We start from the raw sequence: 60,956 nt of genomic DNA, 5'->3' as shown, positions 1-60,956 counted from the left end.
CTGGATTCTGTGCTCTTGTGTTCATGTCACTTATAAAAGCATCTTCAGAGAAGTTTGTTGATTTATTTACGTTATATTCCTAAAGTTGTGTGATGACCGTGAGCCGGAAGGGTTTTGAACACTTCATATATGAGGCGTGTGTTTCAGCAGACAAAGCAAACGTTAATTGATCCTCTTTTCTCAACAAAATCAACATCTAGAACCTGTTCTGTATTAAATCAGATTAAATTTTCAATCCTGAATACTGAAAAGCTCAATTCAGCACAAATAAAAAAGACTTATGACTGAAACATCCGATAAAGGAATTAAAAAGCACATGAAACACGTTTACAATGATGATAATCGAACAAAACTGCAGATATTTTGTGTTTCATCACTGAGCTTTCATTCTGACATTTGAAGTCAATACAGAAAAGGAGCCGAAGCTGACAGGTGATGTTTGAAGAATGCTGCTGGTGTTTCTGACTCAATGTCCTGGTATGTACCTCACATGACTTTACACCTGTGGAGAAATAACGCCTCATATACAAGAACAGTGTGTTATCATGGTGTCTGACACTCATCTCCAGTATCGGCTTTAATGGATTAACACATCCAATTATTGTAATTAAATTATTGTTTTCTGAAACTGAAGCATGACTCTGTAGTCATTAACAGTAACTTATGATGCACAACATTATCTACTGTACAGTGAAAAGGCTTTCACCAATTCCGTGAAGAAAATGTAGTCAATTTTACTGTACAATGATGATATTTACTATGTTGTGTGAAACAACAGGTGATGACAGTAGAGACAGAGTTCTGGAAATGAGAATGACCGGATACACACGCCACCTAACACCCTTCTCGCTCTCTATCTCTCTCTCTCTCTTTTTCTCTCTCTCACTCACTCACTTCCTTACACTCTGTCTCTTCTCTTAATTTCATTGTAAGTATGCTTTAGTGGCATGGCAAATATAGCATGTTTGTAATTGTCAACATTTCCATCTGTACACATAATACAAATGTGCATACAAAAAAAAGATGCCCGTCTCTCTCTCTCGGTCTCTTTGTTTATTTTAGACAGTTTGTGTTTAACAGGTTTATCTGCTTTTGTGTCAGTTTATGTAAGATTGCAGAGGGCTTCATGGAGTTATTTTTGTGTGGAGATTGTTTTTGTGAGTCTGTTGATATTAATAAGTGTGTTTGTTCTGTATTTATTTGAATACAGTTCTAATGAGGTTTTATGGATGCTCTCTGCTGATGTTGACTTGAATGTCTTGTCTTGTCGTGTCAGTTGGTGAATGTTTCTGCTTTTGTTTGTCTGTCTGAACAGTTCATTTCTTTGATTGAGCAGTTTGATTAAAATCTCTTGTGATTCTACATTCATCATCATTTCTCTTTCTTTCATCACATCCAGTCCAGTATCAGGTGCGTCGTGATGAGACTCTGGTTCAATGTGTCACGTCTCGTGTGGAGGTGGAGCGATCCTCAGGTAAATAAACCTGCTGTCACAAACTCCTTCTCACTGACCCACACACAACTTCACCGACATCACACTTCTTTCTTCACGGCCGACAAACCAAAGAAGTCAACAACCCTGAAACATCATAGACACAGGTAACAATTTATTTCAGATTTTTCAAAAAAACTTTTAATTGCTAGAAGTTTCATGGAGTCTTGCAAAGATTGTACATAATAACAGCAGCATTTAATGAATATGAATTTCAAATCATTTCTGTTTTGGTGTGTTGTACATTATAGGAAGTATGTCAGTAAATAATTAATTGTAATATTATTTTATTATTTTTTAAAAGTTATTAAGTTCAAACCCAATGTTAAAAATGATATAAGGAGTTTTGTTCCAAAATTAGATAAAACATTTAAAAAATCATGTTTATTATTATGTTATCATGTTTTGCTTTTGTTAGTTACTATTGCGTGAATTAAAACAAACCAACTGCCGTTTGATTGATATTTAATTCACAATAAATAAAATGTTTTTTTTAAATCCTTTCTTATCTTGAATATATGTGTATGATTTGTTGTCTTGATTTACGTGTTGTGGTTTTGGCTAAGCTGTAATTGGTGACTTGAATTATATAATGACATTTAACTGGCGAGAGATGCACCTGCCCCGCAGGCCATCATTAATGCGTGAATAATGACTGAACATTATGTGTGGGAGATTATCAAGAAATTCTTGCTTATGATTGGATCTACTTCAGATGCTTAGACATTTACATCATGACACATTAGAAGACAAATGTAAACTGACAGTCAAATATTTAGACACAAATACATACATACTACTATTATTAATCTTTTGAATACCAAAACAAAAGTCCAAATGTTTGACTGATGGTGTGCATGTGTAGACACCGTTTACTCAAGAATATTTCTCAGGGTTGACTGATAATATCAGAGATCCGTACAGTATGTACACATTATATGGGGCACGTTGTCCTGATTAAACCAGCCTTTAAAATGCATATTAAAAGCTTTTCATCAAAATGTAATTAGTTAAAACATTTATGAAACAAAATTGCACTTTTGAGTCAAAATCCACGTGATGTTGGACAGGACACACAGTTCACATCATTTAGTATTTATCTGCTTGTTTTCCATGTGATTCAGAGATGTCAAACTCTTCTAGAGGTCCAGCGGTCCGAGCGTCTGCGTCTCGAGCAGTCGGCTCATCAGCAGGTTCTTCAGACACACTCTCTGGATCTCCAGGTGAGGAAGATGAGGATGGGTGTGGTCTGTTGATGATGATGTCATCAGAGCAGGGATTTCAGGAAAGCCGTGAGTGGGCAGATGAGTTTTGAGGGTTTAAGACTGGGTCTGTTCTCATCTGTCCAGGTGTGTTCATGTTCAAATCCAAAAAAGAAAAAAACTACAAAAAGAAAAATTATTTTTGAATGTACGTGGAATAATTGTAAAGATAAATATATTCTGTTCTGAGCACAAAGAGCGTGTTGGCCAGTGGTGTTCATCATCATCATAAATTTACATTTCTGTTTCGATTTTAATCAAATGAACCCAATGAACCAGTACGACTTGATTTTTTCGGTCAAACAGAACAGGAGATGTTAGAAACGGACAGCCTGTGGCTTCTGAAGATTTCTTTATAAATCGTCAAGCTTAATTCAGATTATCTCAAAACTGCCTGACAAATAACTGACATCCTATTGCCCGAAGACAAAAACAACAAGACTTTAATAAAGCTTCGCTGAAGGTTTCAACAGAAACTCTTTTGAGTTTGTTTTCTTGTGTAAATTCTCTAAACAGGTTGTGTTTTTTTTTGGGTCAGACTCTCTCTTGACGGTCCGTTCCATCGATCTTCTGAAGTCCAGAGATGGGCTGAACCGCAGAGAGCATCGCACGGACGCTTTCATTCATGACAAACTGATCGTCCGCAGAGGTCAAACCTTTCAGATGTTGATCGACCTCTCGCGACCATTTAACCCTAAAACTGACCGTCTTCACCTGGAGCTCAGGTTAGGTCAGTGAGAAAAACATTCCCTATGTTCCAGGTTAGTGTGCTGGTATTTTGATTTGCATATGAATGAAAAAGCACAGATGAGATCTCTTTAATGATTCAAAAAATGGTTTGAGAAGAGATGTCAACCATGTCTCAAACTCAGTGTTGTGTGTAACTAGTTACTAAGTAATGGGGATTAAAGTAAGGGAATACTCATATGTTTTCTGTAATTTAATTACAGATATTTTTGATGTAATTAAACTAAATACTTTGTTAAATATATGCGTGTGTAATAGCGTAATTGACATCAAAATTCAAAGTCTTACTTTAAAATCTGTGCTTTCATGTATAATTCTCACATTTGTAATACTTTGGTCAGTTAATAATATTATTTGAAAGAATTCAATGAGCCGTTTCATGTATATTCTTGAATCACTTAACTAATCAAGGTTGATATAAGATATAAAAAAGTAATTAGTAATGAGTAACTAGATACTTTTTGGACAGAGTAATTTGGAAAGTAATCTAATTACACTATTGAATATGTAATGAGTAACTAGTAATTAATTACTTTTTCAGAGTAATTTACCCAACACTGGTCAAACTGAGCTCAGATTTGTCAAGTCTGCAATCAAAAGTCAAGACATCTGAGATTAGATTGATACCTGAATGAAACACAACTGATAACCTTCTCCTCTGGGAGTTATATAGAATAATGTTGAGTTTCTGTGCAGAAGTGTTGTTGAATCGTTTTTCTGTATAGACCTGTCATCTATAACACGTTGACAAAGCAAGTGCTGGGAAATGAGAGTATTGTGATGTTTTTGTTGTATGTTTTGTGAAGTCACTTGTTTGAATGGTAAATCCGTTTTATGACAAAGAGAGAGAGGAAATGAAAAAAAAAGGAAGATTCATAAAAAATTTCGAACATTTCAACCACTAAATCCATTATCAGTGAAACTGTGTTTATTCAGACGGAAGAATGTATTAATCATTCATTCCTGCGTCTCATGAGTCATGAACCCTAACCCTATACTGCAGCATACTTTAACTTTACTGCTGTAAACCGTGGCAAACCATAGCCAACACCACAATATACTTTAATATTTATTATAGCAAACCGTGGTAGGCTGCAATAAATACTGTAGTTTACGGCGGTATTTACAACGGTTTTTCATGGTAACCTGTGGCGAATTCAGAAGTATATTCAAATATTTACTAGTATACTTTAATATTATCTATACTAATCTCTGGTAACCAGTTGTATATTAGTTGCATTTTCTAAATGTATACTACAGCATTCTGGTGAATTATGTAGTAAATATTCTGGTATACTATGAAGTTTTCCTTCACATAAGATATTTTGACGTTCACATCAGCTTGATTAAATCAGAACAGTGGTGTTATCTAACCCTCACATCTTTTTGCATTGTTTTGTTTATGACACAGATTACATGTTCACGAGTGTTCGAGGGATTCGCATCATGGTTTGGTTAGTGGATGATCTGGAAGACGGCCGATGGGAGATGAAGATCGTGGAGCAGAAAGACACAAAGATCAGATTGTCAGTCAATACTCCAGCCAGCGCTTCTATTGGCCAGTATAAAGTCTCTGTGGTGACGTATTCACGGAAGGGCGGGATGTTATTTCCATACGCTCAGAATAATGAATTCTACATGCTGTTTAACCCCTGGTGTGAAGGTACAAAGACACAAAGAAATAAAACTCATTTATCTTTATGAACTGCATGAACATGACACTGTATGTTTAAATCTCTCTCAGATGATCCGGTGTATTTAGATAATGAAGCTGAAAGGAGAGAATGTGTTCTGAATAACATGGGAAGAATTTACTACGGTACCGAGCTGCAAATCGGAACCAGAACCTGGAACTTTGCTCAGGTGAGAACTGAAACTGTCATTATACAGCGAGTGGAGCTCTTTTTTTATTTTATTGCAAGTCCACAACAATATTTGAAGAGTTTATTTCCAAAATCAGATAACTTCATTTTTAAGTAGTTGGTTGGTTTTGATTTCAGCCATGATTACCAAAAAAAGAAAAGCTTGCCAACAAAACAAACACATGATTGTTTTATCTCATTTTGGAAACAAACTCTTAATTTCAAAACCTAATAAAACAATCTAGTGTTTGGCATAGCAAGGAAGATGTGTACTTGTTACAAAAAGAAAGCAAACACGTCTGTTTTGTCTTATTGTTAACCAAAGCACGCAAAATATATAGAATTGAATATACACAAATTATTTTTAGGACTCAGAATCAAATCATAAGCCACAGTTTAGAGTGCATCATCTGGACCCAAAAATCATTTTTTTTCCTTTGACAGCTATTCATGTTCTGACTAAATTAACTTTTTGTGTCAGTTTGAAGAGGATGTTCTTGAAGCTTCTCTGTTTGTGTTGGAGAGATCGCGAGTCTCTGTGACGGCGTGGGGTGATCCGGTGATCATGTGCAGAGTTATATCAGCTCTTGTGAGTTTTATTCTTCATCAAATGTAAATTTACATTTTATATTAACATTCATGCACAGGCCACACACTTTAATCTAATCTAAAGCAATTTGAGGTGTATATTGGTGGGGTTATATATGAATATATTGGTCTTAGTATCACTACAAGCAGAGTACAATGTCATTTTCATCTCTTGTCTTTGATAGGTCAACTCTAATGATGACAGGGGTATACTGGAAGGCAATTGGTCAGAGAGTTTTGAGGGTGGGACCGCGCCCACAGCCTGGAGTGGCAGTGGAGACATTCTGAGACAATACTACAAGAGTTCAGGAACGCCTGTGAAATTCGCTCAATGCTGGGTCTATGCTGGAGTCACAAACTCAGGCGAGAACATGTTAACGGTTGCTTAGCAACCTCACAGAACACATTAGCAACAGGTCATCAAATTCTGAAGAAACTGATGACTATTGCAATAATGTGACAATTCCCTTGATGCTCAGGATAGCGCTGGTGAGTTTAAAGAGACGGAACAGTAATTTCCGGTGTTCTGTCAATTTATGCTCCCCTATCAAATTTTGCAGCCTCCACACAAAACAGGACTAACCTCCCCCCAACCCAATCACAACACGATGGGGAAAGGAGGGTTTCAGGCTGGCAAATATGGGTGTTTTTAGAAATAAAAAGAATTAAGTAATATATAAGTGATATGACAGATACATTTCTCAGTCAGTCAGTCATATTTATTTATGGAGCACATTTAAAAACAACAGCTGTTGGCCAAAGTGCTGTTCAAAATTTAACCATTAAACATAATACAAAAGTAAAAATAGAACACAGCGACAGATAGTACACTACAGTTATACCACTGTCCTTACTTATGACCAGATGCAACCGTAAATAAATACGTTTTAAGAAGAGACTTAAAAACCCAAGTACAATACATTAAAGTAATCTAATCTGGATGAGATAAAAGCATGTATTACAGACTCCATGTCTCTTAATGTTAACATTTAACATTTACATTTAGTCATTTAGCAGACGCTTTTATCCAAAGCGACTTACAAGTGGGGTAGGTAATGGAAGCAATTGGGACAACATAAGTACAACAAAAGCATAAGTGCAACCAAAAGAAGACTGGTCTCATATAACCTAACACAGTATACAGAATCATTCATGTTAAGAATGACTTCATCTTTACAATATTCTTTAGCTGATAAGAACAATTTTTAACCACCGCATTATTCTGTTTATCAACAGTCAAAGCAGAGTCAAAAGTAATGCCTGAGTTTCTGACATGTGATTAAAGATTCCCAGATAGAGGCCCCAGACAGGCCACAACCTCTGTAGAAGCAGGGGAGCCAAAAATGAAGACCTCAGTCTTAGACTCATTTAACTGAAGGAAGGTGGCAGACATCAACTGTATAACATCTCTCAGACAATCAAACAGACACTGTAAGCTGGAGACATCCTAAGGGTGTCTAAGACTGAGCATCATCTGCGTAACAGTGGTATGAAATTGTGCCTCCTAAACATAGCATACAAAGGAAGCATGTATAAAGAAAACAGAACAGGACCCAAAATTGAGCCCTGTGGAACCCCACACAAGACTGGTCCACAAGATGACGAATATTTGCCCGTATCTAAAGAGAAGATTTCTGAGTACTTCCTTAATTCAAAACAACTCGAACCGGAAATTAGTCTGCGGGCTCTGGCGTCGCGAAAGCGCACCGGCGCCATCTTGTGTAATTAGCCCATTGTCAGTTAGGTAGAATAACAACTTCAATGTTTATTGTCACTCTATATTTCTGAAGTATTTTTCTTTACCTTTTTCGCTCCTTCAGTGTTGAGATGTTTGGGAATTCCTACCCGCTGTGTGACGAACTTTAGCTCCGCCCATGACACAGACTTCTCCATGACAACGGATATTTACATTGATGACAAACTGGAGGTCATTAAAGAACGTACGAATGATTCTGTCTGGTACGAGAAACACAACCATTACCCCAAGAAGGATCACAAGTTATTTATGTCATTGTTGGCTTATTCTCTCTCTCTCTCCAAAGGAACTTTCATGTATGGAATGAGTCCTGGATGGCTCGTCCGGATCTCCCGGTGGGTCATGGGGGGTGGCAGGTGGTCGACTCCACCCCTCAAGAGCACAGTCAGGGTTCCTACCGCTGCGGTCCGACCTCTGTCACCGCGGTCCGTAACGGACAGGTCAACCTAAAGTACGACACACCGTTTGTGTTTGCTGAAGTGAGTTGTCATCTTTACATCAAATCTCTGTTTCTCAACTTTATAAAGTGTTTATATAAAGAATCAGTGATAAGTAAATTATTTGTTATTTGCGTCTGGATAAATTGAATCGTGTTTCAGGTGAACAGTGATAAAATCTTCTGGCAGAGGAAACCTGATGGGAGTTTCTCTCAAGTCCACGTGGAGAAGCATTCCATCGGTCAGCACATCAGCACTAAAGCTGTGGGCTCAGACATGCGTATCGAGATCACACACCTCTACAAACACCCAGAGGGTAATAAAACATCTACAAATTCTCTTTATCTGAATTGTTTGATGTAGATGAACACATTCAAGAGTGTCCAAAAACATTCTTTATAGACATAATAGTGATGTTACCTCCCCAAAAATCTTTCATATTTGATCGATTCTTCAGACTGAAACATAATTTAGAAAACCATGTCAAACAACAAACACTGACATATAAATGTAACTTATACACTTTCATCATGTTTCAGGTTCAGAGGAGGAGCGTATGGTTGTGGAGACGGCCAGTCGTTACGGCTCTAAACCGATGATGTATCCCCTCCCCTTGGCCAATGATGTGACGGTTGAAATCATTATGGAGGGGGCGGGGCCTCGTATGGGCGGTGATGCCAAACTGAGTCTGGTCCTGAAGAACAGAAGTTCAGTTCAGCGCAGCACAACACTTCTGTGTGAGGTGCTGGTCATGTATTACACTGGAGTTCTGAAAGCATCGCTGAAGAAAGAACGTTTTCCTGTCATCCTCAAACCTCAAGAGAGTGAGGATCCGTTGACTTAAACACAAACTTTATCAGATTGAGAATGAAGTGTTATTTGTGTCATATGTTCTGTTGTGTTCCTCAGTCAAATCTATTCCCTGGATCCTGCAGTATGGAGAGTATATGAATCATCTGGTGGATCAGGGAGCTCTGATGCTCACCGTCACCGGACGAGTCAATCAAACCAAACAGATTCTGGCCACTCAGTTCAACTTCAGACTGCGAACACCAGATCTCACCATCACTGTGAGTCAAATACAATCATTCATCATCTGCGTCTGACGGAGAAAATCTCTTCTAATGAGTTTATTGTGTTTGTTGACTTGTGTTGATGGAGTGTTTGTGTTTGTTGTGTTTTCTAGCCTGTAGGAGAAGCTGTGATGGGTAAAGAGCTGACGGTCAAGATCTCATTTCAAAATCCACTGCAGCAGGTGTTGAAGAACGTTCTGTTCAGGATCGAGGGATTGGGAATGCAGAGCGTCAGAAAGATCCTCTATGGGTGAGAGCAGGTTTATTCTGTGATAGATGGGTTCAGTAGGATGTTCATGGCTGTATTATTCAAATGTTTATGTGTTTGTCAGTGATGTGGAGAAGCTGGCGACAGTGACACTGACGGAGAAGTTTGTCCTTGTGTTCTCCGGCCCTCAGAAGCTTCTGGCATCGATGGACTGCCGTCAGCTCACTCAGGTGCACGGAGTCGCTGATATTGTGGTGAAACGACAGTAAAACAGAAACTTTATTTCATTTCTGTTTGCTCTGAAGGACAGTAAACACACTGAAGGTTAAAACACATTTTTATTTGTGCTCAGAAGAATGACATTTGTTTGTCAACAATAAAGATCTCACACAGGTCATAACTGTTACAGTTTGTCTGTTTTTTTACATAAGTTTAAGTTTATCAACTCATAAATCATTCTTTAATGTCTATAACAAAACAAATAACAGTAAATTATGTATATTTAAAATAAACTAAACAGCCTGCCACACATTCTTAACCAATTATTATAATAGATTTAAAGACATCAGGTGTTTTCAGAACTATTTATAAAAACGTAAAGATTGATTTGTTTGGGTAAATTAGCTTTTGCAATTTTAATAGAGGATTCTCACATTTGTAGAAACTGAACATGTTATTTTTATCCTTTTTGTGAGATTGACAAGTGTGGTGTGAACAGAGCTGTATAAAGATTCATGTAATCGTCTTTTGTGTTTCATGAATAAAACATCACATTTAAGTGGAATGACATGAGGGTGAGTGATGATGTCATTTTTAGTCAACTATTACTTTAATCTTTTCAGATTCTTAGTGGACTGTTTATTCATTCAATCTCACATTCATCCAGTCAATGATTTACTCGTTCATTCATTCACGCACAGGTAAGATGATCAGAGGCTTTGAGTTTTTACCTCCATCATTATTACATGGGCAGAAGTATGGATAGAGAGTTTCAGTGAAGGATTGACCAGTGAATGAGTAGATATGAGAGCTGGAGTCCATATCATAAAAAGAGACCAAACCCTCCTCATAATCCACAAACACACCCACCTTCTGTGGACTCACACTCAGAGACAGAGAGACGAGAGGACTATCACAAGATGAGTATTTATTCTCATTCCTCAGCAACACAGTCCAGTATGCATTCACTGGTTTCAGTCTGATCCGTCCCTTTCTGTTAATAGATTCTCTGGCCACTCCTAAATCCCATGCAGTCTTTCCACTGACCTGAACCTCAAAATAAAATCTCCCTGATGAGAATCCCTCTTTTCCCAGAACACATGAACATTTATCAAATCTCTCAGGATTATCAGGAAGCTCTTGCTTTATGTCTCCATGTCTCACTTGTTTTCTATCATCAGACAGAATCAGATATGGTGAAGCTGTATCAGGATCTAGAGTCACATCCACTGAGAGAGATCAGAGAATATCAATCAGATCTTCAAAATATAAACATGTTGATGTGTGAGATATTTAATACAGAGTGTAAATAATGTGTAGATGTAAATATTATGTGTGTTTATAGAGTTTATGTGTGAACATCACACACTGTACCTGCAAACTGCTGCTTCATGATCAACACTGTCAACACAAATGACAAATACACATAAAGTCTACTCGTTGGACAAAAATGTCTTGTCAATTTAAAACAATGAAAACACTTCTACAGTTTCACAACAACTGTAACTAGAGTCCGTTGCTTTAAATCTAAATGTTTACTGAGATCAGAGACTAGCAAACACTAACAAATGTGAATCTATAACTCACATGTTTGATTGAGTTTGTGATCCAGAGTCTGTTTGAGTTGAGTCAGAGGTGTCACAGTGTTCAGACTGTAAGAAGTATCAACACTGATGTCAGAGCAGTTCTTCATGTTGACAGGTGTGCACAGAGATGAAGAAATCTACATGAGAAGAGAGAAGTCCATCATCAGATGAAGTGAAGTGTCATGATGATGTTTTGTGATTGATGAAGAGTGACCTGTATGAGATGAAGATGATCTTCAGTGTTTGACATGATCTGCTGCAGCTCAATGTTTCTCTTCTTCAGTTCACTGATGTCCTGCTCCAGATCTTTCATCACATCTTCAGCGTGTTTCTCTGCTCCTTCCTGTTTCTCCTCCATCATCTTCAGTGCATCACACTGACATCTCTCAATGGAGCGGATGAGATCTCTGAACATCTCCACACTGTCTGCTTTCTCTTGATCTGTCTTTCTCTGACACATCATACATCACATCTACTGGATATATTTCTATATTTATATTTCAGTTATGTTTCCACTCACCTTCATCAGCTCTACTGAGTGTTTGATGTCTTGAATCTTCTTGATTCTGTCCTGAATCATCAGCTGCACGTCTGTCTGTGTCTTTACCAGCTGAGTCTAGAGAGAGAGAAAATCACGTGTCATCACATCTGTTCCATCTCATGACAGAAAGAAGAAATGGTTGAAAGCATTTCTTGCCTTCCTCTGTCTGCTCTCCTCCTCTATAGAGACAGTGTTGTGAGTCTTGTGATCTCCTTCAGTACAGAACACACAAACACACGTGTGATCATCTCGACAGAAAAGCTCCAGAGGTCTCTCGTGTTTCTGACATATATAATCATCCAGATTGATCACAGGATTGATCAGTGTGTGTTTCTTCAGACGCTAGACTCTCGTGTGAGGCTCCAGATGAGTTAGAACTCTGACACATCAGACACGTCTTCAGAGCTTTTTTCTTCTCAGTACAGATGTCACAGAAAACATCAGGTTTATCATCATGAATCTTTTCTTTAAAGTGCTGAACGACGTCTCTGAGTGTGGTGTTGATCTTCAGATCAGGTCTCTTCATGAAGGTTTCTTTACAGAATGGACAGACGCAGTTCTTTGTGTTTTTCCAGCATTTGTTCAGGCAGTTTTTGCAGAAGTTGTGTCCACAAGGAGCGGTGACTGGATCATTGAACACATCCAGACACACAGAACACTGAAGCTCTTCATCTAATGGACCACTAGAGGACGCCATGACTGAAGAAAATAAGTCAAGCAACAGTGTCATGTCAGTCAAGCAACAGTAGGACTTGAATGTTAAGTTGGTTTCTGTACTTCTGGTTTGCTTATTATCTCCATCCTGATAATATGTTTAGTCTTAAAATCTTTTATATTTGATAGGATTGTGGCTCCTTCAGCATCCACTCATTTTTGTTGATATAATCTGAAAACATTTGCAAGCTAATGATGTAAACAAAAATGTTCTTACATGTGTAGTCAATGTGTAGAATCAAATTATTATAATATATTCTAATATGAATATTTTAATATAGTAGTATGGTTCTGTTATTTACCAGCAGAGTTCTTTAACTATTCGGGTAAATCAGCACAAGGAGAACAGCTCAACAGAAAGTAACTTCTTAATTCAAACCAGTCTAACCTGTGGGTTAACTATCATAAAAAAACTAAATTCAAGGTTGAAAACAATTTGAGGGTCATATGATCAAAATGTACACTCAGTTGATTAGATTCTTATTTCTCATCTCAGAAAGTCTAGAGAAAATAATTGTATATTATTATAATATCTATATGTGAGTCTATTCATGAATACAATTAAACCACAAACTACATCTCACCACAAACTTAAACAAGGTTGTTAAAATAAGTTTTGTTTTTCACTGACTGTGTTAGTTTTATCTGTAGTTCGAAGTCTGTTTCTCTGGCCTTTAAGTTGTACAACACCATCAAACTTTCATTTAAGACCAATATAAATTATTCTTAGACTATATTTCTGGATAAACTACTAAACCATCTGACAGTTCTTTACTTACCTGAATGAATATCAGCTGTGTTCAGTAGTCTCAGAGAATCCGAATAAATATTCTGATATTTGAAGAGATTCTGTTTCCTCAGATTTTGACAATCTTTGTTAAATTTCACAATCTTTAACTCACCTGAAGTCATAGCCACGCCCACCAACTACCTGTACATTCATGAATATGCATTCCTGAGGTTCCATTAACCAATCAGCACTATTATATATTTTGTATTCTACATGGTCTCATTCAAACATCATATGCATTCAGATTTATTGGTATCTTATATATATTCTGTTTTTATGATGGGGTGGTTAATACCAAATTACAACAGTTATACAACAACAATTATGTTATGATTGAAAAAGAATAATGATTATAAAAATGTCAATACTCTAAAAATATTGTTTATCCTGGGGAAATGTATAAAATCGTTTATCTTGTTTTGTAAATTATTTTGGATGAGTGATTGAATGTTTTAATATTAACATTACTGTACAAGAAAAAACATTTGTGTGAGTTCATGAAGCTTTTTTTAATGCTTTATTGAACATTTTGTTATAACAAAACAATGTCACAACATAAACATAACATAGCATTAAGACACACTTAGATTAATGAAAAAAATGAATTTTTGTGTCAAAGTCAGATCCAATTTTTTTCTTTAGAAAAGTTTTGGTATAGGGTAAATTAGAGTTTTATTCTAAAGCAATTTAAGGTTTATTTTGATGCAGTTATATTTAAATATATTTGTCGTAGAATACAAGCAGAATACAATGTTAAATCATTTTCACCACTTCTCTGTGATAGGTTAACTGTAATGATGTAATGAAAGGTAATTGGTCTGAGAGTTTTGAGGGCGGACCGCGCCGACAGCCTGGATCGGCAGTCTCAGCGTTGCCAGGTCGGGTTTCTTTTGAACGGGTTAGACCAGATAAAGGACCAGATATTGTATATTCAAGCTATCGCAATGCCAATGTGGCCCAAAAGTGGATATGGTGGTCTAGTGGGTTAAACCACTGAACTGATAAATCAAAGGTTGCTGGTTCGATCCCAGCATCCACCACCAGTGTGTCCTTGAGCAAGACACTTTACTCCATGTTGCTCCAGGGGGATTGTCCCTGTAATAAGTGCACTGTAAGTCGCTTTGGATAAAAGCGTCTGCCAAATGACTAAATGTAAATGTAAATGTAATATGTACGGTAGGGAGAGTAACTCAAATGTCACAATGTGGATAACACATGTGGTAACAAACGACTCGAATACTTTGTAAATATAACTATAACTGAATTCACAGCAGTTGAGTGATTTAATAAAAATCTTACTGAAAATGGAATTCTACTAACGTTACTTCTGTTCATCATACTCGTCCTTGACAGCTGCTTGACTTGCAACATATACTTCACAAAATACATACTGTAGTTCTGTCAGATGTTAAAAAAGGTATGAATTAAAATCACAATGTCAAGCCGTGCTTTAGTTATAAAAGAGAGAATCGTATTCACGCAAACATCATGTAAGTGCTACTAAAAACTAAAAATGCCCTTGTTTCTGAGATTACATCTGTTATTGAAACCAGGCCTAGTGAACGCCAGGTTCTGGAAGGCAGCAAGCTATAGGTTGAACATCACCTCCACAAAAAAATTTCAACGACTACTTCTCTAGTCCCGCCCACTGGATAGAGCGAGCAAGCAATAAACAAACATGCCGTTAAAATTGCTAAATATTGTGCCACACCTGGGTGTTGAAGAACACAGTCGCTGCTTATCCTTCCTTCGGATTCGGATATTAGGAATGTGTGGTAAATGTTTATTTTTAAAGACGTTCCAGCTCATGTGGGAAAAGCATGGACCCAGTTAACCATATCACGTGATGGTTACATAATTTAAACGTAATCTGGCGACCAAATTAACGTTGTGGCAACGTAACCAGTTACATTGTGACAACTGAAAAAGTGAAATTCCTGGATTCGTCGATTCGTTGCCACAACGTAACTTCATGACGTTGTCAGTAGGTAACCGCAACATTGTAACAATGTACCAGTCAGGACAGGGTCACAACGTCACTGTTACTTACTGACAACGTCACAAGGTTATGTTGTGGCAAGAATACAGGAATTTCACTTTTCCAGTTGTCACAACTTTACTAGATTACATTGTCACAACGAAAGTGAATTACTATTTTCAGATTACGTAATCATACCATTGTGACAACGTCAAATTCATATATTCGTATAGTGAATTGTCCTGAAGGGGGACATTTTTTGCATTTCAGATTTTGTGAAATATTGAGATGTGTAACCAAAACATTACATACACAACCAATACCATTTCAAAATACCCAGGATGTGTCCTAATCAAATAAAAACAGAAAATGCAGATAACACATTCAGGAAAGACATTTTACACATTAGTGCTCTTCGTCTGAGAAAATGATCAGTTTCTTATGTGGGGCACAGAAAAGTCTAGATAAAAGGCCAATCTCTCCTTGATTAAAAAGTAATATGCTCTTTGTTATGGGTGGTTGAAACATGGAAAATGAAACATCATCAGACAAATAATACAATATTTAATTAAAATAATTCATTTATTATAAAGACATTAAGCAACTATTATGATATATTTCGTTATCATAGAAATAAGTTGCACAGAAAATGCACATTCAAAATTTCTTTACCGATCTCTTATTTTTTTCACTTTAGTTAACAAACACATAGGCTACAATAACAAAATGCATAGCATGAAGGGTTAAGGAAATTTGATTAAAAAAAAAGGGTATACATACAAAGTTATACTACATTTTGATGGACAAACATTTCATAAGCACATTAGATCAAGAAGTAGCAGGACTGCTTTGTTTAAAACAAATTTATACTCCTTAATATCAAGTTTGTCAAAACTCTGTCACTGACCTTTGGGCAGTCTTCACACCATGTGCTTTTTATTTGTTGATTGCTACGCCCTCAAATATGACTGGACATCTAAGAGGTGATGTGATTTTGACCACAAGGCACCACAGCTTAGATCAACTAATAGTATCACTGTCATTCATTTATTTAGTGGGGAGCTACAAACACTACAGCTTAAGTGTCCCACATTAGGCAGTGTCCCACTTTAGGGCAATTCACAAATGGATACTCAAAATTCAGTTAATTTATTGTACAACAGTACACAACAACATTTTATTGTTTTGCTTTAACAACTGTCAATACTAAAAGAATAAAAGCTTCAAGAAACGTGGAACAGGTTTATATCAAAACAGTAATTTGTGTAAGACTCATTTAAATACATAATAGCTATAGTTATAGTTATAAAACAGCATAAAGACAGTGTACATATGATTTAAGCATGCTACAATTTTTTTTACAGATAAATATGAATAAAAACACTTTGAAATGAGTGTTACTTAATTTAAGTCTTTAGGGGTTTTGTCATTATTTTGTTGTTTTCAGTCTTCAGTGCATATTCCGGTTGCCATGGTCACTCTGCTCTTAACAGCCAGTGCTAAATATAAAAATAAAACCAAGTAATTACTTACAAATCATTTTATACATTTCATACAAAACATTTAGGCTACATGTCTTACCTGAATTATTATTATTAGAACTTCGAAGAACTGAGCGATCATGTAAGGCGCAGTTCAGCTATTCTGAATTTGAGCTAAGGTCGAGAGTTGCGCGCTGTTAATATTCCTATACAACACAGAGCAGCCTGCATAGCGTGTTAATCTCTTGAAAATCTGAAGGAAACTTGGAAGAAACTTTTTAAACAAGTTTGGTAGTATCATATACTCATACACAAGGTAGAAACCTGAAACAAGTGTTTCAAATGTGACAGCTTCACATCTGCCTTAACCGATTTCACCACCTCAAGCTTAAGCCCAAGGAATTGAACCTTTATTGAAGGACACCCAGATTCAAAACCCACATGAAGGCGAAGATATGGATAATGAATAATACTTTTATTAAAACATGCAATAAACTATGAAGAAAGTAACATATCTAAATTCAAATTATAACAATAAATTATCCTACATCCAACATAAACAAAGGTAAATTTAAGTAAAGAAAAAAAAAATTAAATGCATATGTTTGGCAATTTGCCCTTCTGGCCACCCAGGCAGAAGGGTTTGCAATCCAAGCCCTGCGTTACGCAGATGTGCACTAAAACACACACTTGTGATTGATGCAAATCCAACAAGTGGGAGAAAACAATAGGTTAATATCGTAACCCCGGTTCTCTGATACATCGAGTAGAGACACCCACTTATGGGAAGGGCATCCGTACCTGACCTCTGTAGAAGCATCCAATTGCACCAAGTCTGGCTAGACAGACAGGGGCACGCGCCCTATGCCAGTTGAGTACCTGCCCCCTCATCTAATGTAAAAAGGCTACTGCACGCACTCCCTTTCCTCAGTGAGCTTATTCGCTTCTCGTGCAGCAAGCAAGGCAAACTTGGTGGATCTCTTCATCTTGTTGTTTCAGAGAACCGGGGTTACAATAGTAACCTATTGTTCTCTATCATCATCTCATTTCGAGATCCACCTATGGGAAAACTGGACAGCTCCCTAGTTGCCTTATACGCTCAATGAAAATCTGCAAGGCAGAAGACGGTAACCCGTGTGGGCGGTGATATGATAAAAACCTGCGCCCATCACACCACTCCTCAAACAGAACAGTTCGCCCTCTCACGGGCCAGACCCAGAGAGCAGCCCTGCCCGGGTAGGGTGGTAGATTTCTCCGCTCACCTGGGACAGGAGGTCCGTGCGTAACAGGAGGGGCCATGGTTGGGAATACAACAGAGGAGAAATCTCTCGCATCCATGGTGCTTTAGGCCACCTGGGTGCTATCAGGATAAGAGACAAGTTCGGATCTCTCACCCTGGCAGGGGTAGGCACTATCAGTCAGAGAGGAGGCAACGCAAAGAGCAGCACCCGTGGCCACGGGTGGGCCAGCACGTAGCACATAGAGTGCATTCAAACTCGATAGAAGGTCCGCTCCCCTGTTCAGAACGCCCGGAACATGTGTGGCTCTTACTGACAAAAAATGTTGCCTGCTCATACCAACAGCTTGTGAGCCAGAGCATGGAGCTTGGGGGAAAGCATGAAGGGATTTACATATGCTACTGCAGTGGTGTTGTCGCAGCGTATCAGCAAATGATGTCCCTGCAGACGGGGCAAATAATGCCTCAGAGCCTTCCACACAGAGAGGAGCTCCAAATAGTTTATATGAGCTAACTGAAGTGTGTTGGGCCTCACACCCGGTACCGTTCTGCCCTCTTGTGTGGCTCCCCATCCTGTTAAGGATGCGTATCTGTCTGTAACCAGGTTCGTTTAAGTGTGGAAGAAAGGAGTCGGGGTCGGCGTGGCTGGGAAAGCGATACGATTCTTTATTGTACAATACTTCCGGATTTCACACTTCCAGTATTCAAAATTAAAGTCCCACTTGATCCCTCTGGATCGTAAGATTCCGTCTGCCAGCTTTCCTTGGACGCAACGTCTCTGTCCTCTGGCGCACTCGTCTTCTCAGCCGCTCTCTCTCACCTCCTCCCGATCTGCCTTGGGGTTTTAAAGCGTCTCCTCGCCAATTACTAGAACGACAAGCAGGTGTTTTCACTAAAGCGTTGATCTGCCTGAAGACCTTCCGCAGGAAGTGGAATGAGCCCAGGTGGTCTAAACCACTGCGTGTCACCTCACGAACATCCCACTGTGTCCGCCTCCAAGGAAAAGGCGACACCTGTTATCATTTGTCTTCTTGTGTTGCTTGTGATCCCCCAGGCAGGTCTCTTGAGCAAACGGCTGTGGACCTGAGTTCTCAGGTCCAAGAGAGGGAAGGTGTTGAGAGTGACGTACAAAAAACTTAAGGAAAACTTCAACTTTTACAGGTCATACACAAGAAAGGTGACATTTTTTCAAGTCCACCAGAGGAACCTCTAGCGCACTGTGTAAGTGAATACTGTGTATACGGAGCAGGTATTGCAGTGACATTTAAAAACAGGTATAGGGTGGAGAAAGTGAGACAGCAAAACAAAAAATCAGGTGAATGTGCAATATCCCATGAGGAAGACGGTAGAACTATTTTTCAACTAATCACAAAAGTAAAATGCACTGACCTCCCCACATACGAAGATTTCACCAATAGTTTAAGACACATGAGAGACTGATGTGTAGAACATAGAGTGAGAAGTGTTTCTGTACCCCAGCTGGGGTGGGGTCTGGACAAACTAGATTTCCAGAGTCCAGAGCATCTTAAGTGAAGTGTTCACAGGAGTGGACATAGTCATAACCATATATTCATTATAAGCATTATAAGGATATTTCATAAGCTTTAGATAGGATTTTTCTACTTTTTCTACTTTTCTACAGATTGTTAAAATAAATAAAAAATAACCATCAGGCGGCAATAAAAAAGAAAGATTTTACACCACCCCCGTATACCATTGCCCTGTTAGCAACCAACCAAAATATCAGATGATGAGGGAGATGATGATGAGGATTATGTGTGACCTGTTTCAGAGGTCAAGAGAGGGATTGAAGGATTTGATCATTTAATCAGTAGCGTAATTGCATTTAATAATTTGATTGGTTTTGTCTTGTTTGGAGGTGAAGTCATAATATTGTGAGTGTTTTGGTGCATGCATTTGATGCCCAGGCTATGTCCTGATGGGAAGTGCTTTTAGCAGAGGAATGTGAGTTTGGGGGGGAGAAGGGGCATCTTCGGCTGCAGTTGTTTAGGGGGTTGGGGGAGGTATCTGGAATGTTGTTTCAGAAGTGTTTTACAGGAACGAGATAAGGCAGAAGTTGGTGATTGGTGAAAACAAGGAAGATCCTGCCCCCAGCAGAAGAGAGATCGACGTGAAATAACAATAAATGCTGTGAATTTGTGCTGTGGGGGTTGTTGTTCCTTGGAAGGACAGAGTAGTGTTGTCCAGCAACCCAGCGCGCTGTATTTTGATACTTTCTGACCAATAAAATTCTATACTTGTCAGAGATTGCCTTCCTTCAATTTTTGAACATGCAGGACGCCCTTAAAGTCCAACAGAGCCCAGTTCCACGCATTGCCATGAAGCACCACTCACATTTTCTTCAGAAAATGTACTTTTCTAGTTCCACCTTACCCTCCAGTAACACACGATATCAGGTTACAAATAGCGCCTTACCTTCATGTTACTGGAGACCATCAGTAAACACATACCACATACACAGGTTCAAGTAAAACTTATAAAGATTTATTGGTGGCATTATACAAACAAGACTATTTACGAGGACTTCCGAATGTTACCTCGGTAGATCATGAACATTAAACAAAACAAACAGAAACCAAATGCGCATGAAAAGAAATACAATCAGATCTCACAGCACAGCAAATTATAACACCATAGTTCATCACACTGGACATGCATTTAATGGCTCAGCTCTGCCTTTGTACCATACCTTCAGTCCTCGGCATAGTAACACAGTGAGAGAAACAGATTACTTACGAACAAATAAACAAAAAACAACAAAATTAAGAAAACTAGCAATAAACCAAACCCTCAGTAGTAATCTGTACCAAAAATAAACCCAAACAAATCAAATGAATAACAAGAGCAGCATATAGGCCATATAGTGTCACCCTAAATTCTGTAGCCCTATAATATAAACATTTAAAAGTCACCGTTATTTATTAGATTAAAACATCACCCATTAAACATTTTGTTAATACTTGTTATGTCATACCTGTCTCAATGATCCCAAACAGACCCACATCAACTGAAATTAGAAAGTTAAAATTCCTTTGTATTAAAAGAACCCGCGCATATTAATCCACCTCCCTAATAAATGGACTAATTACCTGCTCTCAACATCCCACCATCACACAAGAATTCTCAATAGCACCTGCATGTGCGTCAAACTATTTCAACTGGCCGGAAAAAAATAATAATTCAAGAACCCGTTCCTACCTAGAACCTTTACACGGTTGACCTCACCCTATTTATTCATAGGTCTCCCAGTATCACCTGCTACAGTAATCTGACCAAATGGCAATGCGTGCTTTTAACCGGCTGCATTCAGATACGCTCCACTATTCAAGCAAACCCACCACCATTCCGCACTTACCATTCAAACCTGCGCATGACTGGAAGTGACCTGCCAGAAGAGGCTGCCAATTAATGCTACACAAGCATAACAATTGTCTTGTGAATCGTCAATGTTAAGAATGGGTTTATGTGCTTGCGATGTTCAGAAACGTTACAAGCAGGTCATGTTGATATCAAAATATAATCAATATATATAACGTAACTGGACCGTTCTTGGTTATGAACTGTCTCAAATCTCTAGCATGAAAAATAACGTTAAGATCTTTACACGTCCATTGAAAATTTTAACTCCACCTAATCGGAAACACTAGACACAGTTGCTCCTCTGCGTTTAAAGCAGATTAAAAATGGCAGCCCATTTTTAATTTAACGCAGTAGCTAAATAACAAAAAATAAATTGTCAGCGACTTCAGATTCTGGATCTCAACATAACAGTGATGAATTTATGAACAAGTTCACATGTAAAATCCAATATATTAGAAGAAAAATTATAACAAAGCAACCAGAACCGCCCCTACAAATCTACTGAAAGAGATGTTCCCAGCAATTATAGATCCTCTTCTTAGTATTATTAACTCATCTCTGACATAAGGACAAATAATGGCTAAAGCATATATGGTGGCTGTTATAAGGCCCCTTGTCAAAAAAAACCAACTCGACCCTAGAGAACTAGGGAATTACAGGCCTATATCTGAGTCTACCTTTCATATCTAAAGTTCTGGAAAAAGAACTCAGTTTCAACTCAAGTATTCTCCTTCCCTCAAAAGAATGACATTAATGAAGAATTCCAGTCTGGATTTAGACCACGTCACAGTACAGAAACTGCTTTGATCAGAGTTACAAATTATCTGCTTTTGCATCCGACCGAGGTTGTATCTCGTTATTTGTACTGCTAGACCTTAGTACTGCATTCGACACTATTGACCACAGCACATCCTACATAGACTTGAAAGTTACGTTGGCATTAAGGGAATAGCATTGAAATGGTATAAGTCTTATTTATCCGACCGTTATCAATTTGTAGCAATAAACAATGAGGTGTAACACAAAACCCAAGTCCAGTACGGTGTACCACAGGGCTCAGTCTTAGGGCCTCTGCTCTTCGCATTATACATGCTAGGTGATATACAAAGCTAGGTGTTGGGTGATATCCAAAATTCTATTTATCGTGGAAACTCTTGTAACATTTGAGACCCAATATCTCAGTGATCTTTTGTCAGCTTCATGATCACGGGTCTCAAATGCTGAAAGGTATGGTCATGTAGTGCCAGAGACCAATCAGACACCCAATAACTAGTTATATTTCTTAAATATTTCAACAACACCCCTCACCCAACCAGCAAGCTAATCTCGAGGGGGTCTGCCCCCTTCTGCAATTTACACCTAGGCAGGACCAGATCTCTGGTGACCATAGCAACCAACACCACTTGGCTTCGTCTTTCCAGATACAGATACTCTGCATAAAACTGGTTCTTTATGATCACTTCCAGCCAAGATCAACTGGAGTCTCAACAAACTGCATCAGGACACTTTCTTTCTTTTGATGTGCAAGACATGCAAGTATCATACTTAGTCTTATTCAATGGATGCATCATTAATCCTTTTTACAAAGGTGCTTTACAAGAAGAAACTCATGTTTTGTTCAGGCTATTGATCTTCTGAATATCATATACTGCCATAGATCCATGCTCTTTTCTTTTCTCTAGTTCAACTTAAACCTTCTTCCAATGCTTAACTATGTGTGTGTATGTTAGACTTAGATTAGTATGTGTCTAGTTTAGGTAATAAAGTCCTGTTTTATTTCACACGTGACATTGTTTGTAGTTCTTGCTCATAATCCTGAGTCCCTAAACATGGAGATTCTTGCTACCTGCTCATAATGCTAAGTGATTTCCCCAAATCATGAACTTTGATCCTGATAAGTATACTTGATCTTTATCAATTGAATTCATCCAAATTTGGGCTGATATATTAATTTCCCTTACAAAGGGGGATGGAGAATATATTGCTTATAACTGTGATCAAAGCTCATGGTAATTCTTACAAATTTGGAAAAGAATAACGTTTAAATAATACTGTTCCTCATTGAATCCTCTACAGTCATATATACTTAAACTTACAGTTTTTCTCAATTGTTTACACACAAATTCTGGTACTTCAGACACAATGACCACAACATGTAACTCATTCACCAACCCCCTGAACCAATTCTGCTAAACTACAAGCACAGTTCCTGCTTTACACTCAAATTGCAGTTCTATAAAACACTTTTTTCAAAACACTACACACAATTCTCTGCTTTTGGCACAATTTTCATGCAGAAAATATCTTGTTTTCACAAGGAACACACTGCCATTCAAATATGCACACTGACTCATCACAAGGGCAAACACCCGTCACACAGTTTTACAATTAGCAATCAGAGCTTTAGCATAAAAAGGCAACAGGTGAGCTCTTCTGTTTTGGAGCAATGGATGCCAACATTGGAAACAGAGGCAGAGCCAGAGGAGTGAGAGTTAGAGGAGGAGGACGGGGAGGACGAGGACGGGGAGGACGAGGAGGACGAGGAAGGCCAAGGACTGTAATCTCTGATGAGATCCGAGCCACTTTGGTTGATCATGTGGTCAACCATGGTCTAACAATGAGGGAGGCTGGGCAAAGAGTACAGCCACATTTGAGCAGGTTCACTGTAGCATCCATCATCCGGACTTTCCGAAATGAGAATAGGTAAGAAATCTACTCTCACTAGAAAATTGCAGTACTGCAAATCAATACAGTACTCAATGAGTACTGTTCTGTAGGACTGTAAAAATTCTGCAAATTATGTTTTAAGTATTTAGGAAATGTATACCTACATTGTATTTACAGTATTTTACTATTTGTTTGGCAGAACTGAAAGATTACCAACACAAGGTGGTCGGGAACGTGTTCTGTCTCCTGAACAGGAAACTGAAATCATAAACATGGTCCTAGAAAACAACGCCATAACATTACGGCAAATACAAAGAAAAATAATAGAAAACAATGACATGTTTCAAAATATTGATAGGGTAAGCTTATCAACACTTGACCGTGCCTTGCGCAGAAATCATCTCAGGATGAAGCAGGTCTACAGAGTGCCATTTGAACGCAATTCAGAGAGAGTCAAAGAATTGCGATATAACTATGTGCAAGTGAGTCCCACAATTGATGCATACTCTCAACACTGTATACAGTAAATTATACATATTTCAATATTGTAATCATAATGATTGTGCTTCACAATATTGACCACTCCGTGTCTATTTCTGAAATTGTCATGTGTGTTTCAGAGAGTCCTTGAGCTAGAGGTGGCTGCAGTGGAGCACCAGTTCATCTTCATTGATGAGGTTGGGTTCAACCTCACAAAAAGACGAAAGAGGGGAAGGAATATCATCGGCCAGCGTGCCATTGTTGAAGTCCCTGGCCAGCGCGGAGGGAACATCACAATGTGTGCAGCGATTACCCACCACGGCGTCATCCATCACCATGCTACCCTTGGCCCCTACAACACCGCCCATCTGATCACATTCCTTGACACCCTACACAACACACTCATTCCACCAGATCAGGTAGATGGCCCAGAGCAGCTCAGGTACGTTGTTATTTGGGACAACGTAAGTTTCCACAGGGCTGCTCTGGTTCGTAACTGGTTCACTGCCCACCCACGCTTTTTAGTTGCTTATCTCCCTCCATATTCTCCATTCCTCAATCCTATTGAGGAATTTTTTTCTGCCTGGAGATGGAAAGTGTATGACCGAAATCCACAAACGCGTATACCTCTTCTCCAAGCAATGGAGGACGCATGTGGAGATATAGCAGCTGATGCTTTCCATGGCTGGAATCGCCATGCTAGGCGATATTTCCCCCGCTGCTTGGCCAGGGAAAACATTGCTTGTGATGTGGATGAGGTGCTGTGGCCAGACCGCAACAGAAGAGAGGATGCAGCATAGTTTTTTTTGTTTGTTTTTTACTGTAACTGTATACAGTAAATTCTTCTGTTGTTTTGTATGTAGTGTATGTGCAACTTTGTGTTGGTTGGGAATGGGATGTACACTGTGTACATTGTTTTTGCGAGAAAAATAAAATAAAATTTACAGTAAAAAACAATATTCTCAAATATTTTACAACACACTCATGTTTGTACTCTGTGTAGTAAGTGTAACACTGAACCAAAAAAGGCCTAATTCAATTAAGTATTTTACATTCATCATAGTGTTTTACATTGAGCACATCAGTGTTCAGCTGGTTCTTATTAATGTCTATACAAATGATGGTTTGTGTGTGTCATTTGAAAACAAAATCCCATTTTGAGAAGAAATAAGATTGTTTTGAATGTAAAGTTTCATTTTGCTGGAGAACTGAGGGGTTTTGCCCATTGTGTGTGTTTTTTTGGATTTGTGTGTAGAGTTCTGAGAATATGAGGCATGCTTTCAGAAAATGTGTGTAAACAATTGAGAAAAACTGTAATACAACTATAGGCTTTACAAACTATACATAAAGCCTTGCCATCACATCTGGGAAATAGCCTTCCTGTAGCTCAGTGGTAAGAGCATTGCGTTAACAACGCAAGGTTGTGGGTTCGAACCCAGGGGATTGCAAAGACCTATGTAAAAGGTGTAGGATAAAGCAATGTAAGTCGCTTTGGATAAAAGCGTCATGTAAATGTAAAAGTAAAATCATCCTGTGCGATTGTGTCACATGAAATACTGATGTGGGGAGGTCATTTATAGATCACAGGAGGTCTCCAGATAATAATGATGCTTTGCGAAAACTGTGAAAGGTGCATATGTGTAACTTAACATTACGTCTCTAACCAAATTCACAGAAGGCTTCAACTACACAAACTGCCATCCAATCAAGCAGAAGTCGTTTACTTCCAAGTCTCATTAATGAGGCACACTCATTAAAACCATGTTTGTAGAGCTGGCCTCAAAATAGCAGAAAATAGCCTATTACTTATTGATTTTGATGTTTTATAATGTAAAAACCATGCGAACATCATACGCAGACCTCATACAACAGTAAAAAACAATAAATAAGGCCAGTTCAACACACCTTTAAGGCAACTCTCAAAGGTAAGCACATTATTGTTGCTGCTGTTCTTTTTATGTTCTGTTGTATGTATCAATGAATTTCACATTTTTTGCTGCAGTTGTGTGTGAATGAAGAGGATAAAAAAAATAAAAAAATAAGATAGTATGAAGCTCTTTTGATGTATTTTATTACGCACCTGATTTAAGGTGATAATGGGAAATGTCATCTGTGAACACCATGTCATAGGTGACCTCCTAATAAAGCTTAATCTGGGAATTGAACCTGCAACCTTTGGATTTGTCTATCTAACCGTCATACCACAACTTCCCTTTACTTAAGTCACATTTGTTATAATATAAACTGAGATTCATCAAATATTACGTAGTTAGTAGAGAAGAAGAATGAGAAGTAATTCCATAATAAATTGTCCGTAAATTGTAAGGTGTGCATTCTACGATTTAATAATAAACCTAATTTTAAGTATGTATGCAAACACATAAAGCCTTACATTTATTAAAAATGGCTTGCATTATTTTAAAGAATTATTTTATGTAAAAAAGCTTACAAATTGGAATAATATTAGTTTGGAATGGTGCGCGACTGGCAACGTTATCATACCAAAATACTGAAAAATTATTATATTTTATGTAATCTGTACCTCCACGTCCACTTGACGTTCATTGAAACCACACACATTCGCAGACGACCTCTGAAGCTTAGTAAAGTTTCCTTAAAATAAGTAGCCCTGGAACACAACTTAAGAACCCAGCATTCTTTAAAGTGTATACCTTTTTACTAAATCATTACAATGTTTGACAAGAAACATTCAGTGAAGGTCAACACACTAGTCATTTAACATCTCCGGGATCTTCTGTTCTGAACAGTTTTCCGAGGATGAACTTTGCAACACTTCATGTGAATCCCAAGACGTCTTAATTCTCAAAAATTCCATCCACATGAGGAGCAGTGGTTAAATTTCCCTTCAGTGAGACCTTCTCTGGTGTTTCTTCAAATGGTCAGATCTAGTGAAGGTTTTGCCACACTCTGAGCACATGTGAGATTTCACAGTCGTGTGTGTTTTCTCGTGCTCTTTCAGATAGGAGACTCGCGTGAAGGTCTTTTCACAGATGGAACAAGCATGAGGCTTCAGATCTGAATGAATCATCATGTGGCTCCTCAGGGCATCTGCAATGATGAACGCTTTACTGCACAGTTCACACTGATATGATTTCACTCCAGAATGACGACGACGATGCACTTTCAGAGTCGATGTCCATGCAAAACTCTTTCCACACTGATCACATGTGTACGGCTTTTCTCCGGTGTGAATTCTCATGTGAGCTTTCAGGATGCATTTTTTAATGAAGCTTTTTCCACACTGATCACATGTGTGAGGCTTTTCTCCGGTGTGAATTCTCATGTGATCTTGAAAGCTGCTTTTAGAAACGATTCTCTTGCCACACTGATCACAACTGTACGATTTTCCTCCAGTATGAACTCTCATGTGCGAATTAAGATGGTCTTTACGAATGAAACTCTTTCCACACTGATCACAACTGTAAGATTTTTCTCCAGTGTGAACTCTCATGTGCAAATTAAGTCGGTCTCTACGAATGAAACTCTTTCCACACTGATCACATGTGTAAGGCTTTTCTCCAGTGTGAGTTCTTATGTGCGCATTAAGCTGGTCTTTACGAGTGAAGGTCCTTTTACACTCCTCACATCGATACGATTTTTCTCCTGTATGAATTTCCATGTGTCTGTTAAGGTTGCAGTTACGCATAAAAGTCTTTCCACACTGATGACATGTGTATGGGCGTTCTCCAGTGTGAATTATCATGTGCTTACTAAGATCAGATTTCCGGGCGAAGCTCTTTCCACACTGATGACATGTGTAACGCTTTCCTCCAGTAGGAATTATCTTGTGCGCATTAAGTTTGGATTTACAATTGAAGGTCTTTCCCCACTGAGCGCATGTAGGAGATTCTTTGTCTGTTGCTATTCGACTATTCTTAGGAGAGAAATTCTGTTCAGATTCTTCTCCAGTAATGAGACGATGAGTTTTTTCCTCCATTTCATTTGGTTCGGAAATTTCCTCTATTATCAGGTCTTAAATGAACAATGAAAATCGATATAATCAATATCACATAGTTCAAAAATGCACTGAGGGCTTCTGAAATTATAAATACTGTTCATGTCTTTATGTCATCATCGGTTAAACATGAAGAGAAGATACACACCTGAATAAATCACATCATCTTCATCTGTTTGTTCTTCTTTGATTTGTGTCTTCAGCTCCATCTCACAGTCCAGCAGCTTCACTGATGTCTTCTGCTCTTCATTACAGACAGAAAGCAGAAGATCTGGAGATGTTTGATCAGTGAAGTCACAGAGAGAAACACCACATACATCCTGAAAATAACATCACAACAAACACAGAATAACATTCAGGGATTATACACATTTAAACTGGTATGAAGACCAATGTTACATTTATAGATGAGGAGGAGTGGTGAGATTTCTCTTCTGTGTGACGTCTCATGTGAGCTTGAAGCATGGCTTTATGAAAGAACATCATTCCACACAGATGACATCCGTAAGGTTTCTCTCCAGTGTGATCTCTCATGTGGTCTTTAAGGTGGACTTTACAAGTAAAGGTCCTTCCACACTGGTCACATCTATAAGATCTTTCTTTGATGTGAATTTTTAAATGTCTCTTAAGGTGGCAGTTACTAATAAAGGTCTTTCCACACTGATCACATGTGTACGGCCGTTCTCCAGTGTGAATTCTCATGTGCCTAGTAAGTTTGGATTTATGATTGAAGATCTTTCCACACTGAGGGCAGGAGGGAGATTGTTTGTCTGTTGCAATCCGACTATTATTTGGTGAGAAATTCTGTTCAGTTTCTGCTACAATTATGAGATGATGAGGTTTTTCCTCAATTTCATTCAATCCTGAACTTTCCTCCTCCATCAGGTCTAAGATGAACAGAGAAAATCATTATGATCAATACCACATAGTACAAAAATGCACGGAGCACTTCTGAAATCACAACAATAGTGCTCATGTCTTTATTTCATTATTGTTAAAAGGGAAGATACACACCTGAATAAATCACATCATCTTCATCTGTTTGTTTTTCTGTGATTTCTGTCTTCAGCTCCATCGCACAGTCCAGCAGCTTCACTGATGTCTTCTGCTCTTCATTACAGACAGAAAGCAGAAGATCTGGAGATGTTTGATCAGTGAAGTCACAGAGAGAAACACCACATACATCCTGAAATCACAACAAACACAGAATAAAAGTTTGAGCTTTAAAACATTTTAACTAGTATGAATCATTATTGTAACATTCTTACAAACCAAAGTGTGTCATAAATCTTTCATATTTAATTTAACAAAACACCATCTCCAACACCTTCAGTTTTATGTGATACATTGATACATATAATCTAGTATGAAGACCAATGTTACATGTATAGATATCATACACATGACATGTGTCCAAACCTTTCTGTTGAGTTGGTCTCTCTCTCTGAGTTTTGTTTCCAGTAACTTCACCTCTTTCTTCAGCTGACAGATTTCTGTCATCAAATCATCAATATCCAGCATAGACAGATCAGTTCCTACTGATTTACAGCACATCACATCCACCTGCACCATCATCATGGACACCTGAACAAAACATCAAAATCATGTTCATACTCATACAACGCAAAAACATCATTACAATATGATTAAATGTGAGAGAAGCAAATTTGAAAAAAAAAACGTCAATTAAAATTAACAAGCTAAGGAAGCCATGGAAAAATACAAACATGAGTGCCAAAAAATGGTGAAAAGCAAATAACACAAAACTTACTGCAGGTAAAATTGTGAACAGCTGATTCTTCCCGTGCGGTCTTATGTAACGCGTGCTGCGTTTGCGCCACCTGCTGGACTGAAGCGAGACGCTGCTTACCATTTACTCATCTCTATGATTTACAGTTGTTCGATTTTGTTTATTTTTGTCATATTTTTCATAAATGTCACTGTAGACAACTGTAAGTGGTTTTATTCACATTTTAGAAAAAAAAATCTTATAATAGAGTACCAGGAATTTCCACCTATCACTCAAGACTAAATTCTTATTAATACTTGAAACATATTTGCATCCACTCACATGGCAGATCGTCGAAATGTCTCATTGTGTAATAACATGTTTTATTTCAGACTTTAAATCAGATGAGCTGTATCTCTTCAAACACTTTCTTCATCACTAAACAAACAATTCAACTTTACAAAATCACAAAAACTTTCATTTATTGACCTCTGGTGGCCCTTGTCATGAACCCACTGATAAAATAAATTCATGTTAACATTACTGCAAAATCGGTTTTTGCTAAATAATTACACTGTTTGAAACAAATCATTCAGTGAAGGTCAAAGACAAACTTCATCACAAATAATTTTTACACGTTTTTCCAGAAAATCTCAGGGATCTTCTGATAGTTTCATGTGGATAAAGTTTATAACACTTCTTCCTGTGAGTCTCAAGACGTGTCGAATCTTTAAAACTCCGTCCACATGAGGAGCAGTGGTGAGATTTCTCTCCATTGTGAAGTCTCATGTGGTCTTTAAGGTGGTCTTTACGAGTAAAGGTCCTTCCACACTGCTCACATCTATAAGATCTTTCTCCAGTGTGAATATTCATGTGTCTCTTAAGGTGGAAGTTACTAGTGAAGGTCATCCCACACTGATCACATGTGTACGGCCGTTCTCCAGTGTGAATTCTCATGTGCCTAGTAAGTTTGGATTTATGAGCGAAGATCTTTCCACAGTGAGGGCAGGAGGAAGATTGTTTGTCTGTTGTTATTTGAGATTTTGTTTGTGGGAAATTCGTCTCCGTGTTCGAGCAGCTCACAGATTCTACTCCAGTTATGAGATGATGAGGTTTTTCCTCAATTTCATTTGGTTCTGAACTTTCCTCTTTCACCTCCATTAGGTCTAAAATGAACAGAGAAAATCATTATGATCAATATCATTGAGTACAGAAATGCACTGAGCACTTCTGAAAGTATAACAATAGTGTTCATGTTTTTATATAATCACTGGTTAAATATAAAGGGAAGACACATACTAGAATAAATCACATCATCTTCATCTGTTTGTTCTTCTTTGATTTGTGTCTTCAGCTCCATCTCACAGTCCAGCAGCTTCACTGATGTCTTCTGCTCTTCATTACAGACAGAAAGCAGAAGATCTGGAGATGTTTGATCAGTGAAGTCACAGAGAGAAACACCACATACATCCTGAAAATAACATCACAACAAACACAGAATAACATTCAGAGATTAGATATATTTAAACTGGTATGAAGACCAATGTAACATCTATAGATATAATAATGTTTTGGGAGACCTACTCAAAAGTGAATGGGCAACAAATTCCTACTACTCTTAATACTTGAATATTTGCATCCACAAAACTGATAATAACTTATCAGTTAACACAGACACTTTAACTTTACAAGATTACAAAACTGCGCTAACATTTTATTTATTAACCTCTTGTTGTCCAACAAGTACTGTAGCTCTTGTCAGAACCACTGATAAAATGAATTTAAAATTCAGAAAAATATTAATATTCTCACTTTTAAAAATAAAAGTGCTACACAATGCCATCGAAGAATATTTTTTGTCTTTATGGTTCCCTAAAAAAAACGTTAACTTCCACAGAACCTTGTAACCTTTTATGGTGGAAAAGGATTGTACAGACTATAAAAAGGTATAAAAGAAGATGTTCTTTTAAAAACCTTTGATTTAAAATGTTCTTTGAAAAAACTCAAATGTTTCTTTCAAAGCATCGCTGTGAAGAACCCTTTAAGAACCGTTATTTATAAGAGTGTACAAAATGCCTTTGCTGAACTATTACATTGTTTTATAAGAAACATTCAGTGAAGGTCAAAGACCATCTCCATCACTAGTCCTTTTAACATGTTAGCCTACTTCAGAAGATCTCAGGGATCTTCTTATCCGAACGCTTTCACGTAGATGAACTTGGCTCTCTTGACAAAACTTTCTGTGAGTCTCAAGACGTGTTGAATCTTTAAAACTCTGTCCACATGAGGAGCAGTGGTGAGATTGCTCTCCATTGTGAAGTCTCATGTGGTCTTTAAGGTGGTCTTTACGAGTAAAGGTCCTTCCACACTGGTCACATCTATAAGATCTTTCTCCAGTGTGAATTTTCATGTGTCTCTTAAGGTGGCAGTTACTAGTGAAGGTCATCCCACACTGATCACATGTGTACGGTCGTTCTCCAGTGTGAATTCTCATGTGCCTACTAAGTGTGGATTTACGAGTGAAGATCTTTCCACACTGAGGGCAGGAGGGAGATTGTTCGTCTGTTGCTATCTGACTATTTTTTGATGTGAAATTTTGTTCAGTTTCTGCTACAATTATGAGATGATGAGGTTTTTCCTCCATTTCCTTCGATTCTGAACTTTCCTCCTCCATCAGGTCTAAGATGAACAGAGAAAATCATTATGATCAATATCACGGAGTACAAAAATGCACGGAGCACTTCTGAAATCACAACAATAGTGCTCATGTCTTTATTTCATTATTGTTAAAAGGGAAGATACACACCTGAATAAATCACATCATCTTCATCTGTTTGTTTTTCTGTGATTTCTGTCTTCAGCTCCATCGCACAGTCCAGCAGCTTCACTGATGTCTTCTGCTCTTCATTACAGACAGAAAGCAGAAGATCTGGAGATGTTTGATCAGTGAAGTCACAGAGAGAAACACCACATACATCCTGAAAATAACATCACAACAAACACAGAATAAAATTCAGAGCTTAAACACATTTAAACTAGTATGAAGACTAATGTTACAATTTTAGATATCATACACATGTGAAACAGTCCAAGGGTGAGAAAATTATGAGAGAAGTTACATTTTTGGGAGAAATACTCAACAAAAAATGACCAGCAAATAAAAATCTTAATCGAGCACAAATTTGTTTGACACTCAAGAGGAAAACGTCAAGTCCACAGCAAGAACAATGAGACATACATTAATTCATGTAAAAGATGAAATGAATGTTTAATGTGTCCAAACCTTTCTGTTGAGTTGGTCTCTCTCTCTGAGTTTTGTCTCCAGTAACTTCACCTCTTTCTTCAGCTGACAGATTTCTGTCATCAAATCATCAATATCCAGCATAGACAGATCAGTTCCTACTGATTTACAGCACATCACATCCACCTGCACCATCATGACAGACATCTGAACAAAACATAGAAGAATATTCACACTCATAAAGCGCAAATTACAATATGATTATAACGTTACATGAGAGCGGCTTTCATGATTACTTTTCATAACTAAAATAACTAAACGAGACTACAGAAGTAACTCATCTCATGATTTGAAAGTGTACGGAAAATAAACAGTAATAGCTTACTGCAATAAACAAAAAATAGACACAAATATGAATCGCATAAATAAAGAAAAACATAAACAACACTTACAGCTGTTGAAGCTGCGAGTTGCTCTTCGCGCGCTGTTTTCTGTGACACGTGCTGCGTTTGCGCCACCTGCTGGACTGGAGGATGACGCGTCCTTCGCAATAGTTACCCACTCATCATTTCTTTTGTTAACATTTTATATTTCGATCATTTTTCAATAAAATAGTGTGGTCAAGGATAGGCCGTTTTTTACCCTAATACAGTAATAATCATTTTGATGATTGGTTTTAACATGACCTCATCTTATCTGACTAATGTTGGTCTTTCTACTAAAATAATAAACACAATTGACTGGTTTTCACAGACAAATTTCTATAAACACGGGCCTTAAATTTAAGAAATTGTTTCAATCTAATATTTTGTAATACTATTAAATTGAATAAACGTTAATGACAACATATTGTAAACCTAAATGCTTGCAGCGATCTGTTCAGATCACTAAACCAGCAGTGCAGACTGAGAGACAACAGAAGAGACATGTAAACACAGACTTCTCAAAGTAAAGCAGCTTTTTCACATTATTCATAAACCGATCTGCTTACGAAAATCAAGTCAATTGCTTCTGAATGCCTCAAATTTATCCTTTGATATTCAAACGTTTGCTTTCACCAGTGTTGTACCTGAACGCGTTCATTGAACGATAGTTCATGAACGCGTTCATATTTTGGGCGAACGTGAACTGAACGTGCTGTATTACTGCCTGATGAACGTTACTGTGAACTCGTTCATTCTGGTGTATGTGAACGCATGCTCTCTCAGGTTAACTTCGTTCAATAGGGTGCCAGATTTCTATAGAGCCTTCCAGGCGAAATCCCGGCTAAAACACACCGTAAACGGGTCTTAATATGTAGCGGAAAAACACCCAATCTGGCAACACCAGCCACCAGTGTCGCACCGCCGTCCGCCGCATGCGTGACGCGTCATCAAAACAAAAAAAAGGCATGGAGGCGACAGCAGCATGTTTGCAAGGAGTATGATCATTTAAAATAATTTTATGACAAGGTCGGTGAGAATGGGAGAAATCTCACTTTTCTGTTCAAACTTTGCCCGCCGGCTTTCAAAAAGAAAATCCGCACTTCAGTTACATGTGGACAATGGAAATTTATTAAAATTGAAAAACGTTTGCACCTTAATGATTACTGTCCTGTTTTAATAATTCCTCATTAAAAAAGACAATCAAGCAGCACGTTTTTCCTCATGTTTTTGAGAGTGTACTGTAGGGTTGAAAGCTGCAGCTGCTACTAGTGTGGAGTGATGGACAGCAACAAAGCATTAAAGCAACAATGGGGAAATGCTGTCCCCTCAATGATAATGTAAACCCTGGTTGGATAAGGATTCAAAATTGGATATGAAGATGAAATCTGACGCATAGCTTCATTTTAAAACTGATAAAATAATTGCTGTCTGTGATTCTACTGTATATGGGCTGTGGCAATAATTTTGAAAAATAATAGCTCGCATCAACATAGGGAAAAAAAGAACTATGAACTAGTTCATTTTTGGAACTTAGTGAACTTAGTTCACTATTTTGAAGTTTGAACTATGAACTGAACTAGTTCATTTTAAAATTTGTGAACTGAACTTTGAACTAGTTCATGTAGAACGTGAACTTTCCCAACACTGGCTTTCACTAACATGGTTTTGGCATATCCTCAGTTTGCCTCATTGTGTGATGACTGGTTTGATTTGAGACTGCAGACTTTGAGTTAGATTATCTTTTCAAAACATGTTGGTCATCAGTAAAAACAAACACAATTCAACTAACACAAACCTTTTATTCAATGGCCTCCGGTTGCCAAATACTTTAAAAAAGGAAATTCAAGTAGCACTTGTCAGGAACTCACAGTTTTTTTAAATAAAAAAAATACTATTGTCAAATTAACATTACCACATAACATTTTTATGAATAAAACACCAAATGGCATCACCTAGGGCATATTGTTTACATATTTGTCGGACTATTTGTCTTATTAATGCTGAAGTTACAATATTTGATATTAAATGCTAAACCTAAACCACATGTCACCAGTCTGAGTGCAGCTATGACACGTCAGAGGGGATCTGGCCCTCCCGGTTGAGCCTGGTTTCTCCCGAGGTTTTTTTCTCCATTAATCAATCATTGGAGTTTGGGTTCCTCGCCACAGCAGGGCAGTGTTGGCCTGCTCACCGGGAGACTGCATTCATTCATCTATTTATTTATTTAGAAATTAGATATTATTTATTAGAATGATCTTACTCGTTGTATAAACACCATGCACTATGCTGTGTTTTAACTTTTCTGTTTTTCCTGTTTGCCCCTGTAACGCTGCTTTGAAACAATACACATTGTGAAAAGCGCTATATAAATAAACTTGAATTGAATTGAAACTTGAATATTTAAGTAAAAAAAATGATTGTATGTGCATTACATAAAAAAACATAAAAACTTAACACTTAAGGTTTTTCATATTGACTGTATTCCTTAAAAATGTATTTCTGATCATCAGCCTCCTCCTACACTTTAGTATTGAAAAGCCATTCTCCAAATTACAATTAGCTTTTCAGGATAGGCCTTTTCCATCTCTTTTGACATTTGGAAAGCCATGGCCTTTTAGCAAACAAGGTCCAAAGAAACAAACAAAAAGTTTGTGTATTCGAAAGGGATATACAGTATATAGGCTACATGACATATTGGACATATGACTGAGCCTAACATTTTAAACCTCTACCTCTGTCCCAGCAGACCTTCATCCTCTGCTGCAAATTAATTATCATACATGGTGTAGTGTACTGAAAAGCATTACACAATTTTTTCCAAAATTAAGACCAATTTAGTAGTTTCAGGAATTAAAAGAGTCTCCATTAATAATGACTACATCAGAAACTGTTGCAAATAAAGCTGATATGCAAAGTCATTTTTTCAGAAAATCAAATAAAGGTAGATTTGGAAAAAGGAAGATACAGAGAAGGAACAAAAAATAGGCTCAATACTGCCTTCAAAATTTGCAATGTGATCAAATACAGATGCACAACACAATTTTGGTAAAATAACACTTTAAAATAACAGTTACAAACATCTCAATAAATCTACGGTTTATGTAACAAAGATACCCGAGATGAGAATATATTTTTAATATTATAGTACAAAAATAGTGTTATTTATTTAACATATTTATATCCTTAATTAAATAATTAATTTATAGCGTTTACAGTTTTATAAACACATAAATTAAATAATACAATTTTAGGATTTTTATCCCACACTTTATACACTGATGCAGATTTAAGTCGTCTGTGAAAAACACCTCTGATTTATAACGTTGTTTTACAGTCAAAAACCTTAAGCTTCCCGGCCGTTTCCATGGAGACTCTTGAAATCTGTGATTCATTGACAATGTCTTCATGTTGTTTCTGTGAACGAGCGTTAACTCTGTGTATCTTGCAGGAAGTTGATGAACTTATAATTATCCGTTTTTTTGGACCGACATGATCAGGGTAAGCAGGTTTTGGGTTAATCAACCGAAGGTTCCGGGTTAAGTTAAACCTGCTTTCTTGAATAGGCTACACCCCGATGAGAAATCTAGCCACATTGTACAATAAAAACAAACAACGCTATATGCTGTGTTGTTGAGCACAGTAGGCAAAAAAATGAAATCTAAGATGCGTTTTTTTTATTTACAAAAAAGTCCAGCCATCATATGTCAAGTGATCAAGGAACACACACACACACACAAACATTTAAACCCAAGTACTTTTCTCAAGTAATACAGATTTTGACTTAATTCATAAACATCTCAATTTATGAAAATCCAGTTCACTTGCTTCTAAATGCCTCAAATTAAACCTTTAATATTTAAATATTTGGATCCACTCACCTGGCAAAGTGGAAAATCCTTAAAGTGCCTCATTGTGTTATAACAGGTTTGATTTCAGACTGTGAATCAGATGAGCTGTATCTCCTCAACACTTTGTGGCCCCGTTTACACTGCCAGTTAAATGTGACCCAATTCCGATTTTTTCATCCAATGTGACACAGATCGGATTTGACCCACCATAGTGTAGACTGGAGAAAAAGGCATGCATTCGGATATTTCGAGATCATTTACAGGCCTTATTCATACGTGGAAATAGATCAGATATAAATCAGATACTGTCTGTGTCAATGTGACTGTCATAAACAGGCGGTCTGTACGTCATTAAAACAGCAATCATTTGGCACTTGTCCGCAGTTTTATAACGTATGATCAGGAGGAAGAACGTGTGGATGCGGTAAAATGAAAGACATTAAACAATTTGATTAAACAATCAAAGCATATGCGCAGACTGCAATGATGTCTCTTTTCCTCCTTCGCCTCAAAATCATATTTATGTCATATATCTCAGAGCTAACATCAAGCACATTTTGCGTTCGTCCATCATGGCTAGATAGTATTCTTGGCTCAGGCTGCGTTCATGGATGCGCGATGTTTCAAATCAGAATTGAGCATCAAGACCTGCAAGTGTAAACGGGGCCTTTGACCATCAGTAAGAACAAACGCTTCTACTTTACAAGATCACAAAACCTCACATTCGGTTGCCAAACAAGTAGCCCTCGCCAGGAGCCCACTTATAAAAAAAAAAAAATGATAAAATATTAACTTTCCTCAAAAAAACATTAAGAATTAGCATCGCTTGAAAATAAACATTCAGTTAAAGTCAAAGACAAATTCCGTCACTTGTAACTCTCAGGGATCTTCTGATCTGAACAGTTTCATGTGGATGAACTTTCCAGCACTTCTTCCTGTGAGTCTCAAGATGTTTTGATTGTTTAAAACTCTGTCCACATGAGGTGCAGTTGAAAGCTTTCTCTCCTGGGTGACGTCTCATGTGAGCCTGAAGGATGTGTTGATACAAGAAGCACTTTCCACACAGGTCACACCTGTAAGGCTTTGTATGAACTTCCTTGTGCACATTAAGGTTGTCTTTACGAACAAAGGTCTTTCCATACTGGTCACATTTAAAAGATCTTTCTCCGATGTGCATTTGTATGTGCCTGTTGAGGTGGTGTTTATGAATGTAGGTCATTCCACACTGCTCACATGCGTAAGGCCGTTCTCCAGTGTGACTTCTTATGTGCTTATTAAGATCAGATTTACGAGTGAAGCTCTTTCCACACTGAGGGCAGGCACTTGAATCTTTGTCTGCTGCTCTCCCAGAGTTTTTTAAGGAGAAATTCTTCGCAACCTCCCAGCTACCCAGAGATTCTCCTATAGGGAAGAATTGATGGTGTTCCTCTATTTCATTTGGTTTATGTTTAATATGACATAAAAAATGCAATGTGCACTTCTGAACAAATCCAACACAGGACTTACAAACTAGTCAGGCAGCCAGGTGTACGTCCAGCTGGTGCAATCACCCCATATCTTTGTGTCATTACTGGTTAAGCAGTAAGGAAAGATACATACCTGGATACATCATATCACATCCATCTGTTTGTTGTCCTGATTCTGTCATTTCTGTTTTCACCTTCATCAGATCTAAAATGAGCAGAGAAAATCATTATGAACAATATTATGACAATATGCAAAGTGCAATAAGAACGTCTGCAACTATACTGATGTGTTCACATGTTTGTAGTATTATCGGTTAAACACTATGGGCGAAAACATATCTGAATTAATCAAATCACCTTTTTCTGTCTGTACTTCCGCTTCTGTGATTTGTGTTTTCAGCTCCATCTCACAGTCCAGCAGCTTCACTGATCTCTTCTGCTCTTCATTACAGACAGAAAGCAGAAGATCTGGAGATGTTTGATCAGTGAAGTCACAGAGAGAAACACCACAGACATCCTGAAAATAACATCACAACAAACACAGAATAACATTCAGAGATTAGATACATTTAAAGGGGTCGTATGTCGCGAATACATGTTTCTCTGTGTCTTTGGTGTGTTATAGTTGCCCATGCGTGCATTAGACCCGTAAAATTGCAAAAATGAAACTGTGGGAACAAAAGATGCATTCTATCTAAAAGCAAATGCTCACCTAGACCTGCCTGAAACACCTCGTGTACCCACACTCCCACAAATCTACCTCAGTTCATGGTATGATTTGACTAAGACTGCCAAAATGTATACGCAAGTAAGGTGAGCGCACTTGTCAGTACTATTGCAGAGAAACCTGATGTTCCAAATATGGTCAAAGGCGTCACATTTCCATCACACGCTTGCAGTATTCGACCAATCACTACGCACTGGTTGACTAGATCTGACTGTAAGAAAATAATGATACAAGTATTTATTTAAAGTATTGAATAGTTAAAGACTCAAAAAAAAAAACTATAGAGGTTAAAAATGCAAATCAAAACCCTGATCGACACAAATCTGATATTTGAACAGCAAGTTTGATCTACAGCACTTAAAACAATAACAGTTGTCTGACAGACAGTCATTCATGTAAAGATAAAATGTGTCCAAACCTTTCTGTTGAGTTGGTCTCTCTCTCTGAGTTTTGTTTCCAGTAACTTCACCTCTTTCTTCAGCTGACAGATTTCTGTCATCAAATCATCAATATCCAGCATAGACAGATCAGTTCCTACTGATTTACAGCACATCACATCCACCTGCACCATCATGACGGACATCTGAACACAACATAGAAGAATATTCACACTCATACAACGCAAAAACATCATTACAATATGATGAAATATGAGAGGAGCAAATTTGAAAAAAAAAACGTCAATTAAAATTAACAAGCTAAGGAAGCCATGGAAAAATACAAACATGAGTGCCAAAAAATGGTGAAAAGCAAATAACACAAAACTTACTGCAGGTAAAATTGTGAACAGCTGATTCTTCCCGTGCGGTCTTATGTAACGCGTGCTGCGTTTGCGCCACCTGCTGGACTGAAGCGAGACGCTGCTTACCATTTACTCATCTCTATGATTTACAGTTGTTCGATTTTGTTTATTTTTGTCATATTTTTCATAAATGTCACTGTAGACAACTGTAAGTGGTTTTATTCACATTTTAGAAAAAAAATCTTATAATAGAGTACCAGGAATTTCCACCTATCACTCAAGACTAAATTCTTATTAATACTTGAAACATATTTGCATCCACTCACATGGCAGATCGTCGAAATGTCTCATTGTGTAATAACATGTTTTATTTCAGACTTTAAATCAGATGAGCTGTATCTCTTCAAACACTTTCTTCATCACTAAACAAACAATTCAACTTTACAAAATCACAAAAACTTTCATTTATTGACCTCTGGTGGCCCTTGTCATGAACCCACTGATAAAATAAATTCATGTTAACATTACTGCAAAATGTGTTTTTGCTAAATAATTACACTGTTTGAAACAAATCATTCAGTGAAGGTCAAAGACAAACTTCATCACAAATAATTTTTACACGTTTTTCCCGAAAATCTCAGGGATCTTCTGATAGTTTCATGTGGATAAAGTTTATAACACTTCTTCCTGTGAGTCTCAAGACATGTCGAATCTTTAAAACTCCGTCCACATGAGGAGCAGTGGTGAGATTTCTCTCCATTGTGTTCTCTCATGTGGTCTTTAAGGTGGTCTTTACGAGTAAAGGTCCTTCCACACTGGTCACATCTATAAGATCTTTCTCCAGTGTGGATATTCATGTGTCGCTTAAGGTGGAAGTTACTAGTGAAGGTCATCCCACACTGATCACATATGTACGGCCGTTCTCCAGTGTGAATTCTCATGTGCCTAGTAAGTTTGGATTTATGAGCGAAGATCTTTCCACACTGAGGGCAGGAGGGAGATTGTTTGTCTGTTGCAATCTGTCTAATGTTTGATGTGAAATTTTGATCAGTGTTCAAGCAGCTCAGAGATTCTTCTTCAATTATGAGATGATGAGGTTTTTCCTCCATTTCATTCATTCCTGAACTTTCCTCCTTCACCTTCATCAGGTCTAAAATGAACAGAGAAAATCATTATGATCAATATCACAAAGTACAAAAAAGCGCTCAGCACTTCTGAAAGTATAACAATAGTGTTCATGTTTTTATATCATCACTGGTTCACCACTAAGGGAAGACACATACTAGCATAAATCACATCATCTTCATCTGTTTGTTCTTCTTTGATTTGTGTCTTCAGCTCCATCTCACAGTCCAGCAGCTTCACTGATGTCTTCTGCTCTTCATTACAGACAGAAAGCAGAAGATCTGGAGATGTTTGATCAGTGAAGTCACAGAGAGAAACACCACATACATCCTGAAAATAACATCACAACAAACACAGAATAACATTCAGAGCTTAAACACATTTAAACTGGTATGAAGACCAATGTTACATTTATAGATGAGGAGGAGTGGTGAGATTTCTCTTCTGTGTGACGTCTCATGTGAGCTTGAAGCATGGCTTTATGAAAGAACATCATTCCACACAGATGACATCCGTAAGGTTTTTCTCCAGTGTGATCTCTCATGTGGTCTTTAAGGTGGACTTTACAAGTAAAGGTCCTTCCACACTGGTCACATCTATAAGATCTTTCTTTGATGTGAATTTTTAAATGTCTCTTAAGGTGGCAGTTACTAATAAAGGTCTTTCCACACTGATCACATGTGTACGGCCGTTCTCCAGTGTGAATTCTCATGTGCCTAGTAAGTTTGGATTTATGATTGAAGATCTTTCCACACTGAGGGCAGGAGGAAGATTGTTTGTCTTTTGCTATCGGACTATTTTTTGGTGAGAATTTCTGTTCCGATTCTTCTCCAATTTTGAGATGATGACTTTTTTCCTCAATTTCATTCAATTCTGAACTTTCCTCCTCCATCAGGTCTACGATGAACAGAGAAAATCATTATGATCAATACCACATAGTACAAAAATGCACGGAGCACTTCTGAAATCACAACAATAGTGCTCATGTCTTTATTTCATTATTGTTAAAAGGGAAGATACACACCTGAATAAAATACATCATCTTCATCTGTTTGTTCTTCTTTGATTTGTGTCTTCAGCTCCATCTCACAGTCAGGCAGCTTCACTGATGTCTTCTGCTCTTCATTACAGACAGAAAGCAGAAGATCTGGAGATGTTTGATCAGTGAAGTCACAGAGAGAAACACCACATACATCCTGAAAATAACATCACAACAAACACAGAATAAAATTCAGAGCTTAAACACATTTAAACTAGTATGAAGACTAATGTTACAATTTTAGATATCATACACATGTGAAACAGTCCAAGGGTGAGAAAATTATGAGAGAAGTTACATTTTTGGGAGAAATACTCAACAAAAAATGACCAGCAAATAAAAATCTTAATCGAGCACAAATTTGTTTGACACTCAAGAGGAAAACGTCAAGTCCACAGCAAGAACAATGCGACATACATTAATTCATGTAAAAGATGAAATGAATGTTTAATGTGTCCAAACCTTTCTGTTGAGTTGGTCTCTCTCTCTGAGTTTTGTCTCCAGTAACTTCACCTCTTTCTTCAGCTGACAGATTTCTGTCATCAAATCATCAATATCCAGCATAGACAGATCAGTTCCTACTGATTTACAGCACATCACATCCACCTGCACCATCATGACGGACATCTGAACACAACATAGAAGAATATTCACACTCATAAAGCGCAAATTACAATATGATTATAACGTTACATGAGAGCGGCTTTCGTGATTATTTTTCATAACTAAAATAACTAAACGAGACTACAGAAGTAACTCATCTCATGATTTGAAAGTTTACGGAAAAGAAACAGTAATAGCTTACTGCAATAAACAAAAAAAGACACAAATATGAATCGCATAAGTAAAGAAAAACATAAACAACACTTACAGCTGTTGAAGCTGCGAGTTGCTCTTCGCGCGCTGTTTTCTGTAACACGTGCTACGTTTGCGCCACCTGCTGGACTGGAGGATGACGCGTCCTTCGCAATAGTTACCCACTCATCATTTCTTTTGTTAACATTTTATATTTCGATCATGTTTCAATAAAAGTCATAGTGTGGTCAAGGATAGGCCGTTTTTTACCCTAATACAGTAATAATCATTTTGATGATTGGTTTTAACATGACCTCATCTTATCTGACTAATGTTGGTCTTTCTACTAAAATAATAAACACAATTGACTGGTTTTCACGGACAAATTTCTATAAACACGGGCCTTAAATTTAAGAAATTGTTTCAATCTAATATTTTGTAATACTATTAAATTGAATAAACGTTAATGACAACATATTGTGAACCTATATGCTTTCAGCGATCTGTTCAGATCACTAAACCAGCAGTGCAGACTGAGAGACAACAGAAGAGACATGTAAACACAGACTTCTCAAAGTAAAGCAGCTTTTTCACATTATTCATAAACCGATCTGCTTACGAAAATCAAGTCAATTGCTTCTGAATGCCTCAAATTTATCCTTTGATATTCAAACGTTTGCTTTCACTAACATGGTTTTGGCATATCCTCAGTTTGCCTCAATGTGTGATGACTGGTTTGATTTGAGACTGCAGACTTTGAGTTAGATTATCTTTTCAAAACATGTTGGTCATCAGTAAAAACAAACACAATTCAACTAACACAAACCTTTTATTCAATGGCCTCCGGTTGCCAAATACTTTTAAAAAGGAAATTCAAGTAGCACTTGTCAGGAACTCAGTTTTTTTAAATAAAAAAAATACTATTGTCAAATTAACATTACCAAATAAAACATTTTTATGAATAAAACCCCAAATGGCATCACCTAGGGCATATTGTTTACATATTTAATAAATAAATAAATGTTTCTGCATTACATAAAAAAATATAAAAACTTAAGACTTAAGGTTTTTCATATTGACTGTATTCCTTAAAAATGTATTTCTGATCATCAGCCTCCTCCTACACTTTAGTATTGAAAAGCCATTCTCCAAATTACAATTAGCTTTTCAGGATAGGCCTTTTCCATCTCTTTTGACATTTGGAAAGCCATGGCCTTTTAGCAAACAAGGTCCAAAGAAACAAACAAAAAGTTTGTGTATTCGAAAGGGATATACAGTATATAGGCTACATGACATATTGGACATATGACTGAGCCTAACATTTTAAACCTCTACCTCTGTCCCAGCAGACCTTCATCCTCTGCTGCAAATTAATTATCATACATGGTGTAGTGTACTGAAAAGCATTACACAATTTTTTCCAAAATTAAGACCAATTTAGTAGTTTCTAGAATTAAAAGAGTCTCCATTAATAATGACTACTTCAGGAGCTTTTGCAAATAAAGCTGATATGCAAAGTCATTTTTTCAGAAAATCAAATAAAGGTAGATTTGGAAAAAGGAAGGTACAGAGAAGGAACAAAAATTAGGCTCAATACTGCCTTCAAAATTTGCAATGTGATCAAATACAGATGCACAACACAATTTTGGTAAAATAACACTTTAAAATAACAATTACAAACATCTCAATAAATCTACGGTTTATGTAACAAAGATACCCGAGATGAGTATATATTTTTAATATATTAGTTCAAAACTAGTGCATATATTTAACATATTTATATCATTAATTAAATAATTAATTTATAGCGTTTATAGTTTTATAAACACATAATTTAAATAATAAAATTTTTGGATTTTTATCCCACACTTTATACACTGATGCAGATTTAAGTCGTCTGTGAAAAACACCTCTGATTTATAACGTTGTTTTACAGTCAAAAACCTTAAGCTTCCCGGCCGTTTCCATGGAGACTCTTGAAATCTGTGATTCATTGACAATGTCTTCATGTTGTTTCTGTGAACGAGCGTTAACTCTGTGTATCTTGCAGGAAGTTGATGAACTTATAATTATCCGTTTTTTTGAACCGACATGATCAGGGTAAGCAGGTTTTGGGTTAATCAACCGAAGGTTCCGGGTTAAGTTAAACCTGCTTTCTTGAATAGGCTACACCCCGATGAGAAATCTAGCCACATTGTACAATAAAAACAAACAAAGCTATATGATGTGTTGTTGAGCACAGTAGGCACAAAAATGAAATTTAGACACATCTAAGATGCGTTTTTTTTATTTACAAAAAAGTCCAGCCATCATATGTCAAGTGATCAAGGAACACACACACACACAAACATTTAAACCCAAGTACTTTTCTCAAGTAATACAGATTTTGACTTAATTCATAAACATCTCAATTTATGAAAATCCAGTTCACTTGCTTCTAAATGCCTCAAATTAAACCTTTAATATTTAAATATTTGGATCCACTCACCTGGCAAAGTGGAAAATCCTTAAAGTGCCTCATTGTGTTATAACAGGTTTGATTTCAGACTGTGAATCAGATGAGCTGTATCTCCTCAAAACTTTGTGGCCCCGTTTACACTGCCAGTTAAATGTGACCCAATTCCGATTTTTTTCTCCAATGTGACACAGATCGGATTTGACCCACCATAGTGTAAACTGGAGAAAAAGGCATACATTTGGATATTTCGAGATCATTTACAGGCCTTATTCATACGTGGAAATAGATCAGATATAAATCAGATACTGTCTGTGTCAATGTGACTGTCAAAAACAGGCAGATCGGATTTTCTGAGGCATTGCGGTCTGTACGTCATTAAAACAGCAACCATTTGGCACTTGTCTGCAGTTTTATAAGATATGATCAGGAGGAAGAACGTGTGGATGCGGTAAAATGAAAGACATTAAACAATTTTCTAAAACAATCAAAGCATATGCGCAGACTGCAATGATGTCTCTTTTCCTCATTTGCCTCAAAATCATATTAATGTTTGGTGAACTTGTCTCGGAGCTAACATCAAGCACATTTTGTGTTCGTCCATCATGGCTAGATAGTATTCTTGGCTCAGGCTGCGTTCATGCATGCGCGAACAGAATTGAGCATCAAGACCTGCAAGTGTAAACGGGGCCTTTGACCATCAGTAAGAACAAACGCTTCTACTTTACAAGATCACAAAACCTCACATTCGGTTGCCAAACAAGTAGCCCTCGCCAGGAGCCCACTTATAAAAAAAAAAAATTGATAAAATATTAACTTTCCTCAAAAAAACATTAAGAATTAGCATCGCTTGAAAATAAACATTCAGTTAAAGTCAAAGACAAATTCCGTCACTTGTAACTCTCAGGGATCTTCTGATCTGAACAGTTTCATGTGGATGAACTTTCCAGCACTTCTTCCTGTGAGTCTCAAGATGTTTTGATTGTTTAAAACTCTGTCCACATGAGGTGCAGTTGAAAGCTTTCTCTCCTGGGTGACGTCTCATGTGAGCCTGAAGGATGTGTTGATACAAGAAGCACTTTCCACACAGGTCACACCTGTAAGGCTTTGTATGAACTTCCTTGTGCACATTAAGGTTGTCTTTACGAACAAAGGTCTTTCCACACTGGTCACATTTAAAAGATCTTTCTCCGATGTGCATTTGTATGTGCCTGTTGAGGTGGTGTTTATGAATGTAGGTCATTCCACACTGCTCACATGCGTAAGGCCGTTCTCCAGTGTGACTTCTTATGTGCTTATTAAGATCAGATTTACGAGTGAAGCTCTTTCCACACTGAGGGCAGGCACGTGAATCTTTGTCTGCTGCTCTCCCAGAGTTTTTTAAGGAGAAATTCTTCGCAACCTCCCAGCTACCCAGAGATTCTCCTATAGGGAAGAATTGATGGTGTTCCTCTATTTCATTTGGTTCCAATCTTTCCTCCTTCACCTCCATCAGGTCTAAAAATGAACAAAGAAAATCATTATGTTTAATATGACATAAAAAATGCAATGTGCACTTCTGAACAAATCCAACACAGGACTTACAAACTAGTCAGGCAGCCAGGTGTACGTCCAGCTGGTGCAATCACCCCATATCTTTGTGTCATTACTGGTTAAGCAGTAAGGAAAGATACATACCTGGATACATCATATCACATCCATCTGTTTGTTGTCCTGATTCTGTCATTTCTGTTTTCACCTTCATGAGATCTAAAATGAGCAGAGAAAATCATTATGAACAATATTATGACATTACGCAAAGTGCAATAAGAACGTCTGCAACTATACTGATGTGTTCACATGTTTGTAGTATTATCGGTTAAACACTATGGGCGAAAACATATCTGAATTAATCAAATCACCTTTTTCTGTCTGTACTTCTGCTTCTGTGATTTGTGTCTTCAGCTCCATCTCACAGTCCAGCAGCTTCACTGATGTCTTCTGCTCTTCATTACAGACAGAAAGTGGAAGATCTGGAGACGTTTGATTAGTGAAGTCACAGAGAGAAACACCACAGACATCCTGAAAATAACATCACAACAAACACAGAATAACATTCAGAGATAATATATATTTTAAGGGGTCGTATGGCGCGAATACATGTTTCTCTGTGTCTTTGGTGTGTTATAAGTTGCCCATGCGTGCATTAGACCCGTAAAATTGCACAAAATGAAACTGTGGGAACAAAATGTGCATTCTATCTAAAAGCAAATGCTCACCTAGACCTGCCTGAAACGCCTCGTGTACCCACACTCCCACAAATCTACCTCAGTTCATGATATGATTTGACTAAGACTGCCAAAATGTTTACGCAAGTAAGGTGAGCGCACCTGTCAGTACTATTGCAGAGAAACCAGATGTTCCAAATATGGTCCAAATACATTTCCTTCACAAGCTTGCAGTATTCGACCAATCACTACATCACTACGCACTGGTTGACTAGCCAATCACAGTACACCTCGCTTTTAAGACAGATGAACTTTGTTAAAAATCTGAAAGTTTCAGTGAGTTCAGAAAGGGGGGCCAAAGAGGAGATTTCAACATGCACGGTTTGTGGAAAATACAGCGTTTTTGAACCTTAAGTCCTGCATATACATATTGCATTACATCTAAAACCAACGATAATATTCGTTTTAGCTGTATCCTATGACACTTTAAACTAGTATGAAGACCAATGTTACATTTATATATATCATAGTGTGTAATAAATAAATGTTCTTTTGTGTTTCACTGACTATACAGTCATATGGTTGAGAAACAATCTGACTGTAAGAAAATAATGACACAAGTATTTATTTAAAGCATTGTATAGTTAAAGACTCAAAATAAAATATTTAATCAAAAAATCAAAAACGCAAATCAAAACCTCGATCCATACAAATCTGATATTTGTTTGATCCTTAAAGTGAAAACAGCAAGTTTGATCTACAGCACTTAAAACAATAACAGTTGTCTGACAGACAGTCATTCATGTAAAGATAAAATGTGTCCAAACCTTTCTGTTGAGTTGGTCTCTCTCTCTGAGTTTTGTCTCCAGTAACTTCACCTCTTTCTTCAGCTGACAGATTTCTGTCATCAAATCATCAATATCCAGCATAGACAGATCAGTTCCTACTGATTTACAGCACATCACATCCACCTGCACCATCATGACAGACATCTGAACAAAACAGCATATAATCTTCAAACTCAAAACCCCATTTTAATGTGCTCATACACGAGAGAAGCTCTGTTAAATAAAGGTTTTTTGACAACAGAAGTTATTTTATCTGAAATCATTTTACGATCTAAAGATTTGATAGCGTTCGGTAAAAACAGGAAGTTATAGTAAGTGAGAAAACAAACAGTCTGTGAAAAGACATTTTTGTAATTCAATGTTTTTAGCATAACATATATCAACATTATCATGTAAAGAGCATAATGTGAAAATATAACATCGATATTTTTATTATTGACTGAATGTCACGGCAAGGATTTAAATGATAATGAAATGAATGGTTAAAATCGAACTTTGTTGCTGGTGATATCTCAGTTACACTCTGATACTTTTGTCTGTTTTCACAGACTGGTTCACAGATATAAATCATATAAAAAAAATAAAAACAAACACGACACTAACTGCGGTTCATACGCGAACTGCACCTTCCTCCTTGACCTGTTGTTTGTATGTGACGTGTTGCGTTAGCGCCACCTGCAGACCTGGAGTGAGACGCAGCGTCTGCTTGACAACAGTCGTTTACCATAGTTACCCGCTCTTCCGCTGTGGTTCACTATTTCACTTGCTTCTGAATGACTTATTAAAACTGTTTAACGTTTAAAAATGTGCATTCACTAACCTGAAAAAGTGAGTTGCTCATTGTGTAATAACAGTTGTTTTGACTGCAGACTGTGAATCAGATGAACTAAATCTACTCAGAATGCGTTGGCCATCATAACGCTTTAATTATTAAACGCCAAACTGCACACACCCTTTATTCTTCGGATTCTGGTAGCCCAACAGTTTCATAAAATGTTGGTAAAAATGTAGGCAAAACGTTGCTGAAATAAAATACCTAAAAATTTAATTTACTAAATTTGGCAAGGCAAGTTTATTTATATAGCACATTTCATACACAAGTGCAATTCAAAGTGCTTTACATAAAATGATTGACAGAAAGAAATAAAAAGTATCTTTAAAATGCAAAGATTTAAGATCACAAAAACTTTAGATTTTAAGAAACAATAAAACAGCAATAAAATTGATTAAAAATGTGAGTGTATATATAAAAAGAATAAGAGCAAAATAAGAATAAATTAGAAATAAACGTGCAGTTGATGTAAACCAGCACAGTGCTCAGGTTGCTCTTACATCAGACCCAGATCCCAGACATATTAGATATGGTTTATATTTTTTAACAAAAGTCTGTGTAGACAAGCTTTTCTACATGTAAGCGCTGTAATATGTGTCTCGCATGAAGACACGTAATGTTCAGCATGAAGACACCAGTTCTGACAGATCTAGATTACAATTAGGTCTTGAATAATTCAAGCTAAGAAAATGTGGAAATGCTAAATGTTATAATTCAGTTTGTTTTATTAAATTTTGGAGAATATTATATGAATTTATGAAAGATGCCAATTTTGTCGGTTAATATAATAGTTGAGGAGTGCATTTAAATCTCTTCAAAGTGCAAAACCAGCAGTGCACAGAAAAAAAAATTCAGCACAAGTAATTTCACAACATAAATAATTTCACTTAAGCCTTGTATCTGAAACCAGACCATAATGTTGAAACATTTATTTTGAGTGGCTCATTGTAAGTTTGAATCCAGACTGTGAATCAGATGAGCTGTATCTACTCAAAACTCTTTGATCATCGATAACTAGGAACTTTAAGATCCTAAAACCGCATTTTCGCTGAATTGTTACATATTACATGTTCTCTGAATGTTTGATTTGTCAAACTAGGACAAACTTCACTAGTAATTTTAACATGTTACTTCAGATGATCTCAAGGATCTTCAGGTCTGAACAGTTCTCCAAGATTGAACTGTACAACACTTCTCCATGTAAATGTAAATGTCATGTGAATCTAAAGATGTCTAGATTTTGGAAAGCTCGCCCACTTGAGGAGCACGGGTAAGAATTCTGTCCAGTATGAAATTTGTGGTGCTGTTTTAATTGGTCAGATGTTGTGCAGTGTGTGTTTTCCTCGTATGATCTTTACATTTGGAGGATTGTGAGAAGAACTTTCAACAGATGGAACAGACATGAGGCTTCACACCTGTATTAATCTTCATGTGCTTCTTCAGGTCAATTGAAGTAATGAAAGTTTAACTGCACTGTTCACACTGAAATGATCTCACTCTAGAATGATAGAGAAGATGATCTCTCAGATTATATGCCCTGGCACCTACCCACTCTGTTTGCACCACCTGCTGGTCTGGAGGATGACGCACCCTTTACAGTAGTTGCCACCCATAATTTCCCAGATTTGAATTTTTTTATTTCGATCATATGTTATAGTGTGGTCAAACAAAGTGACAATCATATTAATGATTGGTTTTGACATGACAATTAACATCCAAAAACCAAATCCAGTTACTAATGTTGTTCTATATGTATCTTAAACACTTTTGAATGGTTTCACAGACAGGGTGAAACAAAACCTGACTAAAATGCAAGATCCAGCTGTCTTAACTAAAAATAACTTGCAATGACATATATAATGTGATGTTATTTACCATGGAATATTTAAAATATCTCCTTAAATAATACTACTTAACTAGGCTTAGACCTGGTTTAAGCTAAGCCCTGTCTGTGAACTTTGGCCTTAAAGTTAAGAAATTGCAACATTGTTAATACAATGTAGTTGAATGAACGTTAATCACAACATAATGAGAACTGACATGCGCGCATCAATCTGTTTTGTCTATTTAATCATTTAGAACGATAACAGAGGAGTGCATTTAAAACTCTTCAAAGCACAAAACCAGCGGTGCAGAGACAACAGCAGAACATTTCGTAAATAACTTCTCAAAGTAATGCAGCTTTTCAAATAATTCAGATCTGCTTGTGATCATCAAGTCAATTGCTTCTGAATGCCTCAAATTTATCCAAACGTTTGCTTTCATTAACACGGTTTTTAACACTCATTGTGTGTTTTTGTCAGTTACCTACTGAATTAAACCCAAAATTGCTGAATTAACATTCAAATGTTTTTGCAGAATTACTATTCCACTCGTAAGAAAACATTGAGTAAATGTCAAAGACAAACTCCATCACTAGTAATTTAACATGTTCATGCAGAAGATCTCAGGGATCTTCTGATCTGCACATGTCTATGAACTTTGCTCTCTTTGTAAAACTTCTCAATGTGTTTTCTGTTGTATTGTTTCACATTTCCAAGTCGAAGGATAGAAGGCTTCTGCCAAATGCATAAATTAAAATTTCCAAGATGTACAGTGGTTTTGCCACATTCGAAGGACATGAGATTTCACACCTGTCTGTTTTTCTAATGCTTTTTAAGATCTCAAGAGAGTCTTGAGAAAGTCTTTTCACAGAAGGTACAAATATAAGGCTTCAAACCTGTATGAATCTTCATGTGGCATTGCCCAACCTAAAGCTCTACTGGGCACAGGCCCCCATTACTTTTTTCTATCACTTCATACTCAACATGAACATTAACATGGTTTAAGCACAAAAAATGGTTTAATGAAAGCAGAGAGAATTTTTTTGTGTACATTTCTGCTTTCTTCGATGTTACACATAGATAACAGAAGAACAAGTAGATCTTTTCAAGAATTGATAATTTCACTATTTCAAGAAACCATTTACGGCCACAACTGCAATAAAGAGCATATTTAATTTAAAAAACATGGTTACCAACTAATTTTACGTTATATTTCGGACATATTTTTACTTGTGGTGGTCAATTATACTTTTTTCACAGATAAGTGAGGTCAAAACTTTTAAGAAATTGTGCAACACAACATGTTATAATTCAGATAATTTTATTATTTCTTAATGATATATATCCCTTTTTTCTTTTTTTCAATATGAAGTTAAAACAGCTTGACCCAGCTGACTTGTCACTCTTTAAGTCACCATGAAATAAAACAGGAAAATTCTAAGAGTTTAAAACAGTGTTGCAGTGATTATTATAAATGATTTATCCATAAACCATCATTTTTTTAAAATTCATTTGCACCAATTTACAAAAGCAAATCAAAAAGGGAAAGGTTAAATAAAGCGTTTCACTCTGATAAACATCACGATATGGAAAATATGTCAATCTCAACTTCTGTTTCTTGGTGCCTTTAGTATAAAAGAAATTGCCTTCACTAACCTGAAAAACATAACAGTTGTTTTGACTGCAGACTGTGAATCAGATGAACTGTATCTTCTCAGAATTTGTTAACAATCATAACACTTTAACAAAATTAGATCCCAAAACTGTACAAACGCCTTTTTCTTCGGACAATATATACTATAAGATATAAACATTGCTGAAATAACATAAATTCGAAATAAAAAATTAGATTGGCTACATTACTAGATCAGCCATCCCAGACATGAAGCTTCATATGTCGTCTCAGGTTATTTGCTGAAATAAATGTTTTATTGCACTGTTCACACTGAAATTTTACTCCAGAATGTAGGAGAAGATGCTCTTTCAGATTCACTGTCCATGCAAAACTCTTTCCACATTGCTCACAAATGTACGGCTTTTCTCCAGTGTGAACTCTCTTGTGCGAAGTAAGGTCTTCTTTACGAATGAAGTTTTTTCCACACTGCTCACATTTATAAGGCTTTTCTCCAGTGTGTATTTTAATGTGCCTCTTAAGATGGTATTCACGACGGAAGGTCGTTCCACACTGATAACATTTGTAAGAACGTTCTGTAGAGTGAATTGTTATGTGCTTTTCAAGGTCATAGATATAAAAAAAAATCTTTCCACACTGATGACATTTGTAAGGCTTTTCTCCAGTGTGAACTTTCATGTGCGAATTAAGGTCTTCTTTACGAATGAAGTTTTTTCCACACTGCTCACATTTATAAGGCTTTTCTCCAGTGTGAATTCTCATGTGCCTCTTAAGGTGGTATTCACGACGGAAGGTCTTTCCACACTGATAACATATGCAAGATCGTTCTCTAGAGTGAATTGTGAGGTGCTTTTCAAGGTTGTAGTAATAAGTAAAGATCTTTCCACACTGAGGCCATGTACAAGAATATTTGACTGTTGCACTTTGAGACTTTTGGGGTGAGAAATCATCACTGTTTAAGCAGCTCAGAGATTCTTCTTCAGTTTTGAAATGAGTTTTCTCCATTACATTTGGTTCTGATTTCTCCTCCTTCACTTCCATCAGGTCTAAAATGAACACAGAAAATCATTATGATCAATTTGACACAGTAACAAATAAATGCACTGACCACTTCTAAAAACAATGCTGATAGTGTTTGTGTCAGACACACACCTGAATAAAATACATCATCTTCATCTGTTTGTTCTTCTTTGATTTGTGTCTTCAGCTCCATCTCACAGTCCAGCAGCTTCAATGATGTCTTCTGCTCTTCATTACAGACAGAAAGCAGAAGATCTGGAGATGTTTGATCAGTGAAGTCACAGAGAGAAACACCACATACATCCTGAAAATAACATACATTTCAGTGCTTTGATACATTTAATCTAGTTTGAAGACCAATGTTACATGTATAGATATCATACACATGACATGTGTCCAAACCTTTCTGTTGAGTTGGTCTCTCTCTCTGAGTTTTGTCTCCAGTAACTTCACCTCTTTCTTCAGCTGACAGATTTCTGTCATCAAATCATCAATATCCAGCATAGACAGATCAGTTCCTACTGATTTACAGCACATCACATCCACCTGCACCATCATCATGGACATCTGAACAAAACATAGAAGAATATTCACACTCATAAAGCGCAAAGAAAACATTAACGCTATAAAACGACGAGTGCAGTCTTGTTAAATGAGGAAAAACGTTTCTTACCACAGAATGAACTCAATCTAAAACATTTATTATCTCAAGATTTTAAAACGTCAGATAAAATAATTAAGTTACAGTATACGAGAAATCAAACACATACATAAATCGCGTATATAATAATGAAGAACACAACACATCTCTAGGTACGTACTGTTGGTTTAGATGCCTTTTCTTCACGGTCTGTTTTCTATGTAACGTGATGCGCTCGCGCCACCTTCTGGACTGAGAGCGACACGCAGCGTCTACTTGACAACAATCGTTTAACTCAGTGACCCACTTATCTCTTTTGTTTAAAATTATATTCATTTAATTTTTTTGTCATGCTTTTAAATGACAGTCAGTTTGAACAAATGTAAAGTTTTTACAGACGAGAAGAAATTAAAATGACTAACCGGTATTTATTTTATTGCAATCTTTTTCATTAGAATTATTTTCAGCTGTTTGTCTATTCCTGCCCCTTTGTGTATTTATTTGTCCTTTTTGTTTGTGCGTTACGCTGTTATTTGTGCTGTTTCCATTCTTGTACTGTATATTTGAGCAATAAAAAAATCACACCAGGTTTGACAGACATTGTCATTTAAAAATCTAAAACACTCATAAACCCATGTTGCTCCAGGGGGATTGTCCCTGTAATAAGTGCACTGTAAGTCGCTTTGGATAAAAGCGTCTGCCAAATGACTAAATGTAAATGTAAATGTCATAAACAAGTCTCAAATACTAAAAGATAACTAAATGTTGCACGAGATTATTCCATTCCATTCCATTTTCTACCGCTGATCCGAACTACCTCGGGTCACGGGGAGCCTGTGCCTATCTCAGGAGTCATCGGGCATCAAGGCAGGATACACCCTGGATGGAGTGCCAACCCATCGCAGGGCACTCACACTCACTCATTCACTCACGCACTCACACCCTACGGACAATTTTCCAGAGATGCCAATCAACCTACCATGCATGTCTTTGGACCAGGGGAGGAAACCGGAGTACCCGGAGGAAACCCCCGAGGCACGGGGAGAACATGCAAACTCCACACACACACAAGTCGGAAGCGGGAATCGAACCCCCAACCCTGGATGTGTGAGGCGAACGTGCTAACCACTAAGCCACCGTGCCCCCCGCACGAGATTATAATTCTGTTAATATGACAAAATAAAATAAAATATACCATGATTTTGACTGCTTGACAGCATTATGGCCAACATCTCCGGTGTATATAAACCAACAGTGCAGAGAAAACAGCAGAAAACACTGAAATGCATAAATATCTTAAATTGATACATCTTCAAATACACTTTCAAATGCTTTTGAATGCCTCAAAATGAATTCTTATTACTCAAACATGTGCATTGTGGATTTTGGCAGGCCAACAGTTTCATAAAAAATGGATAAAACTATTAACATTGCTTACAGAACATCTAAAAACGTAATTTGCAAAATTATAACATCAGCGTCCCAGACCATAAGCTTCATGATTTCCTTCAGGTTATTTGCTGAAATGAAAGTTTTACTGCACTGTTCACACTGAAATGATCTCACTCCTCTTTCAGAGTAACCATTTCTGCAAAAACGTTTTCCACATTGATGACACGTGTAAGGCTTTTCTCCAGTGTGATCTCCCAAGTGTGCATTAAGGTCTTCTTTATGAATAAAGGTCTTTTTAAGGCACCTCTAAAGGGTTTTTTTCACAATGACCACATTTGTTAAACCAAATTGTGATTTAATTTTCTAGGCCGTAGTAATGAGCAAATATCTTTCCACACTGAGACCAGATAATCTTCCACTGTTGCTCCTAGGGAATTTTTGTGTGAGAAATTCTGCTCAGTATCCAAGCAGTTCAGAGATTCTTTTCTATTTTTTAAATGATGTTTCCCTATTTCATTGGGTTCTCATTTCTCGTCCTTCACATCCCTCATGTCTAAAATGAAAACACAGTAGACACAGTAACAATTGCACTGAGCAGGTCTGAAACTATATCTCTTGTGTTTGTGGAAGACACATAACTAGATAAATCAAATACCTTCTATCTGTCTGTAATTCTGCTTCTGTGATTTATGTTTTCAGCTCCATCTCACAGTCCATCAGCTTCACTGATGTCTTCTGCTCTTCATTACAGACAGAAAGCAGAAGATCTGGAGATGTTTGATAAGTGAAGTCACAGAGAGAAACACCACATACATCCTGAAAATAACATCACAACAAACACAGAATTAAAATTTGAGCTTTAAAACATTTGTACTAGTATGAAGCATTTTTGTAACATTCACACAAACCAAAGTGTGTCAAAAATCTTTCATATTTAATTTAATGAAACACCATCTCCAACACCTTCAGTTTTATGTGATAAGTGGCTCGTTTGCGCCACCTGCTGGACTGCTTGCGTGACGCAGCGGCTGTTTGACAAGAGCAAACACTGTAAACTCACATAGGCCTGCTGTCCACACACGTCTGTCCAATTGATGTAGATTATATTATTATTCTTGATCACTCTCGATCATTTGTCAATACAGTCATGAAGATGTGTACAGCACACAAAATCAGAATATGAAATAAAAATAATAAATCAAATTCAACATTTTCATTCTGCAGACTGAGAAAACAGTCTTTACTTTGCCTCCTTATTTTTATGCACTGACCTCTAACCTGTAGTTTAATTAAAATATGGTTAATCATAGTTACTTGTGAAATGAAAGGAATAATCAGTGGTTCTTATTGTTTATTGTAAAAATGCACTTTTAAGAAAGCATTAGCAATCGTTTTATAAATTATGTCAAATTTGAGATGGACCTCTAAGAGCTCGTTGCTTTAATGTTTTCATTTGCATGCACTGTTTCACATTTATAAAACCACTTATTTACACAGAACCTGTTTAGTTGCATAAAAACTAAGCAGCAATAACGTTAAAAAAAATTCACATCTCATAAAAAAGATTTTTCTGTACCTGTACCTGCGCGCTGTGGGCGGGAATTAAGTGAATCTACCAATCATATTCGAGCCACACTACTCGTCTATTCTTCCCTTTCCTGATACTCGTCTTAACGTACATCGCAGTGCAGTTTTCACGAATATATTCTGTATTTATGTTATTTCTTATCATTCTTTTTCTTTTATACTACTGTTGTTCTATATACTAGTGTTCTTAGACCAGTTTACAGGAATTACAGAGCGTGACACCGTGTCCTATCCAGACGCGACGCCTGGTCATGACAAAGGGCCAAACGTAGATCTTTTAGGCCAAACGTAGATCTTTTAAATAGTTTTAATTTTAAGCAGCCACGACGGTGAGTGTTTGACATCGGATCTTAAATTATCACGCAGCGTCTGGTTAGGACACGGTGTCGCGTTAACCATGCGCAGGATCCAGGGCCGGCCCTGGCCAATTTGCTGCCCTAGGCAAGATTTCACCTGGTGCCCCAGGAATTTTGTTAATAAACTTACACAGAAACAAACTGCACAGCTTTGTCTTGTTTTTCTTTATTTTGAAAATATTTTGGAAACACACACACAACGTATTATAGATACAATATAAATATGTTTATATTATATTATGTTAGTGCAGAAAAAACTATATTACAGAAACATTGCTTTCCTTTGCTTTCCTTGCCTTTCTTACAGCATATGTAACATTCCAGAAATTATAAATAAGAGTGCTGCACAAAAAATAAATAACTATATACAAACTTGAATGAACTATGCAAATGTATAGCAAATGTTCTACAGTCTTACTCGCCTTGCCTTTCTAGCAGCAAAGTCATCTATGATATCATCATAAGACAGCTGTTGTGAGACTACATGATTTATGCTAATGACTGAAAGTCCACTGAGACGTTCTTGAGCCATTGTAGATCTCAGGTAGTTTTTAAACAGTTTGAGCTTAGAGAAGCTCCTTTCAGCATCAGTGACTGTCACAGGTAGAGTGGCAAAGATTCTCAGAGCGACCCACAGATATTTCAAAAGTGCATCTGAAGAGAGAAGAGGAGGATTATATGTGACCATTGGGTGTTACATTTTATTATTAAAAAGCTGATGATAGTGAAACTATAAAAATATGGCAGCACCTAAACCACATTATAGCTTAAACACACAAACAGCAAGAATAATTACATCTGGTATTCATGCACAAAATTCTATTCATTGAGCACTTCTCTAGCATACAGTAGTTACATTTTCAAAATTAATTTTGAAAGTGTTTGTTTTCCAGTATATCTGGCATGGCAGCAATGTCCTACTAACTACACTTTATGATGTTATAACCATGAAACAGAGGAGAAACGTAAATCTTTATTTAAATTGAATTTTAATGTAGCTATTTTTAATAAATCCATATATATAATACATATATATATAACAACATTTTATGTAGGACTCATTTTAAATAAAGATTTACGTTTATATAGCAACATTTTATGCAGAACTCATTTAAATAAAGAGTTATATGTCACTATACTTTCTACTCAAGGACCTTGACAGAATTGTAGTGGAGTAAAAAGTACGATATTTGTCTTTCAAATGTAGTGAAGTTAAAGTAAAACATCTCCTGAAAAGATAATACATATAACATTACTAATTTAGCCAATTCAAATAAAAATACCATAAAATACTGCACAAGTTCGACTAACTATGTCATAAGCTAATTCAAATTAGCGAACTTTACAGGCATCGTTGAACTAACTTAATGCAACATAGATAAACTAATCATTACCTACCTCTGTCTTTTTCGCGTTTTTCTTCCTCTTCTCTTCTTTTTTTTCTTCCCTGGGCACCAGATGGCTTCGGTCTTTTTGACATAATGACAACTTATCAGTGTCAGTGAATTCGGCCATCTGTCACTCACAATCACACACAGGTAACGGATGTTTGTTTTGTTTTTCAGCAGGGCGGGGGCGGGGGAGATTGATGCGTCACTCAGTCGGACCGGGGTGGATCGGTATTCGGGAAAGCAATGTTGTAGTTTTGTCTTTATCGGACGATCGCTTTTTTTAATCCATAATATTTAAGTAGTATTGGTAATAAAAAAATTAAAATATATTCATAAAAATAGTAATTTGGGCGCTCGGGCGCCCCAAGGGGTGGGCGGCGCCCTTAGCATTTGCCTATTCCGCCTATGCCCAGGGCCGGCCCTGGCAGGATCATTGCGTGGATCTTGATGTGCCAGATCGTCGAAGTAAGAGGTAAGATTGGAACTGTTTTAAAATATCAATATTTATCGCTCACACATAGTAACGTAATTGTTTACAGAGAAATTGCTTTTTTTATAGGTGCTGTGATTGGCGATGAGATTGTGAAGGTAAAAGAAGGCGACACAGTGGATAAAATCGTCGACATCTCTGGACTGAAACTCGTCCATATCCGGGTGTTACATAAGTGCGAAACGTGGAAAATTGTCTTCCTTTACTGTTCCCCTGGTGAAGAGAAAGAGGGCTGTTTAAACACCACATCCCCCCGAATCTCTGTCCATATCACAGATGAAAAAGTTTCTATAGCTCTTCATGATGTTACCACCAGTGACTCTGGATCTTACATTTTTGAGGCTAATGGAGATGAAGGAATGGAGGCCAAGAGGAAGCGATTCCAGGTTGTTGTCGGTGAGTGTTGGTCAGTGTTGCTAGGGTGACTTGGCGAAGTTATCCCATAAACAATCACCAAAACTGTACCATTCGTCTGTGCTGAGACCTTATGGTGAATTCCGTGGAATTAAGATGCTTTTTATGAAACTCCTTTTGGATTTGGGATGAAATATATAATCTGTGTCCGTTTTGTTTTTTGCATTGATTTTACAACGTCGATGTCATAAGAGTGAGACTATTTTTAAAAGCCTGTAAATAGATAAAATTAAGTTTTTATATGTAAAGATATGTG

At 37.1% G+C, this 60,956-nt stretch overlaps 9 protein-coding genes across 13 annotated transcripts in view; 3 read left to right on the top strand and 6 right to left on the bottom strand.

The window, feature by feature from the left end:
• The first annotated feature begins 1,345 nt into the window (after positions 1-1,345).
• On the top strand, positions 1,346-9,739 carry LOC130409740 (protein-glutamine gamma-glutamyltransferase K-like). Its single transcript, XM_056733906.1, has 14 exons — positions 1,346-1,474; positions 2,617-2,715; positions 3,293-3,484; positions 4,913-5,164; positions 5,246-5,364; positions 5,845-5,952; positions 6,137-6,314; positions 7,772-7,910; positions 7,994-8,186; positions 8,307-8,460; positions 8,684-8,968; positions 9,054-9,214; positions 9,331-9,467; positions 9,550-9,739. Exons 2-14 carry the CDS (start codon positions 2,619-2,621, stop codon positions 9,692-9,694), a joined length of 2,160 nt encoding a protein of 719 aa, XP_056589884.1. The 5' UTR covers positions 1,346-1,474; positions 2,617-2,618; the 3' UTR covers positions 9,695-9,739.
• Positions 9,740-9,750: 11 nt separating this feature from the next.
• On the bottom strand, positions 9,751-13,366 carry LOC130409739 (E3 ubiquitin-protein ligase TRIM21-like). Its single transcript, XM_056733905.1, is given in 8 exon segments — positions 9,751-10,873; positions 11,019-11,045; positions 11,232-11,367; positions 11,445-11,681; positions 11,751-11,846; positions 11,928-12,144; positions 12,146-12,470; positions 13,265-13,366. Coding segments are annotated over 7 exon segments (1,578 nt in total). The 5' UTR covers positions 12,469-12,470; positions 13,265-13,366; the 3' UTR covers positions 9,751-10,331.
• Positions 13,367-23,501: 10,135 nt separating this feature from the next.
• On the top strand, positions 23,502-25,745 carry LOC130409639 (uncharacterized). Its single transcript, XM_056733708.1, has 2 exons — positions 23,502-24,501; positions 24,640-25,745. Exons 1-2 carry the CDS (start codon positions 24,172-24,174, stop codon positions 25,297-25,299), a joined length of 990 nt encoding a protein of 329 aa, XP_056589686.1. The 5' UTR covers positions 23,502-24,171; the 3' UTR covers positions 25,300-25,745.
• Positions 25,746-26,687: 942 nt separating this feature from the next.
• Positions 26,688-30,348, bottom strand: LOC130409594 (zinc finger protein 420-like). The gene is made up of 6 exons (XM_056733634.1): positions 30,247-30,348; positions 29,895-30,059; positions 29,490-29,661; positions 28,875-29,362; positions 28,624-28,795; positions 26,688-28,492 (listed from the first exon to the last, which is right to left on the bottom strand). The coding sequence occupies exons 1-6, from the start codon at positions 30,346-30,348 to the stop codon at positions 27,366-27,368; spliced, it is 2,226 nt and encodes a 741-aa protein (XP_056589612.1). The 3' UTR covers positions 26,688-27,365.
• Positions 30,349-30,567: 219 nt separating this feature from the next.
• Positions 30,568-43,750, bottom strand: LOC130409592 (zinc finger protein 91-like). The gene is made up of 17 exons (XM_056733633.1): positions 43,689-43,750; positions 43,280-43,444; positions 42,803-42,974; positions 42,188-42,675; positions 41,937-42,108; positions 41,260-41,803; positions 41,063-41,075; positions 40,450-40,494; positions 39,542-39,701; positions 39,318-39,389; positions 38,589-39,119; positions 33,898-33,971; positions 33,488-33,652; positions 33,011-33,182; positions 32,372-32,883; positions 31,504-31,675; positions 30,568-31,370 (listed from the first exon to the last, which is right to left on the bottom strand). Exons 2-17 carry the CDS (start codon positions 43,442-43,444, stop codon positions 30,823-30,825), a joined length of 4,005 nt encoding a protein of 1,334 aa, XP_056589611.1. The 5' UTR covers positions 43,689-43,750; the 3' UTR covers positions 30,568-30,822.
• On the bottom strand, positions 37,557-40,472 carry LOC130409650 (gastrula zinc finger protein XlCGF49.1-like). 3 transcript variants are annotated; one of them, XM_056733734.1, is made up of 4 exons: positions 40,008-40,472; positions 39,542-39,701; positions 39,318-39,389; positions 37,557-39,119 (listed from the first exon to the last, which is right to left on the bottom strand). In XM_056733734.1, exons 2-4 carry the CDS (start codon positions 39,588-39,590, stop codon positions 38,569-38,571), a joined length of 672 nt encoding a protein of 223 aa, XP_056589712.1. In that variant the 5' UTR covers positions 39,591-39,701; positions 40,008-40,472; the 3' UTR covers positions 37,557-38,568. The 3 variants fall into 3 exon arrangements, with proteins under 3 accessions (XP_056589712.1, XP_056589711.1, XP_056589710.1); XM_056733733.1 differs by having other exon boundaries at positions 39,542-40,122; positions 40,330-40,469; XM_056733732.1 differs by having other exon boundaries at positions 39,542-40,472.
• A 2,133-nt stretch (positions 43,751-45,883) lies between the features above and the next one.
• LOC130408757 (zinc finger protein 675-like) lies at positions 45,884-49,786 on the bottom strand. Of its 2 annotated transcripts, none has more exons than XM_056732157.1 (5): positions 49,726-49,786; positions 49,102-49,266; positions 47,969-48,128; positions 47,745-47,816; positions 45,884-47,564 (listed from the first exon to the last, which is right to left on the bottom strand). In XM_056732157.1, the coding sequence occupies exons 2-5, from the start codon at positions 49,264-49,266 to the stop codon at positions 46,942-46,944; spliced, it is 1,020 nt and encodes a 339-aa protein (XP_056588135.1). In that variant the 5' UTR covers positions 49,726-49,786; the 3' UTR covers positions 45,884-46,941. The 2 variants fall into 2 exon arrangements, with proteins under 2 accessions (XP_056588135.1, XP_056588136.1); XM_056732158.1 differs by having other exon boundaries at positions 49,102-49,245; positions 49,726-49,753.
• A 3,293-nt stretch (positions 49,787-53,079) lies between these two features.
• Positions 53,080-55,285, bottom strand: LOC130408756 (gastrula zinc finger protein XlCGF8.2DB-like). Its single transcript, XM_056732156.1, has 4 exons — positions 55,252-55,285; positions 54,833-54,997; positions 54,563-54,734; positions 53,080-54,456 (listed from the first exon to the last, which is right to left on the bottom strand). The coding sequence occupies exons 2-4, from the start codon at positions 54,995-54,997 to the stop codon at positions 53,645-53,647; spliced, it is 1,149 nt and encodes a 382-aa protein (XP_056588134.1). The 5' UTR covers positions 55,252-55,285; the 3' UTR covers positions 53,080-53,644.
• A 4,742-nt stretch (positions 55,286-60,027) lies between these two features.
• The window catches only part of LOC130409507 (uncharacterized), a 1,892-nt gene continuing 963 nt past the window's right edge, over positions 60,028-60,956 (top strand). For both annotated transcript variants that reach the window (XM_056733521.1, XM_056733520.1), the window contains exons 1-2: positions 60,028-60,268; positions 60,356-60,682. In XM_056733521.1, coding sequence (XP_056589499.1) covers positions 60,202-60,268; positions 60,356-60,682 — 394 coding nt within the window. In that variant the 5' untranslated portion in view covers positions 60,028-60,201. The remainder of the gene's footprint in view (positions 60,269-60,355; positions 60,683-60,956) is intronic.

The sequence above is a fragment of the Triplophysa dalaica genome, chromosome 20, assembly GCF_015846415.1.
Source record: "Triplophysa dalaica isolate WHDGS20190420 chromosome 20, ASM1584641v1, whole genome shotgun sequence".
Lineage (NCBI taxonomy): Eukaryota > Metazoa > Chordata > Actinopteri > Cypriniformes > Nemacheilidae > Triplophysa > Triplophysa dalaica.
Note: the sequence above shows the minus strand (reverse complement) of the source record. Positions and strands in the feature narration are given on the sequence as shown.

Excerpts from the sequence above, each read along its gene's own strand:
- LOC130409592 (XM_056733633.1), bottom strand. The coding sequence starts at position 43,444 with ATGTCCGTCATGATGGTGCAGGTGGATGTGATGTGCTGTAAATCAGTA. Across the intron at positions 42,676-42,802 it reads AGATGATGTATTTTATTCAG|ACCTGATGGAGGAGGAAAGT; the intron begins GTGTGTATCTTC and ends TGTTCATCGTAG. Across the intron at positions 33,972-38,588 it reads AAGATCCCTGAGAGTTACAA|TCCAGCAGGTGGCGCAAACG; the intron begins GTGACGGAATTT and ends GTCATCCTCCAG.
- LOC130408756 (XM_056732156.1), bottom strand. The coding sequence starts at position 54,997 with ATGTCCATGATGATGGTGCAGGTGGATGTGATGTGCTGTAAATCAGTA. Across the intron at positions 54,735-54,832 it reads GAGACCAACTCAACAGAAAG|GATGTATGTGGTGTTTCTCT; the intron begins GTTTGGACACAT and ends TGTTATTTTCAG. Across the intron at positions 54,457-54,562 it reads AGATGATGTATTTTATTCAG|ACCTGATGGAAGTGAAGGAG; the intron begins GTGTGTGTCTGA and ends TGTTCATTTTAG.
- LOC130409740 (XM_056733906.1), top strand. The coding sequence starts at position 2,619 with ATGTCAAACTCTTCTAGAGGTCCAGCGGTCCGAGCGTCTGCGTCTCGA. Across the intron at positions 3,485-4,912 it reads TCACCTGGAGCTCAGGTTAG|ATTACATGTTCACGAGTGTT; the intron begins GTCAGTGAGAAA and ends TTTATGACACAG. Across the intron at positions 9,215-9,330 it reads CACCAGATCTCACCATCACT|CCTGTAGGAGAAGCTGTGAT; the intron begins GTGAGTCAAATA and ends TGTGTTTTCTAG.
- LOC130409594 (XM_056733634.1), bottom strand. The coding sequence starts at position 30,348 with ATGGTAAGCAGCGTCTCGCTTCAGTCCAGCAGGTGGCGCAAACGCAGC. Across the intron at positions 30,060-30,246 it reads TGTTCACAATTTTACCTGCA|GTGTCCATGATGATGGTGCA; the intron begins GTAAGTTTTGTG and ends TGTTTTGTTCAG. Across the intron at positions 29,363-29,489 it reads AGATGATGTGATTTATTCAG|ACCTGATGGAGGAGGAAAGT; the intron begins GTGTGTATCTTC and ends TGTTCATCTTAG.
- LOC130409650 (XM_056733732.1), bottom strand. The coding sequence starts at position 39,590 with ATGGAGCTGAAAACACAAATCACAGAAGCGGAAGTACAGACAGAAAAA. Across the intron at positions 39,390-39,541 it reads GGAAGTACAGACAGAAAAAG|ATCTGATGAAGGTGAAAACA; the intron begins GTGATTTGATTA and ends TGCTCATTTTAG. Across the intron at positions 39,120-39,317 it reads ATGTGATATGATGTATCCAG|GAGAATCTCTGGGTAGCTGG; the intron begins GTATGTATCTTT and ends TCTTCCCTATAG.
- LOC130409639 (XM_056733708.1), top strand. The coding sequence starts at position 24,172 with ATGTATACCTACATTGTATTTACAGTATTTTACTATTTGTTTGGCAGA. Across the intron at positions 24,502-24,639 it reads TGCGATATAACTATGTGCAA|AGAGTCCTTGAGCTAGAGGT; the intron begins GTGAGTCCCACA and ends TGTGTGTTTCAG.
- LOC130408757 (XM_056732157.1), bottom strand. The coding sequence starts at position 49,266 with ATGTCTGTCATGATGGTGCAGGTGGATGTGATGTGCTGTAAATCAGTA. Across the intron at positions 48,129-49,101 it reads GAGACCAACTCAACAGAAAG|GATGTCTGTGGTGTTTCTCT; the intron begins GTTTGGACACAT and ends TGTTATTTTCAG. Across the intron at positions 47,565-47,744 it reads ATGTGATATGATGTATCCAG|ACCTGATGGAGGTGAAGGAG; the intron begins GTATGTATCTTT and ends GTTCATTTTTAG.